Source organism: Sarcophilus harrisii, chromosome 2, assembly GCF_902635505.1.
Source record: "Sarcophilus harrisii chromosome 2, mSarHar1.11, whole genome shotgun sequence".
Classification (NCBI taxonomy): domain Eukaryota; kingdom Metazoa; phylum Chordata; class Mammalia; order Dasyuromorphia; family Dasyuridae; genus Sarcophilus; species Sarcophilus harrisii.
The window spans coordinates 310,566,934-310,639,022 of NC_045427.1; the positions used below are offsets into that span (position 1 = coordinate 310,566,934).

Sequence of the window (72,089 nt, forward strand, 5' to 3'; positions counted from 1 at the left end):
TCATCTTCTAGTGCCATGTATTGTACATAGTGCTTACTAAATATTTACTGAGTTCTATCCTCAAGTAGTTGTAAAGGACAGTCTCAGGAATACCTCAAGAATCTTCTTGGTCTCCATTATTCCATTCTGCTTCAGTAGAATGGGACCTTAATTAGGCATATTCAAGTTGGGTTGGGATTATTTTTGGTGCAGTGAATTTGATGTTTGACAATTCTGCTCTGATTTACCTTTAGTTTTTTTGTCACATATAGTATGGAAAAATTCAGGGCTAAAGAAGAAAAGTGTGCTAAAGGAAGAAGACAGTTTGGACAGCTCTTCTGTGTTTGTTCTCTCTTTCTGTTTGTCTCCCTCTTTCCTTCCTTCCTTCTTTCCCTCCCATATTTCTATATCATTTTTTTTTTATCCTATTCAATATTTCACCCCTGAATTCCCCCCCCCCAAAAAAAAATCTTGATAAATCTTACACTGCATGTCAATGAGTTGTTATTAATAAATTGTCTTTTTCTCTTGTTGCAGCAAAAGCCTGGAGAAAAGCCTGTCCCAGGTATGAACATCTAACATTCTTAGAAAATTAAAAATAAAAAACGTAACTTTATTCATTAATAGTTTTTTTGATGTTTAAAGTGTAAGACTGTAAGCTATAGGGGCAGCTAGATGGCTCAGAGGATAGAGCACTAGCCCTGAATTCAGGAGGATCTGAGTTAAAATCCTCAGGCACTCAACACTTCCTAGCTGTGTGATCCTGAGCAAGTCACTTAACCCCAATTGCCTCAGACAAAAAAAAAAAAAAAAAGACTGTAGGCTATATAAGAATAGAGTGAATTAGGCACTTTGTCCTTGTAGACTTACTATATTTTATTGTTTCCTATATCTAAGATCTTCTAAATTGTCAAGAAAGTGACACTGAAGCATTTCAAACAGTTCTTTAATGTAGAGGTATTGGTGTTTGCAGAATGAATTACAAATATTTTTGTATATGAGATTTTTATTTGTTGTGCATATGCATGCATACATATCAATAAAAATACTTTTTATATATAATGTATTATATATGCAACATGTAATAAAATGCACATATATGTATTTTGAAAATGTTCTAGTTTTCTTTTGAACTCTGTAACACTTATATAAAGATATGAGTGAAAGAATAAAACTTGAAATGAGTAAAAAATTCTACATCTTTTTGCCTTTAACAGCAGTTGGGTTCTGAAGAACATATAAAGAATTCTTTCTGTTACACTTACCTTTAGATCACAAGGGCTTTTAAAAGTAGGAGGGCAGTATCTCAGTATTTAAGGAATTTAAGTGGATGCTAAAATTTTGTTGTCCTTGTCCCTACAAAAGGATTGTGTTATTTGTGATAGTTATTTGTAGAAAGCATTTTCAAAAAATTTAGCCTCACCCTCAACATGGTGTTTTTGTTATTAGTGGATCAGACCAAGAAGGAGCCAGAACCTATACCTGAAGCAATAAAAACAGAGGAAAAAGAGACACCCAAAAATGTCCAGCAGACAACCAGCACTAAATGTCCCCCTGAGAAACGAATGAGACTACAATGAATGTTGGGCTGTTGTTTTCCCAGCACCAAAGAGAAATATACAAAATTCCCTTTTCCAGGTGACATCAGACTTCTGCTATGAAGACTTTATATATATAATTACAAGATTTAAAATTCCTTGTTAAAAGTTCTCTTTTTAATAAAAAGCTTTGGTTTCCTAGGAAGTCATCTCCCTTCTTTGTATGTTAGATTTTTTTTTCATTAATCTTTTATATGCTTTACCATGTCAATTTTATGTATATATAAATGTGTGTATGTGTTTATCAAATAAAATAACTTTATAGAATATTGGATTTGGGACATTTTTGTTTGCTTTACTCCTTCATTAGTAAATTGTACTTTCTGAGTATCTGAATCTTCATCTAGCTAGCTTTCACTGCCTATCTTATAGTATATCATCCAGTAATTTTTTACTTTACAACCTTAAATGTCATTATTACTGTTGGTATTACTAAGGAAGAGGTATTTGTTGTTTAAGGGTGTGACCTGTTTTAGGTTAAATGATTCTGATAGATTGTTTATTTTTCTTCATTTCCATCCCCCACTTTGGGATGGACATGAAAAGCCTTTGTTTCCCTTTTTTTTTCTTTTAAAATTTTTATTAAAAGCTTGACAAATATGAATATTTGTATGTACAAAGACAGACATTAAAAGAGGAGGAATGTATGTGAAGCCATGAATCTACCAGGTACAGCATGAATTTTAAAATTATTTTTCAAATTTAATATGATCATTCTAACACTACTTACCTCTATCTCCTGAACTTACTTTTGATCTCTTCTGTTTATTTTTCTTTTCCTTTTTTTTTTTTTAAAGGCATTACTATCATTCACAATCGCCTTACTTGTCTTGTTCTCCTCAAACTAAAAGCCCTATCTTGTAATAAGGGTAATGAGGAAAACAAAGATCCACTTATTGATCATGTCTGAAAATGAATGTCTCATTTTGTACTTATAATCCAGCAATTTGGTAGAAGTCTTGATTCCTTATTGGTCTAATGACATGATTTGATCCTTGCATTGATCATATCAATTCTTGTACAACTACTTTCCATTACAATGTTAATGTTATGTCATTGTGAATGCTCATTTCATTTAATATCAGTTCATATAATTCCTTGGTTTCTGTAATGTCATCCCTCTATTTTTTATGGCATAATTTTCCATTACTTTCATAGACCTCAATTTATTCAGCCATTATTTTTTAATTTATTTTAATTTTCTCCACTTACATGTACAAATTCATTTTTAAAAACTTTTTCCTTATGAATCATGTTGGGAAAGAAAAATCAGAACAAAATGGAAAAAAAAAAAGAAAAAAGAGTGAACATAGTATTTGTTGATTTACAGTCTCTGTAGTTGTCTTTCTATGTTTGGATGGCATTTTCCATCCCAAGTTTATTGGGGTTGCCTGGATCACAACTGCTAAGAAGCAACAATTTCATTATAGTTGATCATAGCATAATCTTGTGTATAATATTTTCCTAGTTCTGCTTGCTTTGCTTACATTAATTAATGTAAATCTTTCCAGGCCTTTCCAAAATCATCCTGTTCATTATTTTTTATAGAATAATAATATTCCATTATTTTCATATACTATAATTTATTCAGTCATTCCCCAATTGATAAGCTTCTACTCATTTTCCAACTTTCTGCCAAAGAGCTGCTACAAACATTTTTCCACATGTGGAACCTTTTCCTTTTTTTGATTTCTTTGGGGTACAGACCCAGTAGTGGCACTTAGCCATATATTTCAATAAATGGGCACCCAGTTTATTTCCAACTATTTGCTACAACAAAAATTGCTGCAATTAATATTTTTGGACATATGGATACTTTCCCTCAGTATCTGATCTATTTGATGGCATAAGCCTAGTAGCAATAAAGGTCATACATAGATTTGTGACTTTATTATACTTTCAAATTGCTTTAAAAAATGATTGGTCCATTTTGCTCTACCCATAGTGTATATTAGTACATCTATCCTCTCGGAATCTCTTTAACAATTGTCATTTTCCTTTATTGTCATTTTTGCCAATCTGATGGGTGTGAGGTAGAACAAAAGAAATTTTATTTTGCATAATTCAGTGTTTTGGTACTTTTTCATATTCTTAACTTGCTTTTCTTGAAAACTGTTCATATATACTGCTCATTTTTTGTGCAAAATAGCTCTGAGTACCAACTTATTTTATATTTTGGATATCAGACCTTTATCACAGAAGTTTGAAGCAAAATTTTCCATAATCACTGTGCTGCACAAGAAATATCAGATCAAAAAGGGAAAAAAATGAGTAAAAAATTGCAAAGTTGGTTTTTTATAAAATCACCTCTTTTTATTAGTTTTTTTTTAAACTTTCAATTTTATTAATCTCCCCTTTTATTTCTAGAATCTCAAATTTGGTTTTTACTCAGGGGTTTTTGATTTGTTCTTTTTCTAGCTTTTTATAGTTGCATGCCCAATTCATTAATCTTTTTTTTTTCTCTATGCAAATAAGATGTCAACATTGCCAGATTTCCAAGGGAAAGGTGCATTATTTAAGAGTACTTTAAAAAAATTTTTTTTTAACAATTGAAGGAAATGCCACATTTTAGTTTATAAGTTAGTGAAAAATAAAGATGTAATTTCATAAGCCTGTTGGGAAACTGTGGATTCCAAATTAAGACTTAGACCCTTCCAAAAGAGTTTTGTCCAAAATAGTCAGAAGGCCAGCTCTTTCAAAATCAGAATGGCTCTCAATTATTAGAACCTGTTTATACATTTGACATCTCATAAATATGTCCCCCACTGAAGATTCAGCATGACAAAAATTTACAAAATTTAGACTCCTGTCCCACAGAAATTTCTGTATACCAATATCTATACTAGATTTTAGAATACTGAAACTCAAGGTCCCTTTTCAAAATATTAATTTTGTCTAAGTTAAAATTTTGATTCTATGATAAAGATTGATAATATAGAGAGAGAAGTAAAAGTAGAAAAGTGCAGCCATAAATCTCTACATAGCCCAGGCTCACACAGCTGGGAAGTTTAAGTATAGATTTGAACTCAAGTCCTCCTGACTTCAAGGTCAGCACGCTATCCACTGCACCATCTAGCTACCCCACAAAGATACTTTCAAAAAGTTGTAGAAATACCCTCTTACTAAAAGGTTTGCTTTAAAGTTACAAATTACTAACAGAGTATTTATCAAATCCACAGAGCAAACAAATCAAATTTACTCTTTATGATGTTAGATCATAGCAATCAAACAGGATATCGTGGAGAAAAAAAGAATTTGGAGTTGAAAATGAAATTATATTTTTAAAAAAAAGAGAGAAAAAGAGATCCAGGGAGCAAGGAAGAAATTAAAGAGAGGAATATACTAGAAAATATTAAAATAATTGTAGGAATTTAAAAAGGGGGGAAAGCCATGATCACAATGAGCCTATATGGGTTCATCAAAAAAAAAAATTTTTTTTTTGAGCCAAACAAACTTCATTTTCCTTGAGAAGCTTACTAGATTCCATAAATCAAAGTCATGGAATAGAACTAGTATACTTGGATAAAGGCATTTGACAACATCTCATAACTTCCCAAACCATGAGAACTAATTGTAGATTGTGCTATTTGTGTCAGTCACGTCTGACTCTTTGTGACCCCATTTGAAGTTTTCTTGACAAAGACACAACAGTGTTTTTGCCATTTTGTTCTCCAGCTCATTTTCTACATGAGAAAACTGAGACAAAAAGAGTTAAGTGAGGGGCCCAGAATCACACAGCTTGTAAGTACCTGAGGCAGGTACTCCCTGACTGAAGGCCCCATGCTCTAGCTATGGTATTATCCAGCTACCTAATGGTACAATTAGGTGCATTTAAAGCAGTTTGAACATTTAGTCCCAGGCAGAGATGATTAAGGGGGTAAGGGTGCAGTATGTTGGTCTGGAGGAGAATCTTGAAGAGCTACAAGTTATTTATCAAATTCATAAATTCCATGAGGTTAGGAAAAATGCCTCATATATTTGATGATAGAATCTGAGTTCACAAATATTACAATAGATCAAATCTAATAAGATAATTTAGGGAAAAGGAGAGGAGGGTGATCCAACCTATGATTTCATCAGTATAGGGAACTCCTGTTAAGGAAAACCCCTCTACCGATGAAGATCAGAATTGGCTCAGCAACTCCATAGTTGCAGGGAATTTAGGAAAAATACCTGGGTACTGAGATTGAGTGACCTGTCTAGGATTAAACTGAACTCTGACTCTGAGGGCAGCTCTTTTTCTGCTGTGCCAGACTGTCTCTCAAATGAAACTAAGGAGGGATAAATACTTTGCTTGAGTTAAATTAAAAACAGCAACAACAACAAAAATACCCAAAATGCATGGATACTTGATGAGAAAGGCCTGCCTAGATAATCCATGTGAAAAAGATCAGGAGGTTTTTATTGAACTTTTAGTTCAATATAGTCAACAAACATAAAGTGACCACCACCAAAAAAAAGCTAATACAATCCTATGCTGCATTAATACAATATATGCTATAGAGATAGGTGGTACAATGAATAGAGCTCTGGGACTGCAGTTAGGGAAGAACTGAATTCAAAACCAGTTTTAGATATTTACTAACTGTGTGACCTTAGGCAAATCTTTTTGCCACTCCTTATCTCAGTTTCCTTAACTATGAAATATTAAAGTTTTTTTTTTACCATATATCCAATAACTTAACAATTATTAAAATTTTCTCAGAACTGCAAGAAATAACTCATTTGGACTCCTATTACAATCAAGATTGATCAGTTTGATGTTCTACATAAATCATAGAGGGAGAGGTAAGTTCTTATAATGGGCCTCAAATGTAATGTTTACTACTGTTTACCAAGTTATGAGGGTCACTTGCACAGCCATCACAATACTGGCAGATATCTCCATCCTTTTTTAAAATTCCATGTCCAAACCCAGTGTGGATGGGATACCTTGATACTTTGGAAAGTCCTCCAATTCATTTTTGTACCTGTGAACCATTCTCTTTTGTTTGACATGACCAGGTGACCATCTTATGACCATCTTTTGACCATTTAGTAATCAGTGGAAATTCCCCATGGTTCACTCAACTTGTGACTCCCACCTCATCCCCCAACTGATATCTTACTTTTGGCCCTCAAGAGTAAGATCTATCAACCTTATTTGGTATTTCACCATGCTTTTTCTCCATATTTTGGCATCAAACCCTAAAAAAAAGTCATGGAAGAAGGGGTCATTTCAGATCATGAGGAAGGTCTGAGGTCCACTTCATTAGAGGGGGCCATGGACACTTTAATAACGTGTCATTGGTTCAGAGCTCTGCCTCAGTGTTTGTTTGTTTTTTCCCAGATTGAGCCATTTTCATTCCCATAGCCTCTACCTCAATTGAGAATCAAATAAGGATGAGGGAAATGATTTTTTCTCTACAAATATTAATAATCAATTATTGAATTAAGACCAGAATTTTTTCAGAAATCTGTAGGTTGTTCAGTTGACATGACTGAACAATAAAAATGGAAGAGAAATTAACCTTATTTTACTTGGCCCCTCAAAAAACTCAAAGTAATACATTGAAGCTGCAGAAAGACAATTTTTGACTCAATAAATAAAGGAACATCTTGGGATGGGACACTATTGTACTGTGAATAAATTTGTGTACTAGTCCAATTTTTCTGGAGAGGAATTTGGAACTTTGACCAAAAAGGCTATAAAAAGAGCATACTCTTTGACCCAGCAATATTACTGTTATGACCCTATATGTGTAAAAATATTGATAGCAGCTCTTTTTGTGGAAGCAAGGAACTGGAAATAATCAATTGAGGAATGGCTTAAGTTGTAACATGTGATTGTGATGAATATTAGTATATTATGAGAAATGATGAATAAAATAACTTTCACAAAAACCTGGGAAACATTAACTGATGTAAAGTGAAGTGAGTAGAATCAGGAGAATATTGTACATGGTAACAGCAATATAATACAATGATCAACTGTGGGTAAGTTAGCTATTCTCAAGAATATAATGATCCAAGGAAATTCTGAAGAACTTATCATGAAAAAAATGCTATCCACAAAAAGAACAGATAGAACCTGAATGCAGATGGAAGCATAATTTTTAAAACTTTATTTTTCTGGGGTTTTTTGGTCTGTGTTTTCTTTTACAGCATGATTAATATGGAAATACATTTTGTATAAATACACATTTATAATCTATGTTAAGTTATTTGTTTTCTAAATGAAACAAAAGGTCAAGAATAGCAAGGAAATAAATGAAAAAATGTAAAGAAAAGAAGTCTCAGATCTTAAATTATATTAAGTTGATATAATTATCTGATACTGGCTAAAAATAGAAAAATGGATCAGTGGAACAGAGTAGACAAACAGTACATAAATTAAGTAGTATTTTACAGATGTAAAATTTTATTTTGGGAGATAAGAATTCACTATTTGATAAAAAATTTTTGGGAAAATTGAAAAAACAAACTGGCAGAAACTAGGTAGAACAATATCTTATACCATTTACCAAGATAAAGTCAAAATAGATACATGATCTAGGCATAGTAGAAGATATCCGAGTACACTAGAAGAACATGAAAAACATTTCCTATCTGACTTGTGGACAGGAGTAGAATTTATGAATAAACAAGAGAGAGAGAGAGAGAGAGAACATTGTAATATATAAAATGAATAATTTTGCTTACATTAAATTTAAAAAAAATTCGCACATATAAAACCAACATAGCCAAGATTAGAAAGAAAGCAGAAAATTAGAAAATTGGGAGTGGGGAGATTTTATAATTTATTGGCTAATGGTCTCATATCTCAAATATATAGATAACTGTCATATTTATAAGAATGAGTCATTCCCCAATTTTTTTTTGTGGAAATGGAAGAATTTATAATGGTAACTCAATATTAGGTCATTAACAATAGAAGTTCCAGATATTTTTTTTCCCCAGAGCTCACATATTTTGACTAATATATATTGTTCAGGAAATGGTAGAAACTGGGCAAATGCTCATGGCAGGCTCTGAAAATTTTGCACCGACCAAATACTTAATAAAAATAATCTAGTATTTAGAATTATACACCAGGAAGCTTGCTATCTTTCATACAATAACAGATGACAAATTTATATATTACAAATGCATACATCTTCAAAATGCAACCAATAAATTATACTGTATGTGGTCCATTATTGCAGACAGAATTGTAGCCTACAATTTCCTGATATAACATTGTCTCATAAACATGTAAGAACAATATCATTTGTATATGCCACCATGCTTACAATCTCCAAACCACATGAAACAAAATAATTTGAAAATTTAGAGATCTCACAGCAATAAATTTTTGTAGGAAGTAGGAAAGTTGTCCAACATCACCATCTCTCCCAAAGATGCTTCCAATGAACCTGCAATAATAGCTTTACATTTATTTTTTTAATGTGTTTATTTTTAATGCACATTGCTGTATGAGAAAATCAGAGCAAAATAGGAAAAATCATGGGAGAGAGAAAAAAACAGAAAAAAGAAATGAATATAGCACGTATTGATTTACATGCATTTTCCTTAGCTCTTTTTTGAGATGTAAATGATATTTTCTGTCCAAAGTCTGTTGGGATTGCTTTGGAACACTAAACCACTGAGAAGAATCAAGCCTTTCATAAATGATCATCACTCATTCTTGCTGTTATTGTGTACAATGTATTCCTAGTTCTGTTTGTTTTGCTCAGCATCAGTTTGTGTAAATTTTTGTCAGGCTTTTCTAAAATCAGCTTGTTCATCATTTTTTAAGAACAATAATATTTAATATTCCATTATTTTTTGTACTACAACTTGTTCAGCCTCTACTCATCTACTCATTTTCCAATTCTTTGCTACCACAAAAGGAGTTGCTACAAACATTTTTGCACGTGTGGTTCCTTTCCCCTCCTTTATGATTTCTTTGGGATACAGACCCTGTAATGGCACTGCTAGGTCAAAGGATATGCACATTCCCCAATTGTTCATCTTTCAACAACCACAACAAGAAGCACAAGAGTTATTCCCTAAATGGTTATAGGATATGATGGGATATAAATGGTTAAAGGATATGAACAGACAGTTTTTGGTGAAGAAATTCAAAGCTATATACAGTCATATAAAAAAATTTAAGTTATTTTTTAGAGAAATATAAATTAAAATAACTTCGAGATATCAACACCTATCAGATTGGCTAAAATGATAGAAGAGAAAAAAGACAAGTGTTGGAGGGCATGCAGAAAAATTGGGACACTAATATAGTTCAGATGGAACAGTATCAATTGGAACTGATCCAACCATTTTGGAATCTAATCTGGAGTTATGTCCAGAGTTGTAAAACTGTATTCCCTTTGATCCAGCAATTGCACTATTAGGCCTGTTTCCAAAGGTGATCAGGAAAAAGGGAAAATAATCTATATGTTCTAAAATATTCATATCAGTTCTCTTTGTGGTAACAAAGAACAGTAAATTGAAGGAAAAGCCATCAATTGGGGAATGGTTAGACAAGTTGTATATATGATTGTCATGAAATACTACTTGGCTGTAAGAAATGCAAGCAGATTGACTTTTAGGGAAAAAACATGGAAAGACTTGCACAAAATAATGAAGAGTGAAATGAGAATTAAAGAACTGTTATATACAGTAACAGCACTATTATTTGAAGAATAACTGTGAATGACTAAGGTATTCTGAGTATTATAAATATTCAATATACAAAGTCAGTATGAAGATCCTATTCACTCCAGAGAAAGAAATAATCAATGGAAGTATGTACAATATAGTTTTACATATATTTATGCAAAACTATATATAAGTAGATACATACATACATATAGTTATATTACAGGTCTATCTATCCATCTATGTATATGTGGCTCAAATGATGGCTTTCTCTAGTGTCATGTGGATAGGGTAGTGCAGGGTGGGATGGGGTGAAGAGGGTTTAGAATTTAAAATGTAACAACAAAAAATATTTAATTAAAAAATAAAGAAAAATATGCTGTCCAAATGTGAACTCCCTTTCTCAAAACCTCAGATCTTTCGTCCGCAGAATGGGTATAATATCTTTAACACTTCTTGGGTTGAAATCTAGTGTACACATGGGAAGTATTCTCAGAAACACTGTCCCGAAGTGACCTTCTATAGTTATTATCACCAGAATCATCTAGTAACCCCTTTAGGTCACACACACACACACACACACACACACATTAAAAATGAAATCAGTGGGGCAAGGGAGGTTAGTGTTCTCTTTCTCCTCTTCTCGCGCTAGTAACAATCCCTTGACCAGTATAAAATAACTGCCTCCAGAGCACGGTTTTCACCGCGAGGCCAGGAGAGGTTTCAGCGGCTATCCGCTGAGCCTCCCAGGGCATCCACGGGATCAGGGCGGAGGGACCGGTCTAGATTTCTCAGGCTCAGCTCCTTCCCTGCGTCCTTCGCTTTCTTAGCCCGCTCTTTGACTGCTGCTCTGGGGAAGCCCCAGAGGCCCAGCCATGGGGATAGCTGTAACAGCGACTGCTCCTTTTCTGAGCGGCCCCCTCCTGGTCCTCGGGCTAGGTGCGTTCTTGGCCCCAGCCGGCTGCCGCGACATGTCCCTGTACCATCCCCCAGTGTCGGCTGAGTTAGTGATCCCCAAGAAAATAAGGCCTCCGATGTGGGACTCGAAGATGTTGGGGCAGATCTCTTACAGTTTGCACATCACAGGCAAGAAGCACATTGTGCACCTGCTACCCAAAAAAATGCTGCTACCTCGGCACCTCCCGGTGTTCACCTATGCAGCAGCCAAGGAGGCCCTGCATGAGGAGGATCCCTTCTTCCCGAAAGACTGCTATTACTATGGCTACATGGAAGGGATCTCCAAGTCCTTGGCTGCCCTCAGTACCTGCTTGGGTGGACTCTGGGGGATCCTCCAGGTAAACGAGAAATGTTATCAAATCCAACCGAATCCAGCCTCATCCACCTTTGAGCATCACCTCTATCCAATAGCAAACACAGGCGCTTCGAATCTGATCCGTGCATTAGCCAAAGAGCAGATAGATGAGGACTTCTTCCAGAAGCAGGAGGCCACATCTCCACCATGCACAGCCACTTTTGATGATGTCCATTTGTGCAGGCAGAAGGTGGAGATGGGAGTTGTGGTGGGCAAATTGGGGTATGGATCCCAGAATAGTAATGCAACTATGGCGCTACAGGACATGCTATTCACACTCAACCTGGTGGACACGCTTTTTATGCAGATCAAGGTGCATGCCTCTTTGTCCTCTCTGGAACTATGGACCAATCCTAGCCCTCTGAAAATCATCAAGAAGCTGCGAAGTGTTCTTCACAGTTCTGCGGAACCGCAAAGTAGGAGCCCCGCAGAACAGCAACTTTGCGATTTAGTTCATCTCTTCCAGCAGCATAGTTTCGACCTCATTTTTGGAATAGACGTCCGAACTGCAAAATGTAATCCTTATCCCAGTTTGGCTATTAAGGCTCACTTCGGAGCTCATCTTATCATTTTCTCTGTCCTTTTTTCCCGTGAAATAGGGCAAGACTTAGGAAAGCCCAGTGATGAGGGGAATTTGCAGGGTCAAAGGAAACCCAGCCTTGGGGACAGTAAGGCCAAAACCTCTGATTTCTTGAAAAGCAGCTGCCCCTTTGATGGTCATCTGACTTTACTGGGTAATGGGGGTAACTGTCTCAATGGTACCTCCCAGGAGAAGATGAAAAAGCAGAGATGTGGAAACAAAATCATTGAGGAAGGAGAGGAATGTGACTGTGGTTCTAAGACAGACTGTAGAAAAGATCCCTGTTGCCAGCAAGGGTGTACTCTTTCCAAAGGTGCCGAGTGTAGCACTGGACTTTGCTGTAAAGATTGTAAAATTCTCCCCACTGGAAGGGTCTGTCGAGTACAGAGCAATGAGTGTGACCTCCCGGAGTTCTGCAATGGGATGTCAGGGCTTTGCCCAGATGACATATACAAACAAGATGGTACACCTTGTAGTGGGAAAGGATACTGTTACAAGAAAAGGTGTGGAAGCCACCTTCAGCAGTGCCAGGCTCTCTTTGGACAACAAGCTGAGAATGCTCCCCACCAATGTTATAAAGAAGTGAATAGTCGAGGTGACCGGTTTGGTAACTGTGGATCTGGGGAAGTTTCTCTTTTCAAAGGCTGTAATACCCAGAATACATTATGTGGGAGACTTCAGTGTGCCAATATTGACATCATCCCTCAGGTACCTCATTATTACACCCTGATTCAGACTTACTTAAAGGAACCACTTGAAAAGGAAGGTGTTTTATGCTGGGGAACAGCTTTTAATCAGACTGCAAAGAAAGGTTTGATTGATCTTGGAGCTGTGGAAGATGGCAGCTCCTGTGGGGAAAACATGATGTGTGTTAACAAGACCTGCCTTAACATCTCCAGCATCCAACAGGAGTGTGTCCCAGAGCAGTGCAACTTTCAAGGCGTGTGCAACAACAGAGGGAATTGCCACTGTGATTTTGGATATGCCCCTCCTTTCTGTCAGAATTCTGGTTATGGAGGAAGCAGTGATAGTGGACCAACAGTAGATCTTGGGAGTGAGATGAACACAAGTTTCTTATCCTGGAGGACCTACTTAATTCGTGGTAGCATTTGTTCAAGCTTTGTAATGCTTAAATGGGCTGTGATAATGCTGTACAAAAAGAGAAAGTGGAAAAAAACTTAGGGATAAAATGATATAGGCAGTCAAAGCAGCCTAGTCCCAAGATCTCATGAAAGACCCAGTTCAATATATTAGAATGCTAGCTCCCCAAGTGAGACTTCAAGGTTAATCTACTGTCCCTTATGATTCTAGCAATAACTGCTTCATGAGGTGATGAAGATTTTGGCACTGGTGTCTTCATTGTTATGCTAGAGCACCTTGTTTCTCAAAGAGTTCAAGAATATTCAGCTATTTAACCCATTTTTTCCTTTTTTTTCCTGCTTTCTGCTTTAAAAATAAATGTTCTTTATATCTTGGAATCCAATGGAAATCATGTGTCTTTTTTTTTAAATTTGATATCTTTTGTTTTAATATTCACCTCCAGCTTTATTGTTCTCAACTCAACAATCTTCTGATATCACTATTCTGACCATACACATTTGTAACACCTGATCCAGGATACATTCCAAATCTCCAGTCAGGGTCTCCAGTTCTTGTTGATACAGGTTATGCATGAAATATGCAAAACGTATTTCCATATTAATCACGTTGTGAAAGAAAACAGATCTTCCCCTCAAATATGCTTTGATATCTATTCAGATTATATCAGACTCAGATTTAGTTCTTTATCTGGAGGTGTATAGAATTTTTCATAAGTCCTTTGTAATTGTCTTAGATCACTGTATTGAGAAAAGCTAAATCATTCACAATGGATCATTGTACTATTTTGTTATTTTATAGACAATGTTCTTCTGGTTCTGTTTACTTCAGTTTATATCAGTTTATATAACTTACAAAACCTTAGGTTTTATGACTCATGTCATCACAATCATATGCCATTTGTTCAGCCATTCCTCTTGGACATACACTCAGTTTCTAATTATTTGGCATCTGGACATGCTCAGTTTTGCTAGCTGGGTGCTTCTTGATTGTAAACTTAGTTTCTTTGTCTTCTGGAATATTATGTTACTTTGCTTCTGGAATATTACTTTTCAAGCTCTCCAATCTTTTAAAGTAGAAGCTAATAAACTTGTGCTATTCTGACTGTGGCTCCACAATATTTTAATTGTTTATTTTTGTCTGCTTGCAATATTTTCTCCTTGCCCTGGGAGTTCAGGAATTTGACTAATATTCCTAAGCATTTTCATTTGCAAATCTTTTTAGGAGGTTATGGTTAGATTTTTCAGTTCTACTTGACCCTCTGATCCTGGGATATCAGAGAAGTTTTTCTTGATAATTTCTTGAAAGATGATATTTACACTTTTTAAGTTCAATAATTCTTAAATTCTTAAGTTACATTTTCTGTATCAGTTGTTTTTCCAAGGAGATATTTCACATTTTCTTCTATTTTTCCATTGTTTTAATTTGTTTCTTGATGTCTCATGGAATCATGAGCTTCCATTTGCTTAATTCTTTTTTAAGTTCAGTGAATTTTGTATATCTTTCTCTCTCCCTTCCCTCCAATTTGACCAATTAAGCTTTTATTCTTCTGTTCAGTATATTTTTGTGCTTTTATCATTTGGCCTCTTTTGTTTTTTAGGTGTTATTCAATTTTTTGTGCCTGCTTTACTTTTGATTCTTTTTCATTTTTTTATCACTCTATTTTCTCAATTTTTCCTCTACTTATTTGATTTAAAATTCATTTTAAATAATTCTGGTCCTGGAATCAACTAAAATTTTTTCTTTGAGGCTTTGGATGTAGCATTTTTGACTTTGTTGTCTTCTGAGTTTGTTTTGATCTTTCCTACTTTAGTAACTTTATATGGTCAGGTTTTGTTTTTTTTTTTTTGGTGTTTGCTCATTTTCTATCCCGTTTCTTAACTTTTAACTTTGTGCTAAAGTTGGGCTCTCTTTGCAGATGTAAGGGGAACTGTATCAAGTTTTAGGATTTTTTGTGCTGCTATTTTCAGAACTACTGCTGGGATCTGTGAGTTTTCAGTTATTCCAAAGTGCATGAATGTCTGTTTTTGAAAATGAAGACATAACACAAATATCCTGCAGAGAAGCGTGATATCAAGCAGGACCCTACTCAAAAGTATATAAAGGAGTAGAATATGACCCTGGCATTTAAAGCTAGAGAAATGCTATAAAGTAATTTTCTAACAATTACAAGGAGTGACTCAAAAGGAAAAAAAACCAATTGATCTTCCACAAGGACTGCATGAATATGCAGAAAAATGAGGTTACAAAAATTAAAAGCTTTGAAGAATTAAAATAGTTTGAATAGAAAGTAGTAAAACTTGCCCAAATAATGAATTTCTTGAAAACTAGAACAAGCAGAATCAATTACTCCATGAAATAGCAAGAAATATTAGAGTATTAATATAAAAGAGATTGAAAATAGGAGAAAAATGTAAGATAATCTGTCTTTTAATAGGTCGAGGTGAAAATTGAAAAACTAAATTCCTTGCAAACTCTGATTAAAAACAATGGATACATATTTCAGAAAATCATAAATTAAAACTGCCTATATTGATTAGAACCACAGCACTATTTAAAGATATACCTATTTAAAGACCAAAAAATCCTATTGATCATTTCTTGAATAGAACCAGAAAAGGAAAAGTTCAAGGAATATCATAGCCAAAATCCTGATCTCCCTCATCAAAGAAAAATATTGTAAGCATTCTTTAAAAAAAGAAAAAAAAACCCAAACCAATTGTTTAGCTACCAAAAATTTACAATTAGGATCATGACTTTGCTGTAGTTGTTCAGCTGTTTCAGTAGTGTCCAACTCTTTATGATGCCATTTTCTTGGCAAAATGCTGGAGTGGTTTGCCATTTCTTTCTCCAGGTCATTTGATGGATGAGGAAACTGAGGCAAACAGAGCTAAATGCATCTTCAGAAGACTGAGAGAATTGGATAGGAAAAATAGGGGTCCTGAAGAGTGGTTCTATTCTGAGGGTCTGAAGAGGAGTAAGAAAGGGCAAAAGAAATACAGTAGGGAGGGTAGGAACAAGAAAGGATAGAATCTGCTATTTTCATAACTGGAATGTATAAGAAGAGGATATGAATATGGAGAAAGATATATGAAGGAATAGACATTAAATGATCCTTAGTGTTATCTGAACCAAAAGTAGATTGAAAAAGTACACACACTTGGTGTGGAAATACATCCAATTCAATGGGGAAATGAACAAAGATAAGGATAATATAATTAAGGATGCTACTAGGAAGGAAAAAGTCACAAATAAAACAAATTTATTAGTCTTTAAAGGGGGGTTATGAAGAGAAAAAATCTAGAATGTAAAGAAGTGTCTTAGATTGCCATATTGACTGGGAATATCTGAACAAACTGTGGATTATTAATACAATGGAGCAGTAATGCCCCATGAGGAATAATGAAAGAAATGATTTCCAAGAATCTCAGCTAGTATGAACTGAATAGAACTAGGACAAATTTCTTTTTTCAAGGATAGCAATATATATATATATATATATATATATTCATATATATATACATACATAAACCAACTTTGAAAGCCTCTGATCAATTTAAATAACCAACTGTATTTCCATAAGACCTATGATGAAGCATGTTACCTACCTCCTGACAGGTAACACACACATATATACATATGTGTGTGTATATATATATACATATACATATATATATATATATATATATATCAAAGCATATATAGTCTGGATATAGCCACTGTGTATTCATTTTGCTCAATTCTTTTTTGTTACAAGGGTTTATTATTTGTTAATGGAAAGAAATTAAACAATTGGAAATTAAATAATCTGATCATAAAAAATAAGTAGGTCAAAGAATAAATCACAGAAATAATTGATAATTTCATTTTTTTAATTTTTAAAAATTATTTTTAAAGCTTATTTTCAAAGTATATACATGGAAAATTTTCTACACTTAACCTTACAAAATCCTGTGTTCCAATTTTTCCCCTCCTTTCCACCTACCCTCTCCCCCAGTGGGCAAGTGATCCAATATATGTTAAACAAGTGCAATTCCTCTATCCATATTCCCACAAATAATGTGATAATTTAATTAAAGAAAATTACAACAGTGAGACAACTTACCAAAATTTATGGGATGCAACCAAAGCGATACTTAGGGGAAACGTTTATCTCTAATTGCTAACATCAATAAAATAAGGGAAAAAACAGATCAATGATTAGGGCTAAAAGCCACAAATTACAAATCCTCAATTTAACATCAAATTAGAAATCCTGAAAATCAAAGGAGTAATGCATAAAATTGAAAGTAAGAAACCTATTGTATTAATAAAACTAGAAGCTGTTTTTATGAAAAACTGATAAAATGGATAAATCATTGGTTAATTTGATTTTAAAAATTAAAGAAAACAAAATTACTAGCATATTATTTGTTACAAAGGGTTTTTAATTCATAAGAGGAAAGAAAGGTTTTAGCAAAATGATGCCAAATAAGAGTGCCATTAAAACATTTTAAAAAAGAAGACAAAATGGAACAAGTGGAAAAGAAAGGAAGTTCAGAAGGAAGTGCAGACAAGAGGATTGTGAAGATATGTAAAATTTATTATACACACATATTTAAAGACAATAGCTATAGATTAAATGTAGATTCATGGCTTCATATGGAATCCTTTATTTTGGTGTGTTTTGCCATGTGTATACTAATGATCTTTTTGGGTCTTAATATTCAGTAAAACATTAATAAGATTACACCACACCACCTCACTTATACCCTGTGTAAGGAATCCAAAGATTAACAAAAAGTAAAAGAAAGTTCCTGTCTTGAGAGATTTATAATTTCTTGGGGGATTATGCATCATATAAACAAGTATGACCTGATAAGATCCCTTCCTATGTGTCCTAACAGATTTCTCTTTTGGAAACTATTTTAAAAATAATTTTAAGACAAATTCTATATTGTGTGTCTGGAAAAAATAAAAGTTCCTTGTAACAACTATATATGGTCCAAGTAAAACAAACTCCCACATTGGTCATGTCTCCAAAATAGATGGCTCAAATCTGCACCAAGTCCATCTCCTCTCTGCCAAGAGATGGATGGGTGGTGTGCTCTGAAATTGTGGCCCCACATGGCTTTCTTCCCTATCCCCCCCCCCACCCCGTTCTGCCCCACCCCCCAGCCCCTCCTCGCGCCAGATCCAACTGTCCCTCCTTCCCAACTTCCTCCAGCCAGGCTTGCAGCCTGAGGTTCAAGAACCTCGAGCCAGGTGGAGCACGCGGGATCGAAGGGGGTGGATGACCCAGGTGAGGCGCCTCCGGGGACGGGGCGGACCGCAGCAGTGGGGACTTTTTTGTGTCTCACGCAGCTGACCTTCCCGGTGGCTCGGCTATCCCTTGGGGGCTCATGGGGCCCGCCAAGGCCGGGCCCATCTTGAGCTTCCCCTTCCTGGTGCTCGGGCTCGGGGCGCTCCTGGCCCACGTTGTTGGCTTCCAGCGCCGGCCTGGCTGGCGCTTCGCCTCCGCTGAGGTGGTGATTCCTTTGCAGCTGCGCAGCTCCGACCACAGGGAGAGCCCTGGACGTCTCTCCTACGCGCTGCACTTCGGGGGCAGGAGACATGTGGTCCACCTGCAGCTTAAGAAGCTTCTGCTGCCCAGGCACCTGCCAGTCTTCACTTATACTGACCAAGGGTCCGTCCAGATGGACCATTCTTTTGTCCCTAAAGACTGCTACTACCGAGGCTACGTGGAGGGGATCCTGGGCTCCCTGGCTGCTCTCAGCACTTGCCATGGGGGTCTCCAGGGGATGCTGCAGGTGAACTCTCTTTACTATGAAATCGATCCCCTGCCCACCTCTCGCATTTTTCAGCACCTGGTTTATCCAATGGAGAATAAAAATAGAGGTCCTGGCTGGAAGTGCGGCTTAACAGAAAATGAAATAGATCGTCTGGTCTTGGAGAAAAAGGGGCTGGGACAGTCAGTGCCTAGGGCAGGGCCCAAGGACAACTGGTGGCCTCAAACCCGCTTTGTGGAGTTGGTGGTGGTAGTGGATAATTTTTGGTATAAGTATGCTTGGGAAAATGAAACTGAGGTGATATTCCAAGTATTAGAAGTAGTCAATATAATAGATTCCTTGTATTATCCTATGCACGCCTACATAAGTTTGAGTGGAGTGGAGATCTGGACAAATAACAACCCAGTGGATTTTAGTAATGGCATAAAGGTAGCTTTGGATATATTTTCTCATTGGAAACAAGTAATTAATGAGCGTTTGCCACATGATGTTGCCCACCTATTTGTTCGCTATAACTTTGGTGGGGACAAGGGTTTAGCTTATGTTGGTACAATCTGCCACGATCTAAAGTCAGTTGGAATTGATGCATATGTCGAGGATAACTTGTTGGAATTCTCCATCACTGTTGCCCATGAACTGGGTCATAACCTTGGCATGGTTCATGACTATGACTTCTGCATCTGTGCACAAAAGCAATGCATCATGTACTCCAATTTCAGCTTAACGGATGTCTTTAGCAACTGTAGTTTTGCTAGTTATTTTGATCAGTTTAATGAACTGTTTGTGGAATGTTTAATAAATCCACCAGAGCCTCACAAGATTGCTGCTACGAAGCTATGTGGTAATAAGGTGGTCGAAGAGGGAGAAGAATGTGACTGTGGATCAGTAAAAGAATGTAGCAAGGATTCTTGTTGTAAACCGGGTTGTACCCTGAAGCCCCATGCTAACTGTGCTTCTGGACTGTGCTGTGTAAATTGTAAAATTGCACCAGCTGGAACCCTTTGCAGACCCCCTAGGACACCATGTGACCTTCCAGAGTACTGCAATGGAACTTCGGTACTGTGCCAGAAAGATTTTTACATGCAGGATGGAACTCCATGTACTAGAAATGCTGTGTGCTATCGAAGTATTTGCAGTGACAGAATTCAACAGTGCAAAGCTATCTTTGGTGAAACAGCCTATGATGCTCCCCTGATCTGCTACAAAGAAGCAAACATAATAAGTGATCAATTTGGGAACTGTTCTTTAGATGGTCATACATACAGGAAGTGTGACACAGCCCATGTTTTGTGTGGCAGACTGCAATGTATCAATGTCAGCCAGATTCCCCACTTAGAGGAGTTTGATACTATATTCCAAGTTTATGTGAATGGAGTTATGTGCGTTGGAATGGACTTTCACATGGGGAAGGAGGCTGGAAATGTAATTAATGGTGCAGTGTGTGGTCATGGAAAAATCTGCCTGAATAAGAAATGTGTTGATTATTCTGTACTGAATTATGACTGTGCAGCCAAGAAGTGCAGTTTTAATGGTATATGTAACAACAAGAAAAATTGTCACTGTCTAAATGGGTGGGATCCCCCATTCTGCCTTAAAAGAGGATTTGGTGGAAGTATTGATAGTGGGCCTCCTCCAAAATGGAAAGCAAATTACTTTTTCATTATTTGCTGTCTAGCTTCTCTCTCTTTGGGTTTTTATGGAACATTAATGGTGATTATCTTTTTAGCAAGAAAATCAGCATTGCTCATCTAGAAAGGAACAGCCTTTGTATAAATAAAGTCAGAAACCAATGGAAGGATCTATCCCTATCAGTAATATCCTCTAATAGAGAAAAATTCTCATTCAGAAAAAGGAAAAAAAAAATTCTGCTTCAATAATGTACATTTCAAACATATCAAATAAAGCTTCTGAAGGGAGTTTTGTCATGGAGTTGAACCAATCAGGATTGACCCCTCAAATATCTTTAGTTACTTTTGTGATGTAAGGGTCAGGCCAAAATTTTTGAATATTAGTAAGCCCTGGGTGACTCATCCTGGGAGCCCACTTCAAGGCACTCCTCCCTTCAAGGAGGGGAGATAAGTATTAGCTAGTATAGTCAGTTACCTCTAGATCAGAGCTTATAATTGCTTATTCTCCCTTCTCTAGTCAGGGTATGACCTTGGAAACAGCATCTCTTTATGGCCTTAGAACCACAGAGCATAACAGTGAAACAAAGGGAGCCCTAACATCTGCCTACCATAGGTAGGAGGACTCTTTAAAAAAATTATAGCTTTTTATTGACAAAACATATGCATGGGTATTTTTCAGCATTGACAATTGCAAAACCTTCTGTTCCAACTTTTCCCCTTCTTCTCCCCACCCTTTCCCCTAGATGGCAGGCAGTCTAATAGCATGTTAAATATGAAAAAGTATATGTTAAATACAAGATATGTATACATATTTAAACAATTATCTTGTTGCACATGAAAAATCAGATTTAGAAAGAATGTAAAAATAACCTGAGAAGGAAAATAAAAATTCAAGCAGACAATAACAGATAGAGTGGAAATGCTAATTTGTGGTCCACACTCATTTCCCATAGTTCTTTTGCTGGGTGTAGATGGCTCTCTTCATCACTGAACACTTGGAATTGGTTTGAATCATCTCATTGTTGTTGTGAGCCACGTCCATCAGATTTGATCATCATATAGTATTTTTGTTGAAGTATATAATGATGTGCTGTGTAAATTGTAAGACTGCAACAGCTGGAACCCTTTCTGCTCATTTCTGCTTAGCAGAAATGCTCATTTCTGCTCATTTCACTTAGCATCAGTTCATGTAAGTCTCTCCAAGCCTTTCTGAAATCAGAGTGGGGAGGACTCTTAACTGTTCCAAGGTTCAGAGTCTCTTCATCTACCCTCTCACCATACTTTCTACTCAGCACTACATAGGAGACATTTTGATGAATGGTATGTAAGCTCTGTTCCCTCTTCCTTACCTTCCTCTCTGCATTTGTGACTAACTGTAGACCTAGACGGAAGTGTTAAGATAAGGTAAGACATTCTCTGTGTTAGCCCAATTATTATTACCCCAACTATTCTTTACAGTTTGGGTGGGATAAAGAAGATATCCTAAAGAAGTCTAGAAATCACAACCTGGAAAGACCTCAGATATTTTCCTTCTGCTCTGAGTTGTACCTATTGGGGGGGGAGAAGAAGGGGAAAGGCCAGATGTACTATTGAACTTTATAGATTCTGAAGCGCACTCTCAGCAATTCAACCAGAAATGTCTGGGTTCTGTGGAAAGAGCACTGATTGTAGTCCAGATTCTGATACTTGGGTTTGAGTCTTCATTATATCTATAATTCTATTAAACCCCACTCTGTGTCTCAATTTCTTCTTACATAAAATAAGCAGACCATAGATTTGGAGCTAAAAGGGAGCTCAGAAGAATGTGAGAGTCTCATTTTAAAACTGAGAATACCAAGACATAGGGAGGTAAGTAGTTAAAGCAAGTCCTCCAAATTCCAGGCCCATCTTATCACATTGCCTCTCAGATTTGAAGAAATGATCTCCAAAATCCCTTCCAGCTCTAAATCCTGTTTGCATAACAATTTAAAGTAAATTCTTTAAGACAAGTTTTTATATATGGAGGGACAGCTTTTTTGTACATAAAGAGAGAAGACCTGAATTCAAATGCAGTCCCTGTAACTAGATGTCAGCTAGATGAGTCAGCCCTTCTGAGCCTTACTTTTCCCTTCATATGACAATAGTAAATTCATTTGCAGGGTTGTTGTGAGGCTCAAATGAGATGTCTTAAAATGCTTTGCAATAAATTAAAGGCTTTTGATCAAGAATGACATGGTCAGCTGATATAACAAAATCATCTTTTTGGTATTACACAGTGAAGGATGGACTAGACTGGAGAGGAATTAGGAGTCCAGGCTAGAGGTGATAAGAGATAATGTGGCAAAAGTGTAAATAGAGAGGAATACCGGTCAGCATTTTTTACAGTCATTTTTTCCATACAAATCATGTTGGGAGAGAAAAATCAGAACAAAAGAGAAAAAAAACAGAAGAAAAAATGGTGAAAATAGTATGCTTCAATCTGCATTCAGTCTCCATAGTAGTTTTTCTGGATGCATATAATATTTTCCATCCAAAGTTTATGGAATTGCTTTGGATCACTGAATTGTTGAGATGAACCAAGTTTACCCTAGATGATCATCACAAAATTTTATCGTTGCTGTTTACTGTATTTTCCTAGTTCTGCTTCATCAAACTTTTATTAAGCACTTAATATGAGCCAGGCACTATGCCAGGTTCTGGAGATACAAAACAAAGGAGGAAACAGTTGTTGCTCTTGAGGGGCTCAACAAGGGTAAGTCAACTTGCAAACAAATATCTATAAACAAGGATATAAACAGGACAAAGAGGAAATAATAGAAGGCACTAGAATTAAAAGAGTATGGGAGAAGTTTCCTATAGGAGACAGGATTTTAGTTGGAAATTGAAGGGAACCCAGGGAAAGAGATGAAGCTAGAAGGCAGAGAGGAGGAGGGGGAACATTCTTGGTAGGGGAATATGGCTAGTGTCAGGAGATGGAGTCTCTTGTGTGATGAATAGTAAGGAGGATGGTGTTACTGAATCAAAGAGTTTGTATTGGTATTTTGGTGGAAGGTATAAAAAGACTAGAAAGGGGAAGCTAGATTATGAAGGTTTTGTGTGCTAAAGGGGATTTTGTATTTGATCTTGGAGGTGATAAGGATCCACTGGAGTTCATTGAAGATGGCTGTGATATAGATCCACCATCTATATCACCAAAAATGTGGGGAAGGGACTGGAGTAGGAAGGGACTTGTGGCAGATAGACTAACTGATAGACTATTGCAATAGTCCAGGCATTAGGAGATTGTAAACCTGAAGGACTGGAAGGAGAGTGGTACCCTCTACAGTATTAGTAAAGTTTGGAAGGGATGGGGGGTTGGGGTAAAAGATCATGGGATCAGTTTTACACAGTGAGTTTAAGATGTCTATAGGAAATGTCTAATTGGCAGTTGGGGGGTCAGAAAATGGAGGCCAGAAAGATTAGGACTGAATAAGTTGATCTGAGAGTCTATGGTAGTTAAAAAGATTATCAAGTGAAATAGTATATAGAGAGATGAAATGGCCTGGTACAGACCTTTACATCCAGGTATAGTCTGGATGATTCAGTAGCAAAGGAGATGAAGAAGGAGTAGTCCAGGAGGTAGGTGCTGAATCAGGAGATAGTCTCAAGCAGAAGATGGCAATCGACAGCGTCCAAAACTGCAGGAAAGTCAAGAAAGAGAAGGATTGAAAGACTTTTTTGAAACTTTGGAAAGAGCAGTTTTGATTAAATGATGTTGTCAGAATTCAGACTGTACAGAGTTGAGCGAGAGAGGAAGTAGAGCTACCTTCTCAAGGAGTTTAACCCAAAAGACAGGAGAGATATAGGTGATAGCAGGTATAAAAGGAACAAGTGAGGGTTTTGGGGTTTTTTTGAGGATGATGGAGATACAGATGTTTGTGGGTAGTAGGGATCCAGTTAGTTGACTTTTTGTCTTTTATTCTTGAAGAGGACCAGTGAAGTCAGGAGGAGGATGACTTGAATTGCAAATGAATTGGATTTACATAAGGCAGAACTGTGCCATCATACATCTTAGTCTTTCCTCCAGAGTCATCAGGAGTCCAGTCACAAGACATAGGTCAAGATAATTGGCAATGGCCCCAGATGTGGTGGGAGATGTTGGCCTTTTTAAACCAGGATAAATCCCATGGTTTTATTTGTCTGAGGCTAGGCAAGAACTGATACATACTTTACAAAAGAAACAATATGACCCTCAGAGTTTCTGGCCTGAAGGGGAACAGTTGATAGGGGGAGAATGAAGATAAGTGCAAGAATGGGGATGATAGTGTTCAGTCTGTTGAGGACAGACATGGGATCAATGAGATTATGTTGGGGGTCACGGACCCAACTGCCACGTGGAACAGGCCTTATGTGACCAGCACTGCCTGTCCATTTGAATGGCGAAGATTGTGAGTAATGGGGGGTGAGAGCCAGGGTGGTGTGAGACCCTGCTTTATTACAAAGACTGCAAGTCCTTTTATCTCCTCGGTGCCTGCTTCTACCTCCTACATCATACATAAGCACATTCTAACCTATAGTAGATACATGATTCTCTACAGAAAACTACATGTAGATATGATGTGTGGATTCCTTTCCTAATAGGCATATTCAAGACACTCCCCTCCAAGGTCTGACACACCTCTCCTAGGAATTGCCACGTTGCTTCTTCAGGTGGGATCCCATCCTCCCAGCGCCATCTTGTTCACCCTTACAAGGTTACCCTCAGATTACCTGAGTCGTGCCCTGTGTGATGTCCAAGGCTGGTGGGGGGTTGGCAAGTCCTCTTACAAGATTACTTGTTCATGAAGAGGTATTGACCTTGGCAAGGAAAAATGAAATAGTGGTAGAAGGCTTCTGGGTGATGTGTAAGATATTGATTGTAGAAGAGGAAGCTTTTATTAAATGGACTTAATTTTTTTCAGTAAAATATCAAGCAAGGTTCTTAGCAGAAAGGGTAGGGGGTGGAGAATCATAGAAAGTTTGAGAAAGGATGAAAAGCTTTGAGAGAACTGCTGCAATGAGATAGTGAGATAAAGCAGTGACAGCCCATTTGAGCTTAATATGGACCATAAATCTGTAGGTGACTCAGTCGGGACATTTGCATAATTTTCTCCAGAAAGGTATCAGATGGTGGGGGTGATAGAAATTCACACTTAACCTAGTTAGGAAGATGGCACTCATGCATGGAGCTGTTAAGAAACAGCTGTTGATAGGTGTAGAGCACTTGTGTCAAAGTCAAATAGAAAAAGGGAACCATTGATCTGTACTTAAGGATCCTTGCAGGCCACATTTCGATTTAATTTAAAATATAGTATCAATTATGTCTTATTGTATTTTAATTGATTTTATTATATATTTCCCAATTAAACTTTTTAGTCTGGTTCATACTGTAGTGGAAAGGCGCTTACAGTCAAATGATGGAGACAACACATATAGGTTTCAGTTGCAAGGAAGACAGAAAGGCCTTGGGTATATGTAAGATATAGTGGGAAAACGTTAGTAATACACCATTTTAGTCTTATTAAATCATTTGGCCATAAAGGAATGGTAACTTATTCAGTTCCATTACGGTAGTTTAGGTCCAATGTTATAATCAAATGGGATACTCATAAGTCATATAGCAAAAGGAAGTTTTACTTAACTATAGCTTATATTCTTAATATGGACGCAACACAACTCCTTAATACAGAAACTGGCTTGATCAGCAGGGGAGAGGATGGCAACTGAGGGTTGTTGTTGGGGGGAAGAGGAGGATGAAGACATTGGAAGGTCTTATTATGCATTTACGTGAGGGGAACTACCTTAACATGGCTTGAAGTCACTAGGAAGCTGTATCAACAACTAGCCAGTTTAAGCTAAGCTCCCTACCAATCAAGATTTAAATAAAGATTCCTTGTTTCTAAGGAATCCTGCATGGGGATATGAATGGGGCATATATTTCTGGTATGTACTGATACGATCTCAGCGGAGGACGATGGAAAGGACTTACTTAGTAGAAGGACATTAAGGATCAGAATTAGGAGAAGTAGAACTATGATGATTAAGAATAAAAATCTTGAAGGAGCCTGGGAAAGATTTATAGTTGTCCCACATGGATAATAGACTGCAAATTCCATAAATGGAGAAACCACTTTCTCTAAACCTTATATATCTTCGATGCCCAACAATAAAATCTTTTATAGATGACAATTAAAATATTTAATTGAATTGAATAATAGAATTGAAGTAAATATTTGGAAATCAAGTTGAAAGTACAAATTAATGGCACGGAGAAAGACACTGGGTTAGACAGAATTGTGTTACTACAGAAGATTGTAGGCTTGAGCTAAGTCATAAAAGAAGTCAGAAATTCTAAGAATTAGAAGTTGGGAGGGAGAGCATTCCAGGTACAAAGTACAATCAGTATAAAAGTACAGAGACAGGAGATGGAATTATTATTTAGAAAAAAATCCAGCTAAGAAGAAATATACATGGAATATTTGCTATTTGAAGACTGGCTTGTGATTTTTGAAGACTTGCAAGGTAAAGTATACAGTAATTGATACACATTTCATATTTTAAGGGACTTCCAACAGTAGTCATCTTTCTAAGGGCAGGATCCATCCTGGGTTCAAGAAAACTCATTCTTGGGTCATTTCCATTCTATAATTGATAAAGGAACAATATATTCCTAAAAAAAGAACCTTTTAATATGTTAAAAAAAATCCTTGACATTATCTGTAATGCTTCATCTACAGGACCTTCACCTATACAAAGGAGCAATGGGAAGTACATTTTTTATATCTGTTGTCTTTGTGGCCAAACTTGCTCTTCATAATTTTGCAGCATTTACCTTCAATTATTTTGTAGTAATTGTTCTTTTCATTTACGTCAATGTAGTTATTGTACATATTGTTTCACTTTTCATCGATCCATATGGGTCTTTTCATGCTTTTCTGTATTCATCATGTTTTTCTTTTTTATTCATAGCACAGTAATATTTTACTACATTAACATATAACAATTTGTTTAGCAATTCCCCAACTGATGAACATCAACTTTATTTCCAGTTCTATGCTAATACAACGATTATTCCTATAACTATTCTAATATCTATGAATCCTTCTGTTTGTCAATGACTTACTTGGATATCTAGCAGTGGGATATTTGGCTCAAACATTATGGACACTTGAATCACTGGTATCATTATAAATTTCTCTCTGGAATTTCTATACCAATTCACAACTCCATTAACAATTTATTAGTAGGGTTATATCTCTATAGCCTCTCCAAAAAAGGATTGCTACTATCTTTTGTCATCTATTCCTGTATGCTGGATGTAACAAGCTCAGAGTTATTTCATTTCTCATTTATAATTTGGAGCATTTTCATTTGGTGGTAATAACTTGAATTTCTTTTTACTCATATCTATTGACTACTTATTTAACAAGGAATGACTTTTGTTCTTTTTTTCTATTATCTATATATCTTGGATGTTGAACTTTTTTTTTTTTTAGAACTTCCAAAAGATACTTAATGCAAATTTTTTTGTCCCAGTCATACCTTCTTATCAGAGTCACATTAATTTTGTTTGTGCACAAGCATTCCAATTTAATGTAATAAACATTATTTTATCTTTTGTAATTGGGTCTCTCATTTTGTTGACAATTCATCTCATTCAGAGCTGGAGAAGGTTAATGATCCACTTTTCTTCCATTGATTTAATGTTATGATCTTTAATATTCAGATCACATATCTATTTTGAATTTATTGTGGAATATCATATAAAATGGTGTTTAATTTCTGCCAGACTGCTTTCTTATTTTCCGATTTTTATCACAAATAGAGTTCTTTAACCTAGGTAATTTATATTTTGTGATTTAATTGTTTATGATTCTCCTTTATTTAGTCTATTCCGCTGATCTACTTTAAAAATTTTTTAATTATACTAAATGCTTTAAGTTTCTGCTTAATATATTTTGAGGTCAAGAAGGTTCATCCCCCTTTATTTCTACTTCCCCCATTATTTCACTTGATATTCTAAATCTTCTGTTCCTCCAGATAAATTTTATTATTATTTTATTTAGATCTGATAATTTGAATGTGATAAAATGAAATCTGCAAATTAACTTTAGTACTATTATCATTTCTTATTCTACTGGCAAATCTCAACAGTGAGGACTGACATCTCCCTTCAACTATTATCTTGTTCTTTACTGCTTTACAGAGTATTTGAGTCTGGGCGGGGTGGGGGGGGGAGGAAAGGGTGACATAAAAAGGTACAATTTTACTGCACATTGCTGCTGCAAATTTTGAATCAATACTGTCAAGCTGCTGAAGCCTTGACAATTACTTTGAAAATTTTATTTTATTTCACAGTGTATATGTCTTAGCAGTGCAATGATTTAAAAATATAAATTGTGTCCATTTTAAATCCTTAACACTTACAATATTTTTCCTACCATTCCATACTATTTTCACCTTTTTTGTTTGTTTGATTTTTCCTTCTCATGGTTTTTCTCATTTGTTCTGATTTTTCTTTCATAACATGACAATTATGGAAATGTATTAAAATAATTGTACATGTATAACTTATATAAGATTACTTATTGCCTTGGGAAGAGTAGAAGTAAGGAAAGGAGGAAGAAAATTTTGTGACACAAAATTTTACAAAAATGAATGATAAAAACTATTTTACATGTAATCTGAAAAATAAGATATAATTGAGAAAAAAGAATAAAAGTGAAAAAAAAAAGAATAGGTATATTTTAGTAATTATTTAGACATAATTCCAGATTCCTTTACAGAATGGCTGGACCAATTTACAATTATGCTGACTACACTGCGTACCTATTTCCCTGCAGCTCCTCCAAGATTTATCATTTTTCTCTTTTGTCATCTTTGCCAATTTTATAGTTATCAGAACTCAAGTTCTGTAGAAATCTAGAGGTGTTTGGATTTTTCATTTAACAGCTGTATTAACCATGTACCCACTGGGGAATAGCTCTCTTATAAATATGAATTCCTTATATATTTTGGTTATTATATCTTTATTAATGAGACATACTGCATGACTTGCTGCCTAGGGGAGGGTGTAAAGGTGAGGAAGGAAGACTCTACTCCTTCCTCAGTTTTCCATTCTTCTTCTAATTTTAATCATATTAAATTTGTGTAAAAACTTTAAAAATTCATATAATCAAAATTGTGCCTTTTGCCTTGCAAAATTTAATTACTTTTAAACTCTCTATCCATAGATCCGAAAAGCAATTTTTTTTCTTGTTCATCTACTATGTGATGTAATATTTTACATCCAGATCTAGATCATGTATCCATTTAAAGTCTTCTTGGTATATGCTTAAAAATTTGCTCTAAACCTAATTTCTGCTAGATATCTATCCACTTTTTGTATGAGTATTTGTCAGTTAATGAATCCTTCCCTTAGTAACTGGGATTTTGTGGTTTATTTAAAACTGTTACTCTCTTTTCTTCTGGATGCTGTGTATCTTAGTCTTTCTTTTCTTTTTTTTTTTATAATAGCTTTTTTTTTTATTTTCAGAATACATGAAAAGGTAGTTTTCAACATTCACCCATGCAAAACCTTGTGTTAAAAATTTTTCTTCCTTCCTCACCTTTACACCCTCCCCTAGGCAGCAAGTCATTCAATACAGATTAAACATGTGCAATTCTTTTAAACACATTTCCATATTTATTATGCTACACAATAAAAATCAGATCAAAAAGGGGAAAAAAAAAGAAAAAAGCAAGCAAACAACAAAAAGGTGCAAATACTATGTTGTGATCCATATTCAGTCCCCATTATCCTTTTTTTTGCAGATGGCTCTCTCCATCACAAGTCCATGGGAATTGGCCTGAAGTACCTCATTGTTGAAAAGAGCCAAGTCCACAGAGTTGATCATTAGATAATTTTGTGACTGTGTACAACGTTATCTTAGTTCTACTCACTTCACTTAGCATCAGTTCATATATCAGAGTTCATATAAAAATGCTTGGATTCTCTCCAGCCTTTTGAAATCATCCTGCTGATCATTTTGTATAGAACAGTAATATTGCATTATATTCATATACCATAACTTATTCAGCCATTTCCCAACTGATAAGCATCCACTCACTTTCCGATTCAACCTTTTTATTCACTAGCAAATCATTTTTAAAGATTCCTACATTATAGTACAATTTGAAATCTGGTACTGATAGACCCATACCTTCTTTATTTATCACTTAAATTATTACCTTTTGAAATACATTTTTTGCCTCCTTATGAATTTTATTATTTTTATAAATCTATAAAATATTGCTTTGGTAGTTTGGTATAGCACTGAATAAATAAGTTAATTTAGAGAGTAGTGTTGTTTTTATTATATAGGCTTGATTTACCTATGAATAATACATATTTTTGAGTTATTTAGGTCTGTATTTCTATAAATAATGTATTTTAAGTTGAATTCATATAATTTCTGGATAAATATTAGTAGCTGCATTTCCAAAAATATAATAACCTCTGTTGTTATTTTTAGTGGAATTTCTCTTTCTAGTGCTTTCTGCTTGTTTCATTAGGAAGGCCAGTGATTTGTGTGAATTTTTTATATCCCATAACTTCGTTGAAATTAATTTTAGCTGGTTTTCTAGAACTCTCTATACTTCTCATATTATCTGATACTATATAATAACTATACTACAGAAATATTATATATCCTTTGGTAGATTGACTCCTTGAAATTTCATAGATTTTGTATTTTAAATGTATCAACTTTCTTTTGTTAATTCCTAGATTAAGTTCTTTTATAAAAATAGTACTTGTTTTTATTGACCTATTTCTTAGCCTGCAATTTTGCTATTGCTAATAATTGCCACAGTTATTTTGTCAATTTCTTGGGAGTTTCTAAGTAAATCATCTTGCCATTTTCAAATAAAGATAGTTTTGATCTCTCAATATACATAATTCTTTTGGTTTTTAAGCAGATAATTTTAAAAATATGAATAGAATTACCCTCTATGCCTATGTTTTGTGGAGATTTCGGTATAAATTTATTATTTATAATATTAATATAATATTATATATTAATTAATTATGTGTATAATTAATTAATATATATTATATAATTAATATAATATAATAATAAAATTATTATGCTTTGTAAAAGGATTTTTCCTTCCTATATCAAGAAAAGCATGTGGTTTTTGTAGGTTTTTGTTTTTAATAAGATTGTTTATTTTCTTAATATTGAATCATTCTTGCTTTCCTGGTATCTTAGTCTTAATGAATGATTTCTTAGGGAAAATATTGTGGTTTTTTTCTAATTATTTAATTTAATAAATTTTTGTAATTTAATCCTAATTCTATAGAATTTTATTTATAACATTTGAATCAATATTCATTAATGCTATTGGTGCATTATTGGTGCTAATTGTATCTTTGCTTTTCCTTTAGGTTTTAAGACAATGTTGGTCTCATAAAATTGGACTTTCATAAAATTATTTTTTTTCTCAATTTTTGGGAATAATTTGTATAGTATGGATATTGTTAAAGGTTTGATAGAATTCTATAAATCTATCAGGTCAAGAGTTTTTTCTTTGTTAGTTCTTTATACTAGTTCTAGTCATTTTAATAAGACTGAGTTATTTAAGATCTTTAGCTGTATTATGTTAATCAGGTACTTTATAAAGTTGAAGTCAGTCTCTCTCTCTCTCTCTCTCTCTCTCTCTCTCTCTCTCTCTCCTTCCCTGCCTCCATCTCTGCTTTCTCAGTTTTGTTGGAATATAACTCTCTATAGCTGGTTTTTAAATTTTTCTGGATTTGCAAAAGGATTTTACCTTGTTCAACTCTTTAGTTGCCGATTTGATTTTCTGCTTCTTTTTAAATTAGTTTGGCTAAAGTCACAAGTTTCATTAGATTAAAATATAACTTTTAGTTATCTTTATAAGTTTGATGGACTTTTTTTGGTTTTCATTTTATCGTTTTTTATTTAGTTTTTAAGATGACATTTTTGTCCTTGGATTGTTAAAATTCATTATGTTTCTAATTTTTAATAAATCATATTCAGTTCATTAATCATCTCTTTTTCTATGTTCTTAAACTATGATTTAAGAGTATATATATTTTTTTCTCTAAGGATTGCTTTAGATGGGTACCAAAATTTTTGCTACATTGTCTCACCATTATTATTATCTTTCACATAATTATTGTTTCTATGATTTGTTCTTTGACATACTCCTTATTTAGGATTTTGTTATTGTCACCCTGTGTTTGTGTTCCCATAATTGATTAGAACTTTTATTGCATTACGTTTAGGATATGTTTAGCATTTTTCTGTAATTTCTTTGTGCCTCAATCAGCTTTTTTTTTTAAGTGACATGTAGTTTTGGGAAATATATATATTCTTCATTCAGGCACTTAAGGCACTTAAGCTCCAATTTTACTGGAGCTCCAATTACTCCAAATATGCATTCAGTTCTATGTTAACCTTTGTGTTTAATATGTTATATTTGTCCAATTCTTTTTAAAAATTACTTTATTTTTATTGATGTCTTTTGTTTCTAAAAATTATTAATTCCTCAAATATTTCCTGACCCTCCATTCAGTAGGCCATCCTTTGAAACAAAGATATTTTAAATAATTCAGGAAAACTGAGTAAGACTATTTCTGATAATATACAGAATATTCAATATTCATAAAGCTCCTGCTTTAATAAGGGAAAGGATTTATAATTTTCAAGTATTTGGCTTTGGTTATTTTTGTTTTCATTTACATTGGTGAGTCATTGTATATATTTCCCAATTTTGCTTATTTAGCTCTGTAATAATTCATATCTTATCATATTTGTCTGAATTCTTCAATATTTCTTATTTCTTATGATACAGGAAGATTCCTTTACATCACACAATTTGTTTAGCCATGCTCCAGACAATTATGCATCAACTTTCTTTTTTCCTAACTCTTTTCCTACCACAAAAATTGCTGCTGTGAATATTGGTATATATGGAAACTTTCCTTCTGACTTTGATTTCCTTAGAGTACATATGTAGCAGTAGGTATGGTGGTCAAAAGTTATAGATAGGTTAGTCATTTAAAAAAACATAATTACAAAATGCTCTTCAGAAGTTGGGCTAATTCATAGATCCACCAGATGAGCTCCTATTTTTTTGTAGCCTCACAAACACTATCTACTTTATCAGTTTTCTGGGTATTAGTTTCCAGTAATACAAAAAGATATAGATTTGTATAATCAAAATTATTTATTTTTTATCTTAATCCTCTCACAGAAGTAATGGAGGTTTTATAAAAACTAGTGTAAAGACTGCTGGTAAAATTATGCACTAAGTAAAATTATCTCAGGTTCATTCAAGCATGAAAACAGAAAAGAGACCACAAAAAAGAACAGTGAAAAAGATTTAGGAAAAATGCCAAAATATTTTAACTAAGAGTTTTCTCCATCAAGCAAAATAAAATTACCACATTTGAACCCTAAAGTCATAGTCACAGATACATTTATACAGAAGATAGGAATGACACTAAAGAATGGGATAAGTAATCAAAAATATATATCCAAGGTGTTCCAAAAGTTTTAATGCAGTGTTAAACTATCAAGCTTAAAGCTAGACTGACTTTTGGAATACTCTGTAGAAGACATGCTTTCTGGAGGCAATATAATTGTGATCATATTGATGGACAGCAGATTCAAGGTATCTGAAGGAGAAGGAAATCTTGGACAATAAATAATGAAAAAAAGTTGCCAGAGAACATAAATAACTACTAATCAAGTCAACTCTCCTTTCTATACAAAATCTTTGTGAGGCTATTTTTGATGAAAGTATTAGGGAACAACCAGATTTCTACAATCAATATTCATTGATGAATTATATCTTTAGTATTTTGCAATTAATTGAAAGATATAGAGATCATAGATCCTTTTCTTGTTTGTTTTTATAAAAAAGCATTTTTTTTCTGGTATAAAATATGCCTTGCATACTCTTATTCTTTCATTTACATAATTACATAATAAATACTCATTTACATACATTGTTTTTCTTGAGGGTTTTTCTTTTTTGTATAAGCTTTATTTCACAATATGACCAATATGGAAATGTTTTGCATGGCTACATAGTTATAGTCTATAATAAATTGCTTGCTTTTTCAGTTGGGAGAGGGACTGAGAGGAGAGGAAGGGAGAGAATTTAGAATTCACTTTTAAAAATAAAAGTTAAAAATTGCTTTTGTATGAAACTGGGAAAAATGAAATACTAAATAAATTCAAAATTTTCTGCCTTAGTTATAATTGTAAAAAAAAATCTGATTCTTCTAATTTTTTTAAATGATGTGACATTTTTAGACAATATGCCTATTTTGAGCTTATTGAAATATGTAACATGTTGGATTGACTCTATGCAACAAGATTTTAAGGCAACTACACTAACGTGGGATGGTCACCTCTTAGCCTGCTGCTTGTCTTTTTTACCATATTCCTTTTTATTGTCCTAAGTTCTGAGACAATTTAGAGGTTGGTATGGAAATTTATCAATTATAATTGAAACATCGCCTCAATTAAGTCTGAGCCTCTATTCTAGTTTATAAATTTTATTAGTAAACTCTTGCTCCATTTATAGGTGTGTATGTATTTATGTGTACAATATACCTAGATGTTTATGTAGATATGTATTTATATGAAATCTTATATATAATATAAAATAATATATGAACACCTATTATAAAAATGTTAATATAATATATGAATATATTGCATAAGCTATAGAAATCAAAAATAATATTCATATATGAAATTTATAAAAGTATATGTAGTTCAGATTACACACACATAATCTGTACTGTTTGTCCAGATATACATTCTGTTGGTCAAGTTCTATAAGTGTACATCCAAATTCATGTTGAAATCTGAGCAAAAGACATTCTATGTATTTTATCTCTGTATACATATACATGTATGTATGTGTGTATATTTCTCAAACTCCCAAATCTCCTACACTACTTAAATAAATATGAAGATTACTGCCCATATTACTTATTTACACAATAAAACCAAAACAAGTAATTAGTGTTGATGTTTCAGTTGTGAAATAGATCACAAAATAGCCTTTAATCATCAGTAAAACAAATAATTTCTCTTTGATTCTGGAAACATAAATCTCCACATTTAGATTTATCAAGATACCAACAAAATTTTATTAATGTTTTCTAGAGTGTAATGTTCTCTGGTTTGGTTTCTTGGGGGTCTTTGAGGCAGTCCTAGTTTCAGTTCAGTAATCACTAGAAGAGTAGCCAGAGGTTAAAGTCTAAATCCTCAGTCGAATTAAATTTCTCCCCTTGGTTCTGAGAGCTTAAGCTCCTGCCGCCAGTCCTTTGTCTTCTCTGCCTCTGCCTATCTGAGCCTCTAAGAGCTTCTCCTTTGTGACTCTTAGTCCTTGCTTATATGCTCCATGCTGAGTATAAACCAATCATTATATCACTAGGAAACCATTATTTGTTCTAAGATTAAATCAGTCATACTGAACCATGGTAAACTAGATAACCATTGTCTCCTCAATTCCACTTTTCAAATTCAGAGTTCTAGCGCATAACAGAAAAAATTAAAAAAATCTCTCAGGAAAGAAGTTGTTTTCTATCAGCTTTCTCTCTATACTAAGCCTTCTGTTTTCCTAGGTAATAGTCCAGAATGACAGTTAAACTGCCAGTCTCCCAAGTTACTGTTTCCTGTTAAAGAATAATGCTATCTATAGTCTCTGTGAGAGAGGCTATTGAAGTTGGCTTTCCACGTAATTGCTGCCACACTGTTGGCATTCCCCTGTCCTACAATCACCCATTCCACCACTGGGGTCCTTTTCTTACATAAAGAAGCTCTTGCTTAAGTAGGTTGTGTTCTTTGGATTGCCCCAATACTGAATAGTTAATTTCAGTTTTTGCTGATTTTTATTTAATATGGTTTCCACCACTGACCCTCATCATTTTTAAAAACCAATTCTGAATAATTTTGTTGCCTTTCATACTGCTTGTTTTCTTACTGTTTTTCTCCTCTTCCTTGAGTAATTAATCCCATTTTATCACTTCAAGCTATTTTCTGGATTACTAATTTATATTCCCACTTCTTAATCTAATTAAAATAAGCAACAAACACTACCATTTCCACATAGAGAAAAGCATAAGAAGTTAAGAAAATGGCTTGTGTAACACCTATGATCTTATGTACAATTTGTTTAACTGTTTATATTAAATATAACACATTAGTAATGTCTGTCTTGTTTGTATCTCCTTTTTGTAATTGTTTGGGGATTTTCTGCTATGTATTTTAAAAATGTTTTAATGATGTTTTTCCCCCACCCCTATTTGTAATTTATGACCACCCATTAACCTACTGTCCCAGGGCAGGCATAGCATCAAGAATAAGACAGTTCTCCAAATAGAAAGTGGTATTGGGTGGTTTGGAGATTTCTCTCATCCCATTTTCTCATCTCCCTATCTATACTTTTCATTTCTAGTGGGGTTTTTTCATCTCTCTGCTTCCTTCATTTCTTTCAGTTGGTTTCTTTCTATCTCCCTCTACTAGTACAATCCATCTTGTGAGTGTGAGGTCCCTAACTAAATGTAGAAGGTAAGCCTGATCAGAGCCAAGATGAGTTTATGAGCGTGGGACCTTGACTTGGATTTTCCCCTGTAGATCTCATCTGAATGCGAGGTTGCTCCAGCCTAGATCTGTTCTGTGGCTCCCACTCTTCCCTCCTGCTGCCTCAGGGATGCTTAAGGGGCAGTCCAGGAGGTCTCTGTATAGGAGTGGCTTTGGATGGTTCTGATGCCCTTCTGAAAGCCACCGTCCCGGTGCTCTGGTTCTGGATGTTCCTGGTAGCTTCTGAGTGTCTCCAGCCCCAATCTGGCTGGTGTTTGGTTTCTTCTGAAATTATCATCCCCAGTCAGGTGATACTCCCCCCCCAAAAGGATATATTCGGGGAGTTAGTTTCCCTGTATTTGAAAGAAGGCACATCATGCTTCTGTTGCCTAAGAAGCTGCTGTTGCTCTGGCACCTGCCAGTATTCATCTACTTGGTTCAAAGTATCCTGCCAAAGGAGAAGCCCTTCATCCAGTCTGACAGCTACTATCACGACTATAGGGAGGGAATCTTGGAGTCCCTGGCTGCCCTCTGCACCTGTTTCCAGAGTCTCTGTGAAATGCTGTGGGCAGATGATCTCACATGCAAAATTGAGCTCATTCTTGCCTCTTCCCCATTTTGAACATGTGGCTTATTGGATAGAGGAGAAAGGGTTCCAAACCAAGAGATGTGATTTAACATGAGGGAATTGGACTGCATAGGTTAATGATTCAGAGAAAAGATTTCATGAGGGAGTGAGGTTCTTCTTATGACTCAGATACACAAATTAGGTTTATGCAATTTGTGAGAGTGATGGACAACAATCTCTTCATTTATAAGAACAATAACCAGACACATGTGCAAGAAGATATAGTAAATGCAGTCAATGTAGTGGATTAGATTTTTAGACAGGTATTCTTTTAGGGGGATGGCGGGAGTAGGGGATTAAGATCTGGAGCCAAGGAAATTCCTTAGTATTGACAGCATAGAGCAGCTTTTGGGAGATTTCAGTGAGTAGAAACACATGAACCTTTATCCTAATTTGAAACCTGACTGTTCAAGTTTTCTTAAATCATTCCTTCCCCCGATGTTCTTGTACTTGTCTGTCTAGAAGGAATATGTTTGTCTTTTCCGGGGTCTGGAGTTAATGTTTTCTTCAGAAATAGTTTGCCCTTTTTCTCCCGTACTGTAGCTCATGACCCACCCATCATTTTGGCATGCCACATGATAATGAATTTTGCATCTGAGAACAAGCCAGGTGCATAAAGCAGAAGTCTTATTCCCAGGCAGCTGAGTTCAGCAACTGCAATTACAACAATTTTCATTCTACTGTGTCTGTGCAGCAGCCTTGTCAGAGTACTTGAGATCACAAAAGTCTGTCCCTGGAAAACTATAGGAACTAAGTGGTTGAAGATAATAAAGACTGAGACTGTGGCTTCCTGAAGCTCTGTGAAAAAGATTGCTGTCACCTCAACTACACGTTAAGTTTGGGTGCAATATGTTTTTTGGAATTTGCTGCAAAAACTGCAAGATTGTGTCATCAGGGAGGCTCTTCCAAGAGGCAGCAGATGAATAAGACTTCTTGAATGATGCAGTGGAATCTTCCAGGATGAGAAACCTTCCTGGGTCCCAGGAAAATGCCCACCTTCAGGATACAATGCCATGCAGGGAAGCAGGTTAACTTGCTACCAGATGGATCCAGCCACGAAGTCCAGTATGAAAAGGTTTTTGGCCATGGGGCAAAGAGCAGGTTGTTGAGCTGCTTACAAACAGGTGAACAGCCAGGACACTAGTCTGGCCACTCTGATATCCGAGATTCTGCTTATGCAAAATGTGACATTATTGATGTTTTATCAAAAAAGTTCAGTGTGAGAGTGTAAAAACTTTCCCCTCTTCCAAATCATTTGATTTTGCTGTAGACTTATGCAAATGGAGCCAGATGCTGTGGTATCAACAATCGAGGCATGGGGCTTGGCTGTATGTAGCAGGGAAGTGAAGGTTGGCACAATCTGCAGCCCAGACACTGTCAGTTTATTTCTCCTGAAGTATGACTGCAAACCCAAGATATGTACCCACACGTCTCTGCTGTGGCTATGGCTGGGCCCCTCCTGACTTCCAGTTGTCTTGATTCAGAGCAAGTCTTGATAGTGGAAATGTCTGTTTATAAGTAATTATGGCTGGCTATGAGTGTTAGTGGTGTAGTTTTCTATACTAGGTTGTACATGCACTTTTAGTATTGGGCATAATCCATATAAGAATAAAAATGTATTTTAATTTTTTTCAATTATGGTTTTTCTTATGGAAAGAGAAAAGTTAGAAAATTAGCTAAGAGAAATGATCATAAGACAGCTAAAGTGATCCCCTCCCTTCATTCTGCTGGTGTCAATTAACTGCAAGCTAAAAACAATTCTCAGCATCTCTAGCTTGATAATTCAGAGTGGGAGGCACCAAGATGGTGCAGTGGATAGAGCACCAGCCCTGAAGTCAGGAGGACCTGAATTCAAATTTGACCTCAGACACTTAACACTTCCTAGCTGTGTGACCCTGGGCAAGTCACTTAATCCCATTGCCTCAACAAAAACAAAATAATAATAATAATAATAACAATAATAATGATGATGATTATTCAGTGTGTTAAAACTTGAGAAATAAAACTTCACTGTACCTGCAGCTAAATAGTGTCTTAGGTTTTTGAGCTGACACTGGGAACCCTGCCCTGGGAATAGTTCCAATTACATGTAAAGATAATTTTTGACATTCATTTTTATAAGATTTTGAATTCCAAATTTTTCTTTCTCCCCTCTCCTCTTCCTAAGACCGCAAGCAATTTGATAGAGATTGTATATGTTACAATCATTATAAACATATTTCCACTTTAGTCATGTGAAAAAAGAATCAGAACAAAAGGCAGAATCACAGGAAAGAAAAAAAAAGTGAAAATGGCATGCCTTGATCTGCATTCAGACTCCATAGCTCTTTCTCTGGATGTGGTCAACATTTTCATTCATGAGATTGTTCAACTTGTCTTGGATCACTGTATTGCTGAGGAAAGCTAAGTATATCATAGTTGATCTTCATACAATGTTGCTCTTACTGTGTACAATGTTCTCGTTCTGTCCACTTAACTCAGCATCAGTTCATGTAAGTCAAGGTTTTTCCAAAATCCACCTGTATTATATTTATATATCACAATTCAGCTATTCCCCAATTAATGGGGAATTTTTTCAATTTCCAATTCTTTGCTAACATAAAGAGAGCTGCTACAAATATTTTTGTACATGTGGGTTCTTTCCTGGGTTCATTTTTTATAATAATAGCTTTTTAATTTTCAAAATATATGCAAAGATAATTTTTAACATTCACCCTTGCAAAACTCTGTGTTGCAAATTTTTCCCTTCTCTCCTTCCCCTCTCCTAGACAACAATTAAATCTAATATTGGTTAAAAACTGTTCTAAACATATTTCCACATTTATCATGCTACACAAGGAAAATCAGATCAAAAGGGGGAAAATTAGAAAGAACAAAGCAAACAAAAAAGTTGAAAATACCATGTTGAGATCCATATTCAGTCTCTGCAGACCTCTCTCTGGATGCTGATGCTGATGCCTCCCTCCATCAAGTCTATTGGAAATGGCCTGACTCACCTTATTGTTGAAAAGAGCTAAGTCAGTCATAGTTGATCATCACATAATATTGTTGCTGTGTATAATGTTCTCCTGGTTCTACTTACATCACTTAGCATCAGTTCACATAAGTCTCCTCAGGACTTTCAGAAATCAGCCTGCTGATTGTTTTTTATAGAACAGTAATTTGAGAATAATTCTTAACCTAGGGATCTTTTCACCCACTGTAATTTGCAGGTTAGAAATGCCTGTGGATTAACAAAAATTTATTATTTTTGCTTTAGCAAAGAAGAAGAATGCCAGTGGTGCTTTGTTCCTTTTTTGTTTAAAAGTGTCAAAGCTCTCATTCAAAGTTAACTTTGAATATTTCAAATTGCTTTTGCTATGCATGCATTTATATAATTTAAAGACTTCTACAGTATGAGAGGATGGGAACCTTAGCCAAACCAAGCCTAAGCAGTTGTCTACTTAATCATCTAATAGACTTTTCAGCTGTATTTTTATTTGCTTGCAAGGTTGAACTTTTTATGTGATTTGAGGGGCAGAATTATGTGTTCTTGTTATCCCAGATCTCAAACTACATTACAAAGCAATAATTATCAAAACAGTCTGGTACTGGCTAAGAAATCAAGTAGTGGATCAGTATCCTGGATTTGCCACAAATAACATTATAGTAAATGACAATAGTAATCTAGAATATGATAAAGATCCAAGCTTTTGTAACAAAAATTCATCATTTGACAAAAACTGCTGGGAAAACTATGGGGAAGAAATATATAAGAAACTAAGTATAGAATAACATCTCATATCATGTACCAAGATATAGTCAAAATGGGTACATGATTTATATAAAGGATGGCATAAACAAAGTAAGAGAGAATGGGATAGTTTATCTGTCAGATTTATGGATGAGAATTTAGTACCAAACAAGATACTGAGAATATTGCAAAATGTAAAGTAGATAATTTTGATTATACAAAACAAAAAAGCTTTTGCACAAACAAAACCAATGCAACTAAAATAAGGAAAATAGAAAACTGGGAAAAAATTTTGCAACAAGTTATCTCTAATAAAAAGCCTCATTTTTCAATATATAAATAACTGAGTCAAATTTATAAAAATGCACATCATTGTCCAATTGATAAATGATAAAAGGCATGACCATACAGTTTTAAGACAAAAAAATCAAAGCCATCCATAGTCATATGAAAAAGTGCTCTAAATCACTATGGATTAGAGAAATGGAAATTAAAATTGAAACAACCCTGAGATACCACCTCACACCTATCAGATTGGCTCATATGACAGGAAAGGAAAGTGTTGAATGTTGGAGAGTATAAGGTGAAATTGAGACACAAATTCACTGTTGATATTGTTGTGAGCTGATCCAACCATTCTGGAGAACAATTTGGAACTATGTCCAAAGGTCAACCAAATTGTGCATACTCTTTGAAATAGTAATGCCACTAGTAGGTCTACATCCCAAAGACATCAAAAAAAGGAAGGGGAGAACCTATTTGTATACAAATGTAGCAGCACTTTTTGTGGTGTCTAAGATTTGGAAATCAAAGGATTGCCCATCAATTGAAGAGTAACTGACCAAGCTGTAGTATATGATTGTAACGGAGTATTATTTTGTTATAATAAATGACAAGCAGGATGATCTCAGAAAAAACTGGACAGACTTGCACAAACTTATAGTGAAGTGAACATTACCAGGAATACATTCTAATTAGTAATAGCAATATTGTTCAATGAGGAACTATGAATGACTTAACTATTTTTTAGCAATGCAATGAACCAAGACAATCCCAAAAGAATAGAGATGAACCATACTATCTTCCTACAGAGAAAGGACTGATATTATTTAAATAGATTGAAATATGTTAATTACCCTTCACATTGAACTCATGCCTGTGTGATCGCTCTCTCTCTCTCTCTCTTTCTCTCTCTCTCTCCATCTGTCTTACTCTCTCTCTATATATATATAATGTATATGTTATATACAAATATATATATATATATATATATTCCTTCAAATTGCAATAATAATGAGAAAATTCTAATAAATTACAAGTATCATCTTCCCATGTAGGAATATAAGTAGATAAACCTAATTAAGCCCTTTCTGATATCACTTTCCTGATTACCTTCTTATACTTATCCTGAGTCCTGTATTTGAAAATCAAATTTCCAATCATCTCTGGTCTTTTCATCACTAATGTTTGAAAATCCTCTATTTCATTGAATATCCACTTTTTTCTCTGAAGGATTATAAATCAGTTTTGCTGGGGAGGTGATTTTTATTTGTACTCCTAACTCTATTGCTCTCCAGAATATCATATTCCAAGTCTTTTGGTCCTTTAATGTAGAAGCTGCTAAATCTTATTATCTTGACTGTGGCTCCACTATACTTGATTTTTTTCTTTTTGCATGCTTGCAATATTTTCTTCTTGACCTGGGAATTCTGAAATTTGACTATAATATTCCTGGGAGTTTTTATTTTGGGATCTTTTTAGGAGGTGATCAGTGGATTCATTCAATTTTTATTTTACTCTCTGGTTATGGAAATCAGAAGAGTTTTACTTGATAATGTTTTGAAAGATGATGTCCAGGTTCTTTTCTTTATTGTGATTTTTAGATTGACCAATAATTTTTAAATGATCTCTCCTGGATCTATTTTCCAGGTCAGAGGTTTAAGAAAATAATTCCTTAAAAAATTAGAATTGGTCAAGTGGAAACTAATGACTCCATGAGATATCAAAGAATAATAAAACAGCATCAAAAGAATGAAAAGATAGAAAAATAGATGAACTATTTCCTCAGAAAAAAACTGACCTGGAACAATAAAAACTGGCCTGGAACAATAAGTAGAGATAATTTAAGAATGTTTAGAGTACCTGAGGGCCATTATAAAAAAGGTCTATATATAATATGCCACTAAGGAAAACTTGCCAGATATCTCAGAGGATAAAATACAAATTTAAAAATCTATTGTTCACCACCTAAAGACATTCCAAAAATGAAAACTTCTAGGAAAAATATAGCAAAATTTGAGTACTTCCAAATCAAGAGGAAAATACTGAAAGCAGACAAAAAGAAATAATTCAAATACTGTGAAGCCACAATCAGGATTACATAAGATTTAGCAACTACTCTGTGAAAGGCTTAGAATATGTTATTGCAGAAAGTAAAGGAGCTAGGATTACCAACAAAAATAACTTATCTAGGAAAATGGAACATAATCCTACAGAGGGGAAATATGTATTTAATAAAATAGAGGACTTTTGGACATTTCTGATAAAAAGACCATAGGTGAATATAAAATATGACATTCAAACAAGATTCAAGAGAAGCATAAAAAGGTAAACATGAATGAGAAATCATGAATTCAATAAGGTTAAACTCTTTATATTTCCATATGGGAAGATGATACATGTAAAATCCTAGAAACTTAATCTCATTAGGGTACTGGAATATAGAAATGCGTTTTAGCAAAGAAATAGGAGGGAGAGGGGTTAAGTGAAAAGTCAGGGTGATAAGAAGAAAGGTGGATTAAGGAAGACAGTAGTTAGAAGCAAAACAGACTTTTAAAAGGAGGAACAGGGTAAAAAAAAGATAATGAACAAGACAATTGGAAGGAGGGAAATACAGTTAGCAATTGTAAGGAGTTTACCTAGGCAGAGAGTATGGGTATGAGTCTATTTTGTTGGGATGATCTCAGAGGTAAAATGGGAGGCTGAGAAAGAGGAATATATTGGAAGAAGCGGGAAGGAAAAAAAATAATGGGGTGAATTATCCCACATTAAATAAATAAATATAGATAGATAGATAGATAGAGAAAAGTTTTTACAATGGAGGGGAAATGGAAAAGGAATGCATGCAATACTTAGACCTCCCTCTTATCTGAACTGGTTCAAAAAGTAGAGAATAAACCCATATAAAATTGTGTGTGTGTGTGTGTGTGTGTGTGTGTGTATGTTTGTCCTCGAGTATAGAAATATGACTTAGCAGGGAAGTAGAGAAAGGCTAAGAGAAAAGTGGGGGGTGATAAGAGAAAGGATGGATTAAGGAAGACAGTGGTTAGAAGCAAAACAGATTTCTAAAGGATGGACACGGTAAAAAAAAAATAAAAGGAAAAACAAAACAATTAGAAGGAAGGAAATAGAGTTAGCAATCATAATTGTGAACATAAATGTGATGTACTTACTTGTAAAATGCAAGTAGATGGCAGAATGGATTAGAAACTAGAATCTAACAAGATGTTACAAGTCCAGTTTGGGGGATTTTTCTACTATAATACTTGTTTTCAAGAACAATTGTTCCAAACCATAGCTTTCCAAAATGTGCCTCATTATGCAAATCATCCTAAAGAAAGCAATGATCTTACAGGTCATCTAGTTTAACCCCTTCATTTTACAAAGAAGGAAGTTAATACAGAGAGAAATTAAAGTTCTCCAGGTAGTAAGAGCTAGAACTGGGATTTGAATTTAGGTGCTTTGACTCCAAGCTCAGCATCCTTTGACTGTATCATGCTATATCCCAATGTGCATAATTTTCATATTTTGTCTTTTTTGCCAGTCTGGTAGGTGTGAAGTTGTTGTGAGGTTGAGATTATCTAGATGACCTTGAATGAGACCCTTTTATTGATTTATTGGCTAAAAGTTATTAAGGCATTATATGACAAAAAAAAAACTAAGTACTGTGAATACCATTAAAACAAGATGTTCAATGATTTGGTCAATCAAATGTTTTTTACTTACTTGAATCAACATATTTTACTCAATTACTTAGTAAAGAAGGGAAAAGCCCCTCTTCTGACTCCCAAACCATATATCATGGCAATCATCTAAGTTCCCAACCCAACATCTCTTTCAAACTACCGAAAACAATGGCTTCCCTGCTAATTATTTTGCATTTATCCTAAATATAGCATGATTTGTATATATTTATTTGTATATTGCTTCCCCCAGTAGATTATAAGGCTTCTTGAGGACACACTGTCTTTTGCCTATTTTTGTATCCTTAGACCTTAGCATAGTGCCTCATACTTAATAAATGTTTATTTATTTATTACTATCCCCAGGAAGACAGAAGCAATAATGATGGTGGGTCTGAATAAATAAAAGATGTGTAGAGTTGGATCCTATATAGATATAGAAATTTTGAAAGGTTTCTTTTCAAATCTTGGATCAGTACTAATGCAACTTTTCCTTATTCTGCACAGTTTGGACTTAAACCTAGTCTCCAATATAACATTGGTCCATTCTGTCCAATCTGGACCTACAATCTGAGGTTAGTACAACATGCTTTTTAGAAGAATTAAGGCAATCTAATTTTTAGCTGACATTATCAGTGACCATATTGATCAATTCAAACAATAATTCATCAAGTATCTGGTTATTAATAACTATACAAGTTGTTGTCATGCTGATATACTTGGAACGAGCATATTCTTTAAAAATTCAAGATGGAGTTACTATTTTCAAGAGAGTCTTTATGACAGAGGTAAAATTTCAGATTTGTTTTAATTTATTGTTATTGATTTAGAACATTCTTTCTTATTATGGATAATATGCATTTCTTCTTTTGAAAATTGCCACCTAGGGGGCAGCTAGATGGCACAATGAATAGAGCACCAGTCCTGAGGTCAGGAAGATCTGAATTCAAATCTGACCTCAGACACTTAATACTTCCTAGATGTGTGACCCTGGGCAAGTCACTTAATTCCAATTGCCTCAAACAAAAAAAAAAAAAAAAAGAAAGAAAAGAAAATTGCCACCTAGACTAATATGTTAGAAATGCATCTTATTCTTATTCTTATATTTTTATATCATTTCCTTGTGTATCTTTAACATCAAACATCAGCATATTTGATAGAGACCCCCCAAGTTTCTTTGATTTTATTCATGTAAAAACTTTGTAAATTTCATGTTATCAAAAGTTCTTATTTTTATCTTTCATATTTATGTCAATTCTTATTTATTTAAGAATCTGTCTTTCAGGTTATTCATCCAACCATTTTGGAAAACAGTTCAAAATTGTGCAAAGAAAGTGATGAAAATGGTTATGTCTTTTGATCCAAAGATCTCATTGCTAAGTATATGTCCCAAAAAGGTCATTTATGAAGAGAAAGGTTCCATATATATGAAAATATTTATAACAATAGTTTTGTTGGAACAGATTGTTAGAAACACAGTAGATGCTCATCAATGGAGGATTGGTTGAATGAATTGTGACATGAGAATTATATGTCTCATGGCTAAGAAGAATACAGAGAAAAATGGAAAGCCGTATAAAATGATGGAAAATGAAGTAAGCAGAATCAGGAAAAAAAAATATATATATATAATGATTTCAACAATGTAAACAGAATTCATAAATAAAATCAACTTGAATTCAAGTCCCTGTTCTGATAGTTACTGGCTGTTATCACAAGTCTCTCAACCTCTTTGGGCTTCAGTTGTAAAAGAAAGGTGTTAAACTAGATGATCTTGAAGGTTTCTTCTAACACTGAAGATATGAATTGTTTTGTGGCCAGATTGAGCTCACATATTAATTATAATTATATGGCAAGATATTGCAAACTCATTTGCCATTAGAGTTTGGTATTGTGGACTTCCGGGGTGGAGCCAAAATGGCGGCGATGACACACGTTTCTCTCTGATCTTCTCCTACAACCTTCAGACTAATTAAGCAAATACAGCCTCTGAATTAGCTCTGGATTGGCAGAACCCACAGATATTGGGAGTGCAACAAATTGCCAGCAGAAGATAATTTTGAAGATCACCAGAAAAGATCTGTTTCAATTGGAAACAGGAGGGAGGCAGCTAAGTGCAAAAAGCTGAGCACAAATATGAGCGCAGACAGCGCAGAGCCCCAGGGCAGTGTAGACTCTGTGTGGCAGAGAATCTATGGGGAGGAATCTACAGGAATCTACAGCAGTTTTGGCTACTCTACCCTGGCTGCAATTCAGTAGCTCAGCAGAGAAGTTATAAAACATCCAACAGATACGCAAAAGATCAATAGTGAACCCTGAAGTGCTGGGATCTCATGGGACTTTGCCACATCCACCCAGCACCGGGAGTGAGTCAACATGGACCCAATGCAGCCCTGACTACTTGTAGAGGAAGCCACTGCTTGTAGAGGAAACTCCTTTGCTTTAAAAGCAGACCTTAATATTTTTTTTTAATTAGTAAAAAAAGTAAAGAGGACTCTGATGATAGATAGCTTCTATGGTGAAAGAGAAGAACAGATTTCAAACCCTGAGGAAACTAAAGGCAGATTGTCTCCAGATGAAGCCCCAAAGGTGATATAACCTGGTCTCCATCACACAAGACTCTCCTATAAGAAATTAAAAAGGATCTTAAAAGAGAACTAGAAGAAAAATGGGGAAAGGAAATGAAACCTTGCAATAGGGTTTGGAAAAGGCATATAACTCATTAAAAGATAGATTTGATTAAAATGGAAAAAGAAAACAACTCCCAGAAAAACAGAATCTGTGAAACAGAAACAGAAAATAGCTCCTTAAAAAACAGAATTTGTGAAATGGAAAAAAATTCCATAAAACAAACAACTCATTTAAAAATTCAATTGGACAATTGCAAAAAGAAGTAAAAAAATTAATAAAGAAAATAATTCACTAAAATTCAGAACCGAACAAATGGAAATAAATGACTGAATGAGACAATTATCAGTCAAGCAAAACCAAAAAATGAAAAAATAAAAAAAATGTAAAATACTTAATTGGGAAAACAACTGACCTGGAAAATAGATGCAGGAGAGACAACCTAAGGATTATTGGACTTCTGGAAAACCATGATGAAAAAAGAGCCTAGACACTATTTTCCAGGAAATCTTCAAAGAGAACTGCTGGAATGTCATAGAATCAGAAGGTAAAAAGACCATTGAAAGAATTCACCAAATATTGCTTGAAAGACACCCCAAAATTAAAACCCCAAGGAATATCACGGCTAAATTTCAGAACTATTGGACCAAGAAAAAATATTACAGTTACCCAGAAAGAAACAATTCAAATACAAAGGAGCCACAATAAGGACTGCTTAGGACCTACCAGCTTCCCCTTTAAAGGACTGAAGGGCCTGGAATCTGATATTCCAAAAGGCAAAAGAACTTGGAATGCAGCCAAGAATAAATTACCCTGCTAAACTGAGCATTGTTTTTCAGGGTAGAAGATGGACTTTCAATGAAAATAGTGAATTCCATTTATTTTTGATAAAAAGACCAGAGCTAAATAAAAAATTTGACCTCCAAATATAGAACTCAAAAGACGCATAAAAAGATTAAAAAAAACTCTTGAGAACTATTTCTGTTAATGGGTATACATAAAGAATACATGTATAATCTGATTTTACTGTTATAATATAAAAAAGAAACTAGAGGTGGAAAGAGAATTGTAATAGAAAAAAAGGGGGAAAGTGGAGGTAAAATGAAGGAAATTCCATCTCAGGAAGAGGCAAAGAAAACCTATCATAATTGAGGGAAAGAAGGGGGGGGGGTGATGAAAATTGTGTGAATCTTAACGTTCATCAAATTTGGCTCAAAAAAAGAATATTAGATAAATTTGGTTTAATTGAGAAACTTTTCTCACCATATAGAAAAGTGGGAGGGGAAAGGGAAAAAGGGAAGGGGTAGGCTAAATAGAAAGAAAAACAGAAATAGTAGAGGGAAGGTATAAGAAAGGGGGAAGGTCTCTAAAGGGGGAGGGCTGCTTGAGGCAAGTAGTGCTCATAAGTAAAATGCTGGGGAGGAGGGAAAGGGGAAAAGGAAAGAGAAAAGTATAATTTGGGGTTAATAAGATGGCAGGAAATACAGAATTAGTAGTTTTAACTGTAAATGTGAATGGGGTGAACTCTCCCATAAAACATAGCAGACTGGATTAAAAGCTAGAATCCTACAATATGTTGTTTACAAGAAGCACATTTAAAACAGAACAATATATACAGAGTAAAGGTAAAAGGCTGGTTCAAAATCTATTATGTTTCAGGTGAACTAAGAAAAGTAGGGGTAGCCATCCTGATCTCAGATCAAGCAAAATCAAAAATTAATCTAATTAAAAGAGATAAGGAAGGAAACTATATCTTGCTAAAGGGTATCATAGATAATGAAGCAATATCAATATTAAACATATATGCACTATGTAGTGCAGCATCTAAATTTCTAAAGGAGAAGTTAAGAGAGTTGCAAGAAGAAATGGATAGCAAAACTATCCTCTCCTTCCTCTCTCAGAATTAGATAAATCAAATCACAAAATAAATAAGAAAGAAGTTAAAAGAGGTAAAGAGAATACTAGAAAAGCTAGATATGATAGTTCATTGAAAAAATTGAATAGAGACAGAAAGGAGTACACTTTCTTCTTGGCAGTTTGTGGAATCTATACAAAAATTGACCACATATTAGGACACAAAGACCTCAAAATCAAATACAAAAAGGCAGAAATAAGCAAATGTATTTTTTTTCAGATTACAATGCAATAAAAATTACATTCAATAAAGGGCCAGGGGGAAAATAGAATAAAAGTAATTGGAAACTATATAATCTCATCCTAAAGAATGAATGAGTGAAAAAGCAAATCATAGACACAATAATTTCATCCAAGAGTGACGATAATGAGACAACAGACCAAAATTTGAGGGATGCAGCCAAAGCAGTAATAAGGGGAAATTTTATATCTCTAGATACTTCCTTGCATAAAATAGACAAATAGAATATCAAAGAATTAGGGTTGCAACTAAAAAAAGCTAGAAAAAGAACAAATTAAAACCCTCCAATAAAATACCAAACTTGAAATTCTAAAAATAAAAGGAGAGATCAATAAAATTGAAACAAAAATTATTGAATTAATAAACTTAAGAGTTGGTTTTATGGAAAAACCAACAAAGCAGATAAACCTTTAGTTAATTTGATTAGAAAAAGGAAAGAGGAAAATCACATTGTTAGTCTCAAAAATGAAAAGGGAGAGCTATCCACCAATGAAGAGGAAATTAGAGCAATTATTAGAAGTTACTTTGCTTAACTTTATGTCAATAAATTTGACTACCTAAGCAAAATGAATATCTACAAAAATATAGATTGCCAGATTAACAGATTAAGAAATAAATTACTTAAAATCATCCCATTTTAGAAAAAGAAATAGAACAAGCTATCAACTTCCTAAAAAAAATTACCAGGACCAGTGGTTTTACATGTGAATTCTACCAAACATTTAGAGAACAATTAACTCCAATACTATATAAATTATTTGAAAAAATAGAGAATGAAGGACTCCTACCAAATTCCTTTTATTACACAGACATCGTACTGATACCTAAACCAGGTAGGACAAAAACAGAGAAAGAAAATTGTAGACCAATCTCCCTAATGAATATTGATGCAAAAATCTTAAATAAAATATTAGCAAAGAGATTACAGAAAATCATGGCCAGGATAATACAACAAGACCAAGTAGGATTTACACTAGGAATGCAGGATTGGCTCAATATTAGGAAAACTATTAGCATAATTGACTATATCAATAACCAAATTAACAAAAACTATATGATTATTTCAATAGATGCAGAAAAAGCATTTGATAAAATCCAACACCCATTCCTAATAAAAACTCTAGAGCAGTGGTTCTCAAACTTTTGTTTTTAGTATCTTTATCCTATTAAAAATTATTGAGGATCTCTCCAAAGTGTTTTTGTTTACCTGAATTATATTGATAGACTTTTACCATATTGAAAATAAAAACTATTTTTGAATTTGTAGACCTTCTAAAAGGGTTTCAGAGATCCCCAGGATTCTCTAGACTATATTTTGAGAACCACTGCTCTAGAGAGTATAGGAATAAATGGATTTTCCCTTAAAATAGTCAGTAATATCTACTTAAACCATCAGCAAGGATCATATGTAATGGAGATAAAGTGGAACCATTCCCAATCAGGGGTGAAACAAGGTTGCCCATTATCACCATTACTATTCAATACTGTATTAGAAATGCTAGCTTTGGCAATACAAGAAGGGAAAGAGATTCAAGGAATTAGAGTAGATAATGAGGAAATTAAATTATAACTCTTTGCAGATGATATGATGGTATCCTTAGAGAACCCTAGAGAATCAACTAAAAAACTATTAGAAATAATCCACAACTTTAGAAAGTTGCAGTATACAAAATCAATCCACACAAATCATTAGCATTTTTATACATCACTAACAAAATCCAACAGCAAGAGATACTAAGAGAAATTCCATTCAAAACAACTGTTGAAAGTATAAAATATTTGGGAATCTATCTGCCAAGGGAAAGTCAGGAACTATATGAACAAAACTAGAAAACACTTTCCATAGAAATAAAGTCAAATATAAACAATTAAAAAAATATTAAATGCTCTTGGATAGGTTGAGCGAATATAATAAAGATAACACTACCTAAACTAATCTATTTATTTAGTGCTATACCAATCAAACTCCCAAGAAACTATTTTACTGACCTAGAAAAAAACCAAAATTCATCTGGAAGAACAAAAGATCAAGAATTTCAAGGGAACTAAAGGGGGGAAAAAAGCAAATGAAGGTGGCCTAGTTGTATAAATTCTAAAGCTATAAAGCAGTGGTCATCAAAACCATTTGGTACTGACTAAGAAATAGGCCAGTTGACCAGTGAAATAGATAAGGTTCACATAGTTATTGACTAATCTAGTATTTGACAAAACCAAAGACTCCCATTTAAGAATTCACTATTTGACAAAAACTGCTGGGAAAATTGGAAATTAGTATGGCAGAAACTAGGCATACCTAATATCATACACCAAGATAAGGTTGAAATGGGTTCATGATCTAGACATAAAGAATGATATTACAAACAATTTAGAAGAACATAGGATAGTTTACCTCTCAGTCCTGTGGAAGAGGAAGGAATTTGTGACCAAAGAAGAACTAGAGATCATTAATGATCACAAAATAGATAATTTTGAATATATTAAATTAAAAATTTTGTACAGACAAAACTAATGCAGACAAGATTAGAAGAGAAGCAATAAACTGGAAAAAGACTTTTCTGATAAAGGCCTCATTTCTAAAACATAAAGAGAATTGACCCAAATTTACTAGAAATCAAGCCATTTTCCAATTGATAAATGGTCAAAGGATATGAACAGACAATTTTCAGATGAAGAAATTGAAACTATTTCTAGTCATTTGAAACCGTGCTCCAAATTACTATTGATCAGAGAAATTAAAGAATTTAATTTAATTAATTTAATAAATTAAAAAATTAAATGCAAATTAAGACTTCTCTGAGATACCACTATACACCTCTCAGATTGACTCAGATGACAGACACTGGGACACTGATACATTGTTGGTGGAACTGTGAACAGATCCAACCATTCTGGAGAGCAATATGGAACTATGCTCAAAAAGTTATCAAACTGTGCATGCCCTTTGACCCAGCAGTGTTTCTTTGGGCTCATATCCCAACGATATCTTAAAGGAAGGAAAGAGTGCAAAAATGTTTGTGGTAACCCTTTTTGTAGTGGCAAGAAATTGGAAGTTGAATGGATGCCCATCAATTGCAGAATGGCTGAATAAATTATGGTATGTGAATGTTATAGAATATTGTTCTGTAAGAAACGACCAACAGGATGATGTCAGAGAGGCCTGGAGAGATTTATATGAACTGATGCTAAGTGAAATGAGCAGAACCAGGACATCATTATGCACAGCAATAACAAGACTATACAATGATCAATTCTGATGCACGGGGCTATCTTCTACAATGAGATGAACAAACCAACTCCAATTGTTCAGTGATGAAGAGAGCCATCTACAATGATGCCCTGGTTCTACTTTCTTCATTCAACATCCTGGTTCTACTTTCTTCATTCAACATCAGTTCATGCAAGTATTTCCAGGCTTTTCTGAAATCATTCTATTTATAATTTTTAAAGAATAATAATATTCTGTTATTTTCATATATCAGAACTTATTTAGCCATTTCCAAATTGATGGGCATCCATTCATTTTCTAATTCTTAGAACTGCTACAAACATATTTGTAGATGGATCTTTTTCCCTCTTTTTGATCTCTTTGGGATACAGATTCAGTAGTGGCTGTGATAGGTCAAAGAATATTCAAAATTTTATATGCCATTTAGGGATAGTTCCAAATTGCTCTCCAGAATGGTGGGTTTAGTTCACAACTCCACCAACATGCATTAGAGGTCCAATTTTACTATGTTCCCTCCAATATTTAACATTGTTTTCTGTCATCTTAGCCAATCTGAGAGATATGTGTTGTCTTTATTTACATTTCTCTAGTCAATAGTGATTTAGAGTAGTTTGTTATGTAACTATAAATGGCTTTAATTTCTTCATCTTAAAATTGGTTGTTCATATCCTTTAATAATTTATCAATTGAGGAATGACTTGTATTCTTATAAATTTGACCCTTTTTCTATGTATTTTAGAAATGAGACCTGTATCAGAAATACTGGGTATAAAAATCCTCAGCTTTCTGCTTCCCTGCTAATCTTGACTGCATTGTTTTTTTCTGTGCAAAACCTTTTAATGTAATGTAATCAAAATTATCCATTTTGCATTTCATAGTGTCCTCTAGTTTTTATTTGGACATAAATTATTCCCTTTTTCAAAGATGACAGTCAGATTATCCCTTGCTTCTCTAATTTGCTTATAATATGACCCTGTATGTCCAAATCATGTACTCTAAAATATAAATTTTTCAAGCATTCCTGATGAAAAATAATAGATATTTAAGTCCAAGACTCAAGAGAAGTACAAAAAGGTAAAAAGGGAACCAGAAATAATAAGGGATTCAATAAGGTTAAACAGTTTACATTGTTACATAGGAGGATAATACTTGTAACTTGTAAGAATTTTCTTATCTTTAAGTCAGTTTGTAGAAAATAGACATAGACAGAAAGCACATATGTGAATTGAATAGCATAGAGTGATTATAAAAAATTTTAAATTAAATTAAAGGGTAAGAAAGAAGGATGCACTAAAAGAAGCTTAAAAGGAGACATAGGATGGGGTAAATTATCTCACATAAAAAAGGCACAAAATAGCTTATATAGTGGAGTGAGTGCATGATCCTTACTCTCATTAGATTTGCCAGAGAGAATAATGTGCACACTTAGTTGTATATAAAAGCTATCTTTTGCTACATGAAAGTAGAGGGGAAGGGGATCAGAGAGGGGGACAGGGCTGATAGAAGGGAGGATTGGAGAAGTAGTAGAAATAACTTTTGAGAATAGACAGAGTGAAAGGAGAGAGGGAAAAAGATAAATGGAAAATAGGATGGAAGAAAACACAATAATCATAACTGTGAAAAAATTATAGCAAGTTTCTCTGATAAAGGCCTCATTTTTGTAATATACAAAGAACCAAATCAATCTACAAAATAAGAGCCATTCTCCATCTTATAAATTCTCAAAAGTGTGAACAGGAAGTTCTTAGAAGAAGATATCAAAACTATCATTAGTCAATGAAAAATGATCTGAATTACTAGTGATTATAGAAAAGACAAAATGAAACAAATCTGAGATACAATTCCATACTTATTGAATTGGCTAAATGACAGAAAAGGAAAATGATAAATGTTGAAGTTGTGGGAAAATTAAGACCATGGTAGAGTTGTGAACTGATTCTACCATTCTGTAGGACAATTTGAAATAGGACCCTGAGAGCTTTCACCTGGAAATATTAGGTCTGAATCTCAGAAAGATAACAACAACAACAACAAAAAAAAAAACTAAAAAGAACAGTACCAACATATACATGAATATTTATAGCAGTTCTTTCAGTGGTAGCAAAGAATTGGAAATTGAAGGGATACCCATCAATTGGGGAATTCTTAAGCAAGTTGTGACATATGTTTTTGATGGAACACTTCTGTGCTATAGCATAGGATGATGAACAGGATGCTCTAAATAAACTGATGCAAAATGAAAGGAGCAGAACCATGAGAATACTGTTCATAGTCACATAGTAACATAGTAACTGTATGATGATCAGCTGTGAATGATTTAGCTATTCTCACCAATTCAATGATCTAAGAATTCCAAAGGTCTTAGTGATGAAAAATGTCAGTTGCCTTCAGAGAAAGAACTCATGGAGTCTAAATGCAGATTGAAGCATACATTAACAGTGTTTTCTCAAGATCTTTTATCTATGTTTTTTTTCAAAACATGATTAATATGTTTTGCATGACTGTACATATATAACCAATATAAAATTGCTTGCTTTCTTGAGGGAGGAGAAGAAAAAAATGGAGAGAATTGGGAACTGAAAAAAATTTTAAAGAATGTTAAAAATTGTTTTTATAAGTAATTGGGAGAAATAAAATATTATTTTAAAAAAGTTCTTCCTATCCCATTTGCATTCAGTATTCCCTAGTCAAATAGTATCTCCCATAATGAGAAGCATATAAAATCTTTCTAATCTTTTGAGACCTCAGCTAAGAGACATCTTCCTTTCCTCAACAATATTTATTTAGTTAATTCCATCTCTCTTCCCCCATTAGAAAGCAAACTATCTCTGAATAATTCCACTCCTGAGTCTTACAAGTCTTCCTTGGGAAGGAACTATCTATCCACCACTGGATATCACTGTCTTGGTAACAGTGTGAATGTTCCCAATCAATTTCAGATTAGGAACAAAGGCTAAGATTTCATTGGCATAGGAAACTCTAGAATCAGGAAACTTCTTCCATGAATGTAGATCGGCACCTTTCTGTAATTTTATAGCCTTAGAAAGTTTCCTAGACCACTGAAAGTTTAAGTAATTTGTCCAGGGCTACAAAGGAAGTATACTGCACAGATGAGATTTGAACCAAAATCTTCATGACTGAAATAAGCTTTCTACCCACAGCTGTTGAGAGTCATATCGATGCACACTGTGTTGAGGTCTAGACACTGCCCCTAACTCCTCTCTACCAAGGCCCATGCGTTCTGCTCTTCTTTTTCTGTACTGAAGCCTGGAGATTACCCTCTTGTTCTGCGGCCAATCTCATATCATGTCATATCATAAATGGCCAAGTGTGGGGTTTATGCAGTTAGTGCCCCTGTAATGGGATTCAGCATGTGTCTCTATACCTAGAGTCTAACAATGTTCATGTCCTAGGACTCAATACTTCACCCACTGTACCAGGATGGAGTGCTTTTTAATGCAATTAATCATTGACTGTAACTACAAGATCCTTAATAATCCCAGGAGTCTACACAAGTTCCCAAAATATCATATATATACTAAGAACTACAAAGGAAAGCAAAACCAACCTCTTAGCTCAAGAAACATTGTAATGAGGGAGACAATATAAAAATTAGGTATACACAAGATTATAGAGAGTTCAGCTTTGAAAGGTAGGATTATTTTTTGTCCATCTTTCATTTTCAAAGGGGACCAATTAAAGTAGGAGGGGGATGTCTTGACTTGCTGTGGAATTGGATTTAAGTGAAGTAGAGTTGTAAAAAGTCAAGCTGTGTCTTCAAGGAAGCCAGAATCAAAAGTGAGAAAGCAGAGCATGCTAGGCATGGGAGAAAGCTACTGAAAAGATAAAAAGATGATGTGTAAAGAATAGAAAATAGGTCAAAGTCACTGGATTGAGGAGTGTGTGGAAGGAAGAAAAAAAAAACAGGACTGGGGTAGGATGGGAGCAGGTTGTGAAGAATTTCAGTGCCAACAAAGGAGTTTATATTTTACTCTGGGTAAATTAATCCTGACATCTGTTCTTAGCTCTAGATCATATTTTAAATCATCTAATGAAAAAATATCCCTGATATGTTCTCATTGTTTCAGTGATATTCTCCAGTTTACCAGATACTCAAGCTCAAATCTTTAATGTTGTGTTTGGCTTTTTTTTCCACTTCTCATATCTAATTTCTTATCCATGCTCTGCATTTTCCCTCTGTTATTATTGAAATTAATTTCAGTTCAGTTCAGTTCAATTAAAAATATTTTTTAAACCTTATCATGCACAGAGATGATAATAAGTACTAGGGGAAAAGAAAAAGTATAGGTAGGATGTGGTCCCTAATTTCATGTAGCTGATTTATAATCTAATAGAAAGATATGAAGTATACACAAAAGGAAAAATGTTCTGATAAATATATTAGAATGTTTCTTTCCTGCTGTTCCAAAATGAGTATGAACAAATCTTATACAGTTGCTTCTTTTTTCCATACTCCAAAATAATCTATTAAAATGGGGCTCTTACAACTCTGAGATATTATTACATAACTCTCAGATTGGCTAAAATGACAGGAAAAGATAATGAATGTTGGGGGGGATGTGGGAAAATTGGGACACTAATACATTGTTGGTGAAGTTGTGAACTGATCCAACGATTCTGGAGAGCAATTTGGAACTATGTCCAAAGGGCTATCAAACTGTGCATATTCTTTGAACCAGCAGTTCCTAAAGAGCTTGTATCCTAAAGAGATCATAAAGGCTTGTATCCTAAAGAAATCATAAAGAAGGGAAAGGGACCCACATGTGCAAAAATATTTGTGGCAGCTCTTTTTGTCATGGCAAGAAATTGGAAACTGAATAGATGCCCATCAGAGAGTGGCTGCATAAGCTATGGTATGTGAATGTTATGGAATATTATTGTTCTATGTTCAACAGGATAATTTCAGAGAGGCCTAGAGAGATTTACATTAACTGATGCTAAGTGAAATGAGCAGAACCAGGAGATCATTATAAGATAAAATAGGGCTCTTAACTATTGATCTCTTCAGAGTACTATTTCAAAAACTGGAAAGACATGACAAACTTTAGTTAGAGATTATGAAAACAAAAACGTGATTTTTTTTCTATTCAAGTTTATAGAATATCTGAAATCTGAAATCACTATGGCACCCAAACACTATTATTTTCTATTCAAATACATGCTCCCTGTAAAGGTATGGGTGGGGGAGAGTGGTTGAATAAATTTAATCTACTTAAATGACAAGATGCTAAAGCCTGATGCCTTAAGTAGGGGAAAATCCTTTTCTATTGAACCAACTAATCATAGTGTTTCCCAATTTTTGTTTTATGAATCCCTACCAGTAACAAAAGTTGTGAGCCTCCAGGATAAATTAATATACTACTCTGGATATCCTTTTAGATTTATACATTAGGTACTTACAACAACTATATTGACCAAATTTGCCCCAACTGCTTCAATTTAAAATGGATGTTACATAATTATAATCTTAATCATAAAATATAATATTTTATTCTACATATAATTATGAAAATATATATAAAGTTAGAAAACCAATTATAAAATAATTTTGAATATTTTAGATAATGCTTTCTATAATAATGAAAATAAATCAGCAAGATTCATGTACTTTTTCTACAAGACTTCATATTAAATATCTTGAGTTTACAAATTTTGTTGAATTGAAACCTTTTTAATGAAATAAGTTACACCTTGGAACGTGTTTAATATAATATAATAATCATATTTAAACTTTTCAATTTTGAATTTTTAAAAATTTGAATAAAGGTTGTCAACATTTGATTCAACTGAGTCAAATCTGATTCTACATTATTTTCTTCTTTGATTTAAAATAAGAATAAAGTAAAAATAATTGTTTACACAAATGTGAGATAGAAAATAGTGGAAATTTATAAGCTATCTGAGAAATGGAAATTCATTTTTTATTATTACCTAACCAATCAATGAAAATAAATAGCTTATCATGTAAAATACTTTTCTACTGGCTAATGCCAGGTACCATATTAAATAAGAAATGTATATAAAATATAATTTCATATATTTTGTTTTTAACAATGTATAGATAAACTAATCTTTGTGAAGAAAGAATCTTTTCAAATGTGACTTTCTACTGTTTTACTGGTATATTGGCTACATTCTCAGAGAAAGCCTTCTAAATGACTGACCAAGTGTTGCTAACAAGTTCACTTAAAAAATCTGCCAGATAGAAGAATAGTAATATAAGTAAAGGATAAGTTTGAATTAGAAAAGTTGTATTATTTCTGTGAGATACAATATGAGGTTTATTTCTGCAGAATGTTTTTCATGATCCATGATGGCTTCAGGATGACTTGTGATATATGTGCCCAGCAATCAGTTTTCAAATGGCCTGACATTAGGATGTTTGTGCTGTAACAATACAAATGTGTGTAATAGTCCAATTAAATGCTAACAGTTGCTGAGGTACAACCAATTCCATGGTCACAGAGGGGAATGAGGGGGAATACTCTAGTGAAGATATAGAAAGCAAATAAGGCCATGCCTGTGCGCTAGTCAATTGGTTTGTTTTCAAATGTTGAGACCTTGTCTCAATTTGGGAAAAAATTAATGATGATGAGAAATGTATTGAGCAATTTGATGAGAAAATGCAAGAAACACATTGACTTAGAAAGAAGTGGTCCAAATCTGATGTAATCTTTGTACAAACACCAAAATCATAGCCATCATACAAATTATGTTTTGAATCTCTATAGAAACAAACCTATGCTGCTTTAAACATGATGTACATGTACATGATGCCACAGAGGAAAATTATATTTAATTATATTTAAAATATCCTTGGGCAATTAATTACTGCTTAAAGTTCCATTAATTTTTTTTCCAAGAACCCCCTGGGCCACAGTCTCAAAGTTCTAAGAGGAACCATTGAATGATAACTTTAGACTGAGTAGCTTTAGACTGAGTAGAATTTGGAAGGAGGTAACAGTCCTCTAATTGTTGAAGAGTCAGTTTGTCTGAGAAAACTAAGTCACATCTCATAATTAAGCCAGAATTTGAGTACAGTGGACTTGACAGTGAAGGAAAGAGAATTATTTCATTTAAAACTTTAAGAAAGAACTACTGGGGGCTAGGAAGAAGATCAGAGCCCAGGAGTTAGTACCATCCTTCTACTCCTTCCTTAATCCAAGGCATTTATTCTGGCTCTCTCTCCTCCCTAAGACCAGACACTGGAAGTCTCTTCGGCATGAATTGGCTTTATATTTTATAGACAATCCATAGGATGTTTCCAAATTCCTCAGCTAATCTGAACATAATTCCTATGTAATATCACTATTCAGTGCAGAATAAACATTTTTCTCACTGAATCTAGAACTAATTATTGATTGATTCAATAGAGAAGTGTTCTTGCCTAGAGAAATCAGGACTTAATTCCTTGACATTTATTTTAATTAAGAATCTAGATTGATTTACTCAACCTCCATCTTCACAATTAGATAATACTTAAGCACCAAATTTGAAAAAGTGGCTTCCTCTAGTCTTCCTAAATGGCATAAAGGGTATGAGCAGGTCAGATGTGAGAATACTATCAGTACACAGAACACAACCAAGCATCAAGAAAATTTATTTTTTAATTTCAGGACCAAATCATATTGTTGTCAGAATGTTCATTTTTCTTTGGGGGCATTTCAGGTTGCCTGTCTTAGCAGGGAACAGACCCTGGCTAAATTCTTGCAGCGGCAATTTTCTTATTTTCTCGGATATACATAATAACTGCAGTGCTGAATGATACCATGAAAAGAATCATGCGGACTAAGACAAAAATCAAAATTGCAAAAAGGACATAATCAACTTCATCATTATCAGTAGGTCCACTGTCTAAGCTTCCACCATAACCCAAGAGAGTACAAAATGGTGGGGCCCAGCCAAATTGGCAATGACAATTCCTATTGTTATTGCAAACACCTCTGTAATTACACTTCGCAGGAGTGCAATCGAAATGCAACTGAGCTATAGGAACACACATATGATTTAAGCACATTGTAGTTTTGCTACACTTTGACCCATCCCACACCATTCCAAAATCTAGCCACCCTGTTCCAAAGTGATGTTCTATCCCAAAACAGAAAATTTCCCTTTTGTTCTTCCTTACTGACATTTGGTGAACTGTAATGTGTTCATCTAATTTTGGCACTATCTTCAAACCTTCACATTGCAGCCTTCCACACAAGACAGCTGACTGTCGACATGGCACAGTGATATATTTTATTTGTGTCCCCTCCTCTTTCACTTCCATTCCATTAGAATTATTTTTCCTTTCAGGCTCCATTCCACAGTTTCCAAATCTATCACCTTTTATGTTCAATTGTTCATAGCATGCATCATTAGCATTTATAACTCCATTGTGACCAAACACTTGTCTGCATTGTAAGTGTCGGTCAGTACAATTCCCTTTAAAGCAAATGGCATTTGAAGTGCATGGTGTTCCATCTTGAACATAAGTATCCAAAGGGCAGAGATGTATGGTTCCATTGCAAAACTCTGGAAGATCACAAGTGCTCACTGCTCTTCTGCAAGCTAGCCCCATAGGACTAAAGTGACAATCTTCACAGCATGGTCCATAACCACATGAAGAACCAGGTGTCCGTTCACATCTCAAGTCACAACATGGATCAGCCAAACATTCTTTAATTGAACCACAGTCACACTGTTCTGTATAGTCTATTTTCTTATTACCACAAAGATGAAATGAATAAGCATAATTATCATAAGCATTTGGAAGTCTATTTAAACATTGATCCCAGTAATTAACTAAATTAAAAAAACGTCCATAACTGCAATTACTGAGAGAATCAGAAAAAAGTGGATGATCTTCCATAAGACAATGTGACCTTCGAATACAATGGCAGTATATCTGATCATGAGGTAGGCCAAAGTTGTGACCTATATAATGTGCCAAGATTACTGAATAATAAAATACCCTATCATCCTGAAGCCACAATAATATTACTGCCCAGTTGCCACTGCATATTGAGTTTGGAAAAGCAGCATAGCCAGATTCTCCTGCTTTGTTTCCAGTAACTAGGGCTGAAGTATCATGTGGAAAGTTGTTAGAGATCACTAAACTTTTCCATAATCCATAATGTTCCGCTATTTCAGATGACGAACCTATAAGTGGTACTTTATCAGAATATTGCCAAAGATACAGAAAAACCAGGATTGTAAAAACCCGAAATTGTTTATATATGGAATCAACTATATGAGTTAAAGTCACCATTTGGTCAACGTGAATAGTGAGATTCCCGTTATGAGTTTCCACTCTAGAGCTACTAACGCAAATGGCAATTTTTAAATATCGGACATGTGGCCACCAGTGGCTATAGGGACCTGCCCGAGGACGAATATCAATATCTGAGTTGGAAAACCGTTCGTTCATTTCCTCATTGGTTAAAGTGCATCGAAAAAGACTCTGCCCAGCCTCCCCTTCTTCTGGCACGAGCTGGGATAAAACATGTTCAAATTGGGTAGAACTGTGCAGAGGCTCGATTTCATAGGTGAAGTCATCCAAATGCAGAGTCCCTCGGAGACCCCCTTGGCAAGTGTTCAAGACAGCCATGGACGCGGGAATCCCTTCCAAATACCCATGGTAGTAACAGTCATTCGGGACATAAGGATACTCCTCTTGGGGAGCTCCATGCTTATTGTCGACTAAGACAGGGAGGTGTCTGGGCAAAAGGAACTTCTTGACTCGCATATGGACCACGTATCTCTTGCCACCGAAGCGCAGCGAGTAGGAGAGCCTCCCGGGCACTTCAGCAAAGGTGCCGCTGGAACCTCGGAGGGCTTTTCGGCTGCTTAGCTGATGGGGAATCACCACTTCGAAAGAGGAAAACCGCCAGCCCGGGCGGTGCTGGAGGCAGCTAGCCAGGTACAGCAGCGTTAACTCGAGTGCCAGGAGAAACCCGGCCCTTGCAAAAGAGACCCCCATAAGAAGCCAGGAGCAAGAAGCAAGGAATGACTTGAGGAGTCTTGAAGACAAAGCCAGAGATGGTTTAAGAGGAGCCTTCTGGGCTACACTGAGAGTTACAAGGCCAGTCCACTCATAATCCCCATAATCCCTTCTCCCTAGTTACGCAACAATCCGGGGACAAAGCTGGGCTGATTATAATGGATATAGTGGGTGAGAGAGTGATTGAGTGGGGGGGGGGGAGAGGAAGAGAAAAGGGGTAGAGAGAGGGAGAGAGGGGGAGAGAGGGAAAAAGGGAGGAAGGGAAAGCAAGAACAGGTGTTAGTGGGGATTTTGCCACATTGTGCTACTGACTTGTGTCCTCAATTTATGCTATCTGCGAATTTGATGAACCTATCCTCTGTGCCTTTATCCAAGACACTGATAAAAATGTTAAACAGCACAGGGACTTAAAGTCCCCAGATACTCCACCGCAGATTTCCCGACAAAGTTACAATGAACCATTATATCAACGACTTTTTGAGCCCAGCCAATCAGCTAATTCCAAATCCATCTGATCATATAATGGTCAGATCTATCTCTATGTTCTCTTCAAGAATAGAATATAGCTTTGCTAAAATCTAGGTAAAACACATCTATAGAATTTCCCTCGATCATTAAATTAGTAATGCTGTAAAAATGGGGAGGGGGAGGAGATAGTGGAGGAAGTGAAGTTAGTCTGTCAATACTTGTTCTTTGTGAAGTCACATGGCTCTTTGCAATCACCTCTTTTCTATATTGTAGTTTGCCAATCATCTCTTTAATTATATATTCCAAAATATCTTAACCAAGGGTCAGTGAGCTTGATTTTTGTTTAACATTTTGATAACTATTTCAATATAATTGATTTCCTTTACATTCCTATTTTATTTTAAGCTTTCAAAAATATTCTTCTGAGAAGGGATCTATAGGTTTCACCAAATTGCCAAAGAATTAGAATTATAAAATAGAAATAAGGTTAGGGTAAGCAGACATATACAAGTTTAAGAACCCATGTTCTAAAATTTTCTCAGGAAACACAGTCCAGTTCACCAGTCTGTAGTTTGCAGGTTCTTTCTCATTACATTTTTTTAAAAAAATCCATTTGCCCTTTAGCAAGTCTATTTCTTAGTGACTTGGACCTGACATTCATTTGAGAACTTAAAAGTGAATAAACTACCTCTACCAATAACAATGGTTATATTTTTGAAGATAACAGTCTGCAGATAAAAAATTCATAGATTTCAATCTATGAAAAAAAAGTTGTATTTTACATATTCCTATCAGAATTTGCTAATCATGACATGATTGCCATGTGGCACATGGGCTCTCCATTCATTTAATCCCTTGTGTTGACAATGACTTTCTCACCCCCTTTTCAAATAGTGCATTTCTTGGATGGAGGTGCTTTTTACAGATGGTCTCTTGAGATGATCTATCTTACTGTAGTCTCAACTTTAAACTAGTGGATTAGACTGACCCATTTTCCCAGTAGTTTAACAAAAATTATTTATTTTTACTCAGTAATAGCATGGAAAATGTATTCATCAAGAACATAGAATGTAGTCAGCTATAACTCCTCTACCTCTACATTTACTACATGGCCTACCTAGTCAGCAATATTCTTTCCAGGGATGTCCATATTGATAGTATGATTGGCACATGCATTTCCAGAGCTAGCTAAGTGTTTGGGAGGTTCCAAAGGAAAGTTGGGGAGAGGAGAGGTATTAGACTGATTACCCAACTGAAGGTCTACCTCATTGCTGTATCCTTATGAAACCTGGACAGTCTACCAGCATCATGCCAAGAAACTGAATGGCTTCCTTTTAAATTGTCTTAGGAAGATTTTGAAGATCACCTTGTAGGATAAGACACCAAACAGTGAGGTCCTTTTTCAAACTAAATTGTCAAACATTCCAACTCTACTATAGAGACCACAACTCCATTAGGCTGGCCAAATTGTTCAAATGCCAAATGTACCCTTGCCAAAAAAGACTATTTTGCCAGAGTAAGGTGTCTCAGAGTGCACACCTTCTAAGAGATAAAATTACATAATTATATCTATGGATAAAAGTTGTGTTTTACATATTGAAAGCAGAATTTGCTAAGAGGAATAGTGCCCAGCAGTCTGCCCTGGGAACATCCATATTCCAGTGTGGTCATGGCCTATGAATTCTGGTCTTTTTTTTTTAATAATAGCTTTTTATTTTCAAAATACATGGAAACAGTTTTTAACATATATAAAACCTTGTTTCAAAATTTTTCTTTCTTCCTCCACTCCCTCCCCTAGACAGCAAGTATTCCAATATATGTTGAATATGTACAATTCTTCTAAACATATTTCTACATTTATCATGTTGCCCAAGAAAAAACAAATCAAAAAGGAAAAAAAATTAAAAGGAAAAAAAGCAAGCAAACAACAACATAAAAGGTAAAAGCACTATACTGTAATCCATATTCACAATCCACAGTTTCTGGATGCAGATGACTCTCTCCATCACAAGTTTATTGGAATCGGCTTGAATCACCTCATTGTTGAAAAGAGCCATGTCCATCAAAGTTGATCATCACATAATCTTCTTGTTGCGGTAATGTCTCTTGGTTCTACTCACTACACTGAGCATCAATACAGATAAGTCCCTCCAGGCCTTTCTGAATTAATCCTGCTTATTGTTTCTTACAGAACAATAATATTCTCTAACATTTATATACCATAACATATTCAGTCATTCTCCAACTGATTGGCATCCATTCTCCAGTTCCTTGCCACTTCAAAAAGGGCTGCTGCAAACATTTGTGCATGTGCAGATCCTTTTTCCTTTTTCATGATTTCTTTGGAATCATGATTCTTTTATGGTTTCATGATTTCAAGAGACATTGCTTGATAATTTGTCAACTGGAGAATGGCTTGTATTATTATAAATTTGAGTCAATTTTCTATATATTTTAGAAATGAAGCCTTTATATCTAGAACCCTTGAATGTAAAAATTTCCCCCAGTTTTCTGATTCCCTTTTAATCTGGCTACATAGATTTTTTTTGTACAAAACCTTTTTAATATAATCAAAATTATCCATTTTGCATTTCAAAATGTTCTCTAGTTCTTTGGCCATAAATTCCTTTCTTCTCCGCAGATCCGAGAGATTAGTCTATCTTTTGTTCTCCTAATTTGCTCATCACCATTTATGTCTAAATCATGAACCCAATTCAACCTCATCTTGATATAGGATGTTAGGTGTTGGTCAGTGACAAGTTTCTGTCATAATATTTTCCAATTTTCCCAGTAATTTTTGTCAAATACTGAGTTCTTATCGCAGAAACTGGAGTCTTTAAGTTTATCAAACAGTGAATTATATAGTCAATGAGTATTGTACCTTGTGAATCTAACATATTCCACTGATTAACTACTCTGTTTCTTATCTAGGCTCAAATGGTTTTGCTGACTGCTGCTTTATACTGTAACTTTAGGTCTGGTACAGTTAGGCCACCTTCATTTGCTTTTTGTCCCCATTAATTCCCTTGAAATTCTTGACCCCTTGTTCTTTTAGATGAATTTTGTTATTATTTTTTCTACCTCTATAAAGTAATTTTTTGGCAATTTGATTGGTATGGCATTGAATAAGTAGATTAATTTAGGCAGAATTATCATTTTTATTATATTAGCTTGGCCATCTCATAAGCACTTAATATTCTTCCAGTTGTTTAGATCTGACTTTATTTGTGTGAAAAGTGTTTTGTAATTGTGTTCATATAGTTACTAGCTTTGTCTTGGCAGAAAGACTTCCAAACATTTCATATTATCTACACTTATTTTAAATGAAATTTCTCTATTTCTGGCTGCTGGACTTCATTGGTAACATTGAAATGCAGATGATTTATGTGGATTTATTTTGTATCCTGAAGCTTTGTTAAAGATATTGTTTCTAATAGATTTTTAGTTGATTCTCTAGGATTCTTTTAAATATATCATCATATCAGCAAAAAGTGATAATTTTGTTTCATTATCTACTCTAATTCCTTCAATTTCTTTTTTTCTTCTCCTATTGCTATAGCTAACATTTATAATTGAATACTGAATAGTAATGGTGATGGGGGCAGCCTTACTTCACCCCTAATCTTAGTGGGAATGCTTCCAGTTTTTCCCCATTTCACATGATGCTTGTTGATGGTTTTAGATAGAAGCAACTGATCATTTAAAATAAAACTCCCTTTATTGTTGTGCTCTCTAGTGTTTTTAATAGGAATGGGTGTTGGATTTTGTTAATAAATTTTCTGCATCTAGTGATACAATCATAATTTTTATTAGTGTGTTTATATGGTTAACTATGTTAATAGTTTTCCTAATATTGAAACAGCCCTGCATTCCTGTTATAAATCCTACTTGGTAATAGTCCATTATCCTAGTGATAATTTGCTGTATTTTCTTCGCTAATATTTTTTTTAAGATTTGTAAATCGATATTAGGGAAATTGGTCTATAATTTTCTTTCTTTGTTTTGACCCTACCTGGTATCAGCACCATATCTGTGTCATAAAAGGAATTTGGTAGGACTCCTTTCCCTATTTTTCCAAATAGTTGGTATAGTATTGGAATTAATTGTTTTTTGAATATTTGGTACAATTCACGTGTAAATCCATTTGGCCCTGGAGATTTTTTCTTAGGGAGTTCATTAATAGCTTGTTTAAACAAGCTTCTCTTTCTAAAATGAGGTTATTTAAGTAATTTGTTTCTTCCTTTATTAATCTGGGCAATCTATATTTTTTTGTAATTATTCATCCATTGCACTTAGATTATCAGGTTTCTTGGCATACAGTTCGAAAAAATAGCTCCTAATTATTGCTTTAATTTCCTCTTATTGAGATGGTTTTGTTGGGGTTTTTTCCATAAAATCAACTCTTAATTTTGTTTATTAGTTCATTATTTTTCTTACTTTCAGTTTTATTAATATCCCCTTTTATTTTCAGAATTTCAAATTTGGTATTTAATTGGGTTTTTAAAATTTGTTCTTTTTCTAGATTTTTTAGTTGCATGCCCAATTTGTTAATCTTCTTTCTCTATTTTATGCAAGTAAGAATCTAGAGATATAAAACTTCCCCTAAGAACTGCTTTGGCTGTATCCCATTAATTTTGGTATGTCGTTTCCTTATTGTCATTCTCTTGGATGAAATTATCAATTGTTTCTATTATTTGTTGTCTCACCCAATCATTCTTTAGGATTAGACAATTTAGTTTCCAATTAATTTTGGTCTAGTTTTTTCTGGCTCTTTATTACATTTAATTTTTATTGTATCATGATCTGAAAAGGATACATTTATTTTTTCTGCCTTTCTGCATTTGATTTTGAAGTTTTTAATGCCCTAATACAGTCAGTTTTGTGTAGGTTCCATGTATTGCCAAGAAAAAGTATATTGCTTTCTTTCTCCATTCAATTTTCTTCAAAGGTATATCATACCTAACTTTTCTAAAATTGTTTGTCTTCTTAACTTCTTTCTTATTTTGTGTTTCAATTTAGCTAGTTTTGATAGAGCGATGTTGAGATCCCCCACTAGTATAGTTTTGCTATCTATTTCTTCTAGCAGCTCTCTTAACTTCTCCTCTAGGAATATGAATGCTATACCACTTGGCGTATATGTGTTTATTATTGATATTCCTTCATTATCTATGGTACCCTTTAGCAAGATGTAGTTTTCTTCCCAGTCTCTTTTAATTAGATCTATTTTTGCTTTTGCTTTAATTATGTTCAGGATTTCTACTCCTGCTTTTTTTTTTTTTTACTTCACCTGAAGCATAATAAATTCTGCCCAGCCTTTTGCCTTTCCTCTGTATATATCATTCTGATTTAAATGTGTTTCTTCTAAACAACATATTGCAGGATTCTGGCTTTTAATCCAGTCTGCTATCTATTTTTGTTTATAAGAGAGTTCATTCCATTCACATTCACAATTAAAATTACTAACTCTATTTTTTGGCATCCTATTTTCCCAAATTATACTTTACTCTCTCCTTTCCCCCCTTTCTCTATTCACCAGTGTTTTGCTTCTGATTACCACCTCCCTCAATCAGTTCTCCCTTTTTTTCAGTCCCTCCCCAGTTCTTATCTTTTCCCCCTTCTACTTCTGTTCTCCCTTCTATTAGACTCCCTCTTTCCTTTTTACTTTCCTTTCCTACTTTCCTATAAGGCAAGATAAGTTTCTATATCAAACTCAATATGTATGATATTCTTTCTGAGCCAAATATGATGACATTAAGGTTCAAACAATGTTAATCTCCCTCCCTTCTTTTCCTCAACTACATGCCTTTTTTGCCTCTTCATGTGATATAATTGACCCCATTTTACCTCCCTTTTCCTAGTTTTCCAGTACAATCCCTTTTCCACATCTAGTTTATTTTTATTCCATCACATTAAAGTCAACTTATACCTAAACCCTCTAAGCATATCCCTAACTATACAGTTATCAAGAATTATACATAACCTCATATATTCCCATATAGGGATGTAAATATTTTAACCTTTAAAAACATAGGGTTTTTTTCCTTCCCTTTTTACCTTCTTATGCTTCTCTTGAGTTCTCTATTTGAAGATCAAATTTTCTGTTTAGTTCTGGTCTTTTCATCAAAAATAATTAAAAATCTTTTATTTCATTGAATGTCCATTTTTTTCTCCTGAAGATAATGCTTTGTTTTGCTGGGTAGTTGATTCTTGGTTGCAGTCCATGATCCTTTGCCCTCCAGAATATCATATTATAGGTCCTTTGATCCTTTAAAGTGGGAGCTGCTAAGTCTTAAGTAGTCCTGATTGTGGCACCTCAATATTTGAATTGTTTCTTTTTGGCTTGCAGTATTTTCTCCTTGATCTGATGATTTTGGAATTTAGCTACAATATTCTTTGAAGTTTTCATTTTGCGGTCTCTTTCTGGAGGTGATTGGTGAATTCTTTCAAAGGCTGTTTTACTATCTGGTTCTAGAATATCAGGACAGTTTTCTTTGATCATTACTTGAAAGATGTTGTCTAAGCTCTTTTTTTTTTCATTGTAGTTTTCAGGTAGTTCATAATTCTTAAATTGTCTCTCTTGGATTTATTTTCCAGTTCAATTGTTTTTCCAGTGAGGTATTTTACACTTTCTTCTATTTTTTCTTTTCTTTTCTTTTGGTTTTGTTTGACTGAATCTTGGTGTCTTATTGAGCCATTTACTTCCCTTTGTCCAATTATAATTTTTAATGAATTATTTTCTTCAGTTAGCTTTTTTTTACCACCTTTTGTATTTGAACTTTTTTTGCATTTGAATTTTTAAAGGTTGTTTTGTTCATTGTATTTTTTTCCCCATTTCAACAATTTCATTTTTCTAGAAGAGGTCTTCTTTCTCCATTTCACAAATCTATTTTTAGGATGTGGTTTTCTTCAGTATATATTTTTTTCCATTTTACCAAATGTATTTTTAAGGAGTTGTTTTCTTCAATTAATTTCTGTGTTTCTTTTCTCAAACTCTCCTACAGAGCTCTCATTTCCTTTCCCTAATTTTCTTCTAATCTCTTTTAAGATCCCTTTTCAGGATCTTAAGATCCAAGAGAGCTTTTTGAGTTGGAGACCAGTTCATATCTCCCTTTGAGGCTTCATCTGGAGGCATTTTGCCTTTAGTTTCCTCAGTATTTAAATTCTGTACTTCCCTGTCTCCATAATAGCTATAGTCAGAGCTCTTTTTGCTATTTTGCTTATTTTTAAAGTTTGGCATAGGGCTTCTAAGTTACAGGGGAGACTGCCTGAACTTCCTCACAAAGTGACAGGGTTTTGTGCTGCCTTGGGGTTGATGGTACTTCTGGCTTCCTTCCCATGTTAGATAGGTGTGGTTAAGTCCTGCCTTTTATGCTGGAGTATAAGAGTTATTTACCTTTGGTAGTTGTGTTGGAGGTCTCACAGCTAATTTGCTAATCCACTGGCTTCTGAACCAGAACAGAGCGCATTTTGGCTAAGAGCCTCCCACTAGATTCCCCTGTGGGGACTCTCTGTCCTGTGCCACTTCTTGCTGGGCTATGTTTCCCTTTACCTGATTGAGACAGAATTTTTCTGAAATTCTTCTAAGATATCTTCTGCTGGAAATTTGTTACACTCCAAATATTTATAGGTTCTATTACTCCAAAATCTGTTTAGAGGCTTGATCTAAGGTTGATTTTGAGGGAAGCCAGGAAGAACTCAGGCAAAGTTCTGTCTACTCTCTGCCATCTTGGCTCCCCCCTCTTTCTTCCTCCCTCCCCATCTTGCAGAGCTAATAATCTCAGGGTACAAATCGAGAAAGTCCCAAGGGTATTAGAATATGTATAGGAAAGTGTGTGCAACTATTATTTGTTCCCTTACTAAGAGTATGTGGGGAAAATACTTTATTATTTAATTAATATATTTGACCTGGCTTTATGTGCTAAAAATTGTCTAATCTAAAGCTTGGCATAGAAGTCAGACTGACTTCAGAGATGGTCCAGAGATGGTTCAAGGAAGCCATATTGCCAGCAAAGAATGTTTAAATCCCATCCAAATCTTGTTTCCCCTAAACATTTGTGACCAGAGCAATTGTACAAACTGTACAAAACA

At 34.6% G+C, this 72,089-nt stretch overlaps 4 protein-coding genes and 1 long non-coding RNA gene across 5 annotated transcripts in view; 4 read left to right on the forward strand and 1 right to left on the reverse strand.

Moving 5' to 3' along the window:
- MED6 (mediator complex subunit 6) overlaps positions 1 to 1,716 on the forward strand; it is a 16,084-nt gene extending 14,368 nt beyond the window's left edge. The window contains exons 7-8 of the mRNA XM_003756276.3: positions 517 to 544; positions 1,429 to 1,716. Of these exons, the coding sequence (XP_003756324.1) occupies positions 517 to 544; positions 1,429 to 1,559 (159 nt within the window). The 3' untranslated portion in view covers positions 1,560 to 1,716. The remainder of the gene's footprint in view (positions 1 to 516; positions 545 to 1,428) is intronic.
- A 9,161-nt stretch (positions 1,717 to 10,877) lies between these two features.
- LOC100921472 (disintegrin and metalloproteinase domain-containing protein 30-like) lies at positions 10,878 to 13,577 on the forward strand. The gene has a single exon (XM_003756293.4). It carries the CDS (start codon positions 11,078 to 11,080, stop codon positions 13,274 to 13,276), a length of 2,199 nt encoding a protein of 732 aa, XP_003756341.1. The 5' UTR covers positions 10,878 to 11,077; the 3' UTR covers positions 13,277 to 13,577.
- Positions 13,578 to 18,381: 4,804 nt separating this feature from the next.
- On the forward strand, positions 18,382 to 21,240 carry LOC100921734 (disintegrin and metalloproteinase domain-containing protein 20). The gene has a single exon (XM_003756294.2). It carries the CDS (start codon positions 18,574 to 18,576, stop codon positions 20,710 to 20,712), a length of 2,139 nt encoding a protein of 712 aa, XP_003756342.1. The 5' UTR covers positions 18,382 to 18,573; the 3' UTR covers positions 20,713 to 21,240.
- A 5,753-nt stretch (positions 21,241 to 26,993) lies between these two features.
- On the forward strand, positions 26,994 to 47,122 carry LOC116421134. The gene is made up of 3 exons (XR_004231438.1): positions 26,994 to 27,107; positions 46,026 to 46,093; positions 46,804 to 47,122. It is a non-coding gene; the product is annotated as an uncharacterized LOC116421134 (long non-coding RNA).
- A 14,015-nt stretch (positions 47,123 to 61,137) lies between these two features.
- On the reverse strand, positions 61,138 to 63,608 carry LOC100921996 (disintegrin and metalloproteinase domain-containing protein 20-like). The gene has a single exon (XM_003756295.2). The coding sequence runs from the start codon at positions 63,510 to 63,512 to the stop codon at positions 61,248 to 61,250; it is 2,265 nt and encodes a 754-aa protein (XP_003756343.1). The 5' UTR covers positions 63,513 to 63,608; the 3' UTR covers positions 61,138 to 61,247.
- Positions 63,609 to 72,089: the final 8,481 nt, after the last annotated feature.

What these genes read in the sequence shown, in the direction of transcription:
- LOC100921996 (XM_003756295.2), bottom strand. Translation starts at nt 63,512, where the DNA reads ATGGGGGTCTCTTTTGCAAGGGCCGGGTTTCTCCTGGCACTCGAGTTA.
- LOC100921472 (XM_003756293.4), top strand. Translation starts at nt 11,078, where the DNA reads ATGGGGATAGCTGTAACAGCGACTGCTCCTTTTCTGAGCGGCCCCCTC.
- LOC100921734 (XM_003756294.2), top strand. Translation starts at nt 18,574, where the DNA reads ATGGGGCCCGCCAAGGCCGGGCCCATCTTGAGCTTCCCCTTCCTGGTG.